The 57,127-nt window shown below is 40.6% G+C and overlaps 2 protein-coding genes and 1 non-coding gene across 3 annotated transcripts; all 3 read right to left on the minus strand.

Moving 5' to 3' along the window:
- Positions 1–1,346: 1,346 nt before the first annotated feature.
- Positions 1,347–27,795, minus strand: LOC103350538 (rho GTPase-activating protein 20). Its single transcript, XM_070047809.2, has 15 exons — positions 27,382–27,795; positions 26,213–26,254; positions 25,517–25,601; positions 21,316–21,393; positions 19,891–19,957; positions 17,302–17,484; positions 15,356–15,510; positions 13,696–13,854; positions 11,600–11,706; positions 10,296–10,491; positions 8,496–8,652; positions 7,169–7,303; positions 6,489–6,581; positions 5,780–5,866; positions 1,347–2,487 (listed from the first exon to the last, which is right to left on the minus strand). Exons 3-15 carry the CDS (start codon positions 25,568–25,570, stop codon positions 2,231–2,233), a joined length of 1,728 nt encoding a protein of 575 aa, XP_069903910.2. The 5' UTR covers positions 25,571–25,601; positions 26,213–26,254; positions 27,382–27,795; the 3' UTR covers positions 1,347–2,230.
- Positions 27,796–28,776: 981 nt separating this feature from the next.
- Positions 28,777–41,353, minus strand: LOC100344537 (uncharacterized). Its single transcript, XR_016235573.1, has 4 exons — positions 41,134–41,353; positions 37,879–37,968; positions 36,813–36,880; positions 28,777–28,917 (listed from the first exon to the last, which is right to left on the minus strand). It is a non-coding gene; the product is annotated as an uncharacterized LOC100344537 (transcript).
- An 8,953-nt stretch (positions 41,354–50,306) lies between these two features.
- On the minus strand, positions 50,307–51,416 carry LOC149128576 (olfactory receptor 4D5). Its single transcript, XM_089323493.1, has one exon. The coding sequence runs from the start codon at positions 51,414–51,416 to the stop codon at positions 50,307–50,309; it is 1,110 nt and encodes a 369-aa protein (XP_089179619.1).
- Between the last annotated feature and the right edge of the window lie 5,711 nt (positions 51,417–57,127).

Below are 57,127 nucleotides of genomic sequence, written 5' to 3' on the forward strand. Positions count from 1 at the left end.
TAATCATCACTACAGTGACATATTTTGTACATAGCTCTTAAAAAGCAGCAGGATGGATTGATTCATTTTTTTCTCTGCTCTTTTATTTTCTCTTATAGAAATATAGCAGGTACTTGTGATTTAGCCTCATCTTTTCAAAATGTATTTATTTTCCATAGAGATAACTAAATATTCAGAATTCTGAACTAACTTGGGTACTACACCTGAATTCAGAGTCATTTTCAAAGCAAGGCTTGTGTTGAAAGTTACTCTACTTTTAGTACCATGGATAGTGTGTCAAATTAGTTACTAACCAAGCATACCAGAGTTCATGAAACTGAAAGAAGGCAAAAATGGTGAAATTGTTCCTATACCACTTTTAAAGTGCAGACATAGGGGACAGGGGAAAAAAATCATCATTAAATAAATGGAGGTTTTGATGGCCCTTTTTTTTTTTTAGCCTTTGTTGATTCAGTGTAAAGCAAATTCTGTAACAGCTTTCAAAGCTTAATAGAATTTTTTTAAAAAGAGAGCTTGGTGATAATATGGTGTGAAAATCATCAAATCCAGAAGGTTTGTTTGGATCCTCATTCTGTGTTGGGAAGGGTAAGTTCTGACATGATTTTGGGAACAGCATTATAATAATATTAGTTCTATATGGATTGTTGAGAATAAACAGGACAGGGTCATCTGTGATGATCAAAAAAAAAAGCATATGAAGTCCACGGGGCTTTCAACAACCAATGAAGTAGTTGCCTTCAACATGTACTTTGTGATATTGGTTTCAGAATCTTAAATTTAGACCTATTATTGTTCTTAGGCAACCATAATGAGTGAATATAGGTGATGCTAAAACTTTTCCTACCATGAAGGTGGTTGCAACCACCAGAACAGACTGCCTCTTCCAATTCACCTGACGTCCCAAATTCAATTTCCTCTGCAGTGCTCTACATGATTTCCGATTGCCCTGTTTTCTAAACATGCCCGGTGTGCACAGACTTTTGTGCTCAATTATGAAAAGCATATCCTGTGTGTGAAATAAAGGGTATAAAATTATATGACATCCCATTTCCACAAACCCAGAACACATGTATGTCTCTGGTATGACAGGTACCAAAAATATGAAAAGTTACAGCTAGCTCTACAGAGAATGGAATGAAAATAACTATGAAGATTTCATTTTGGTGTCTCTGAATACATTTTGTATCCACCAGTCATTCTATGTTCAAACAACAAAACATGTTAATGCTTGATTTAACAGTGTTATCCTTTCCAGTGAATTTACACCTCTAAATCCAACTTTCCCAATGATTGTCCCCAAGGGTGGACATTTTATTTCTATATCCGTTTCCATGTTATACTCCCTTTAGAGTGACTATATACTCCATTTCTGCCTCTTAGAGTTGTCTTCTCCTTTAAAACCAAGCTGAAAACTGTTTTCTCTGAAACCTTCTGATTGCATTCCCTTTTACCAAGTTTATTTTTTCAATTTCCTACTGCCCTATTTACATGTCTAATGCAGAAGAACAGTAAGTTTCAGAGTCAGTTATTCTGCAGCATTTTCAATCAAGTATGCCATTTGTTTGCTCAGTGAGCTTGGTCACAATAAAGAACTTCATTAGGACTTTTATTCCTTTGGTGACATGGGGATGTCAACACAGATTTCTTCTACATACACTTATGGAAGGTGCAAAGTCTAGTGCAGCATCTGCCATGTAGCTGACATGATGAATTTCTTCACATCTAGCCTACAAATCCTTACATTAAGAGATGAGCTTGGCTGAACCCTCAATAAATGTACCACTCACAATGTAGTACCCCAATTTTTATAGGCCTCAACCTGTAGCTTCCAATTCACAAATTCCTTTAGAATGAAGGATTCACACATGCCAGGGGATGAATTTTTTATGTTGAAGCCCTGAAGAGACAAATGTAATACATGTGAGACATTTTGAGTGGTAAGATTAAATTGCCTGGAAGAGGAAATGACAGGAAACTTCTGATTAGCAGATAATTCCGGTTCTTAAGAATCCAAGGAGAATGTGAAGGGGAGGTGGACTCACAGAGACTCAAACACAGAGCCCATTTTAATTTTTCTGTGCAAGAGTATGGGGTCTTTTTGCCGAAACATAGACTTGCTTTTTTCACTCTGCAATACCTAAATGAGATTGTCTGCATTGCAGTAGCATGAACAAAGCTTATCAGCCAAATATGGTGGCTATCTCATGTTTTCTCCACTGGATGACAGATTTCAATGAGGAGACTTGACCCCTCCAAGTTCTCTCAACAAAGATGGGTTATTGAAAACCAAAATGAGACCTACCAAGAGAGGTCTGGGCAAGTTGTCATTCTTGCAAACATCTTGGATTAGAGACCCAAATAGCTGAGGTGGCTCAGGTGTGGGCAGGGTAGGTTCTTCAAGCGAGCTGTCCCTGCTTCCATAAGAGCCCCACTGATTCAGCCACTTTCTTAAAGAATGTTCACTTTGAGTACGTTCCTGGTGGGGATCTGAAGAAGAAGTGAGATGATTAGTTGCAGAGTTGAAGTCATAGATACTCATTTACAGCATTTCCAGGTTATGGCACATATGTTGAGTAATTAGAAAGGGAGAAATTGTATCCTTTGTTGTGTAGGAAGGTCTACATTCTGAAATTGGCTCCCAGAACCCATGTGCTCTCCTTCCCCATCTCCTAGAAACTGCTAAGGAAATCTAGAACAGTCTCATGTTCAACTTTTGTGGTGAGAATACTTGTTAGATGGTGCTAGCCACAGCTTGTTGCATTGTACCATGAGGTTTTTAATATATAAAGGTGCAAATTTCCTGATGCTAAGTTTATAGTAAATTCATGGGTAAGATCTCACCTGAAAAAGTAAAAGGCATTTGGTGTTCAAACCAATTGGACATTGATGATCATCTTATTGCATAGTAATTCTCCTCCAATTCATTTATCTTCCCTGGCATTTGGAATGCCTAGCAATTGCCAACTATCTCCCATCATAGGAATCCACCCTTCCGCACACAAGTGCCTGAGCCTACTCCTTAGTCATTCTCTGGCCCACTCATCTGTAGGGATGGCAACTTCAGGCAGCTTAATGGATAACCCACATTTGCAGTCGGTGTCCTTGGTTGTGTGCAATGATCCTCTATGCTCTTATGCTTTGTGACATCTGACCAAGTGAACCAAAATGATTTCTAACTTATCAGCAGTCCCTGCAAAATGAATGCTGATCCAGAGTCGCTTTTCAAAGAAAAGGTGATCAGTAACAAACAGCTGAGTTCAAAGGATTTATTGCTGTGTGAATGCCTTCTCAATAAGATATCTTAACATTTTCTCAAATAATCCCCTTACAGCAAACACTGTAAAATTCAACTGAGGAGCCAAGGTGTAGCCTGATAGATGGCTGTGTTCCATAATCAGACTTTAAAACACATCTACTGGCCACTTCAAGGGTATTGAGTGTATCACCTTTGCATACACATGAGGGCAACTCTCCTGGTGGTAAGAAAGATCAAGAGGGCTCCTGGTTCTGTTGCCTCTTCATGGTACTAGTCTGAATTATAGACTACTTAGCAGAAGTTTTGGTTCATATAAGCCCTGATCCAAATGATTTCAGTTCTCACTCATTTGACCCAAAGCAGCCTAGACATCATTTGACTCAATCCTAATACTACATCCAGTTTAGTAGTCTCTAGGAAAGATGCAAGCAAGAAAAATGTCAGATCTACCTAGAATTCATTTCTGTGCCATTTTCAAAGAAGAGAAAGAAGGAAGAAGAAAGTCAATGCATTATTAAATCCAAGGGCCTATTTCTGTATGTAGCATGTGCAAAGTTTTGTCCAAATTTTACATTAGTACATAGCTTGTCCAGTTTAATGCAACCTGATGTACCTACACTTAAGGACACACAATTGTCTCATGGTCAAACTTCAGGTTGATTGTAAGCCCATGGATAACCGAGATTCATACAAAAGAACTGTTCAGCTGAATCTTCACTAAAGCACTAACACGCATCATCAAGCAAATGAATGGTTATACAAGTGATGTGTGTTATGGAATCATTCTTATTGCATCCATAAGAAGCATATACATTATGGTAAACAACTAGGTATATGAATATTTCTAAATATGGTAGAAATGGAAGATGGAATATGTATTTTATCAAATATGTCTGAGGAAGTTCTAAATGTTTGTGGAAATGCAATTTAAACTTTATTTTTATTCAACCACTTTTAAATGCATGCATAGATGTCATATGAAGCACATTTCATTAACTTTGCACAATAATGTATTCATACCAACTTGTTACAACACGTCTCAATAGGATAGTTTCAGACACCTGCAAGGTTATGGCATCTTTATTCAGCAAATATTGATGTAATAACTAAGACAAGGTTTATATGGAAGCATGGGTTGAATGCTGGTGGACTCACTGATGCTTTATGAAAAAGTGATGAGGACAATGTCCTGAAAAAAATCAGCAGTTTGCAAATTTTAAGGAGTGACAATAGGATGTTAATGATGAAGCCTGCAACAGCATACCATCTACAAAAATTTGCACTTGCCCTGATGGAACAGAACTGACTAGTAGCAGCAGAGACTTTAGAAAACACCATTGACTTGGGGCCAGTGCTGTGGCATAGCAGGTAAAGTCGCCACCTGCAGTGTCAGCATCCCATATGGGTGCTGGTTCGAGTCCCAGCTGCTCCACTTCCAATCAGCTCTCTGCTAAGGCCTGGGAAAGCAGTGGAGGATGGCCCAAGTCCTTGGGCCCCTGCACCCACATGGGAGACCCAGAGGAAGCTCCTGGATCCTGGATCCTTGATCCTGGATCCTGGATGCTGGATCCTGGATCTTGGCTTTGGATTGGCACAGCTCTGGCCATTGCAGCCATTTGGGGAGTGAACCAGTGGATGGAAGACTTCTCTCTATCTGCCTCTTCTTCTCTCTGTGTAACTCTGACTTTCAAATAAATAAATCTTAAAAAAAAGAAAACACCATTGACTTCTCAGAAGGGCCTAGTTTCACAATTAATGCCTGAAAAGTGAGTGATGAACTAAAGATAAATGATCTAAAAACATAATCAAAAGTATCTTCTCTAGCCAGCACCATGGCTCAATAGGTTAATCCTCTGCCTGCGGCACCGGCACCCCAGGTTCTAGTCCCAGTCAGGGTGTCAGATTCTATCCCAGTTGCCCCTCTTCCAGTCCAGCTCTCTGCTGTGGCCCGGGAGTGCAGTGGAGGATGGCCCAAGTCCTTGGGCCCTGCATCCACATGGGAGACCAGGAGAAGCACCTGGCTCCTGGCTTTGGATCAGCGTGGTGCACTGGCCGCAGTGCACCAGCCACAGTGGCCATTGCAGGGTGAACCAATGGAGAAAGGAAGACCTTTCTCTTTGTCTCTCTCTCTGTCCACTATGCCTGTCCAAAAAAAAAAAAAGTGCCTTCTCTTAGTTGAAAGTACCTCATGGATATCATTTTACCAGAAATTTGGTTATTATTGGATGGAATGTGTGGCCTTAATTTAAACTCAGAGAAAGCCTGCAGACACTTTGAGAAAATAGTCCATAACACACTGTTAAAGGAAATGAAGCAAAAGCAAAATCCAAGGTAGTAATGGAGATTCAAATCTATGGAGATTAGAAAATAGAGGACAGAGAGCAAGGTGGGCCTTAACATTTTTGAGAAAGTAGTTATTGAGGTAATGTTAATGAAAGTATAGTGAAAACAAAAGAAGTAGTAATAGGATTCTTATCTTCATAACTCAGAAAATGAACAGCAGAGAGCTGGGTAGACTCGTACCAGGTGGGACCTTGTCAACTTCCCCAACTTGTGCCTCCTCATCAGTCTCTATGCTTGAGCAGGACTCCAGAGGTGTCTGCAATTCCTCTGTTAAAATAAAAAAAAAAAAACAGTTGTCTTAGTATGAATATGCTCAGATACCAGATTCAACTTCTGGTATTGGGACAAAAAATTATTAAATACATGCACTGCTTCCTCATGATAAGTATTTTCTTAAGTTTTTAAGCTTCATGAAAAAAGTTCATGAAAATATACATTATGAAAAAACTATGCATGGATTTAAAAATGATTTTGACCAAAATAAATATATAGATTCCATCTTTATATTTTATTTTTAACTTTAAGTACCACCTTTGAATGAAATATGTGAAGTCCCCTTGCATAAAGGAGAAGGCGAGATCAGATGGGATGAGCTGGCAACATCATAAATGCTCATCCAGTGTCCAGCTGAGAGTCAATCATTGAAAAACATGAAGCTACAAAGTTGTCTTAAATTACAATGTTTTGTGTCCAGTTCTGTACCAGGAAATTCAGTTCTTTCTGGACACAAGCTGTGAGAAGCAGTGAGAAAAATCTTGCAGATATTTTTGGAAAAGTTCTTAGTGTAATATTAAAGGAAGCAAGGAATAACAAGAGTCATGATAACAGTGCAAATTCTAATCATCAGTGATTTACAAAATAGAAGACAGAGAGCTGGATGGGTCCATACCAGTTATGGATCTGAGGTCTTCCTCTACGTGATCTGTGTAATCAGTATCTATGCTTGAAATGGGGGTAGGCACCAGAAGTGGTACCAGGTTATCTGTGGAAAAGAAACCAAAAGGTTATCTAAATTTTTGTTGTCTAAAAATTTGTATAAATATTCTCAGATTCTAGACTCATGTCAACTTCTGATATTGATAAGTTTTGAATCCATTTATCTATCCATCCATGAATGTTTTGAGGCTTCATGGGAAAATTAATTAAAATATATTTTATGAGAAAATGATGTATGGATTTAAAATTTTTGGCCAAATAAACTCCTGTTTTCAATTCTAATTTATATTTTTTATTTTTATCTCTGAGTACATTTCTGCAGGAAATGTCCTCTTAGATAAAAGAAAAGGAAAAAAAGATCCAATAGGGTGAGCTGGTAACTTGGAAATTGTTCATACAGTGTTCAGCTGAGAACCAATAATCAAAAACCATGAAACAAAAAGGTTGTCTTAGCTTAAGGTGCCTCATGTCCAATTTTTTATCATGAAGTTCAATTCTTTCTTTACAGAAATGGAAGATTTCATCCAAAGTAAGAAACATCTTGCAAAGTTTTTTTTTAAAGAAGTTATTAGTGTATTGTTAAGGGGAGTTCAGGAAAAATCAAAGTGGTTAAGTAATTACGGAGATTCTAACCTAGTAAAAATTCTGACATAAAGCTGGGTGGGCCCATATCAAAGGTGGGCTTAGAGTCACCCTTCAGCTCTTCACTTGTTTTAATCAGTGTCACATCCATGGGTTGGCAATCAAGAGATTGCACCTCCTTAGTATCTGTGGAAGGAAAAAACAAAGATTGCCTTGGTTATCAATATTCTCATATAATGGAGTCAGGTCAATTCATGATCAAATGAGCTTTCCAAAATATTTCCTCTAAGCAATAAGATGAATATGATAAAACCACTGATTGGAAAACATAGGAAGGGACTCATGATACATGCCCCCAAGTCCTACTAAACTCACCCTTATCAAATTGCTAGATGTCTCTTAGCTACATCTACCTAGGATTGAATGGTACAAATTTCTAGGCTCATGGGGATTTCTACTAGTCATATTTTGTGATGTTCTTTTTAAACTAATTTGTTTTGCATTCATCATCTTTAACCCTTAAAGCAATCATAAAATTCAGATATTCCTTCCATATTTTACTGGTATGAGCCTGAGTGACAGAATAACTGCCAAAGACAGGGCCACTACTCAATGATGGCACAGGGTTCTAGCTTCCAGAACAATTGGAAGACATCAGAGCAAGTGCTTTGCTCCTCAGTGATGCTGCTTCATTTCACACCCTTTCAAAGAGCACTGGAATCGTGGGATGCTTCAGGTACCCCAGAGTGTCAAAGGAGCCGATATAAAGCAGGCAATACTGTGAGCCTCTTCAATGAGTTTCAACCTGGACATATTAATGATATGTCTGAGAGTACTTCAAAAAGTTTATGGATGAAAGAATTTTAAAGTAGGACTTCATGTTGGTCAAAAATATTTTCACATGATGTCAAAAATATATATTATGAAAAATTATACATTGATTTGAATATGTTTTGTGCCATAAGCCTGACATTTTAATTCCATGTTTCCAAAGAATTTGTGAGGTACTCTCATATGAAAAGGCCCCATTTAAATTAGGTTAGAAAATGAATCCACACAATGGATCATAGCATGAGGTCTCTCAAGCAGTTATGATTTGAACAAGCAATTCTGTACATTAGGGACCTCTTCTCAACTTTTCTTTGGTCTCAAGACATTATGAAACTGCTCCTGAACTGTGGAAGCCTTGAAAAGGCAGGGGCAGTAGAGTCGTGGGCAGTACAACATTGTTCTTGGTACTGGCCCCTGAGCTCTAGAACTGACACTGCCTAAGCACCTTTCTCACACCTGGTGGCCTTGTTATCTGTTTCTCAGCAAAGCCAGTGACCCCAGATGGAGGATCTGCCATGTTCTCATGGAGATCCCAGAAAGCTCTCACCCACAATGTTGTCACTGTCCCCCGAGACATTATTGCAATTCACAGCATTGTCCCCAGTATTGTTGTAGAAAATCATGGGTCTCTTCCGCAAGACTGAATTGGTGGCATCTTTAAATATCTCAGGACAGTTCTGTATTAGAAAGTATGTCAGTGAAATCTGTGACACAAAAGGGTGAAAATAAGGTATTCTTTTTTAATTTTACATAGCCATAAATCATGTCATATGTGAATTTTAACATTATAAGAAACATGAAATTCAGAATTATGAGAAAACTTCAGAGTTAACATAGAATTATATAAACTAGTTTTCTCTCAGAAATAACCATTATACTCTCTAGAATATTGGGTAACTAGGGATTTGCTGAATTGCTAACATTTTCAAATCAATGGCTTCACCATAAAGATAATTTCAATGTCATCCATAAAGGAAGTTTGGCAGGTCATCAAAGAAGGAGGTACCTTTCTCTGAAGGGAGGAGAGAACTTCCACTTTGACCATGGCCTTGTCTAAATATGATCAGAGTTGGTGAACTCAAAAGGCTTCCATAGCCTTGGCAACTCATGACTAGAGCCTAGGGTGATTACTGATGCCATAAACAAGACTGTAAATTTGTTAAGTCAACAACAGAAGTCACTATGCACTTACTCCTCATGTAGGATCTCTGTCCTTAATGTGCTGTACATTGTGATTTAATGCTATAACTAGTACTCAAACAGTATTTTTCACTTGGTGTTTCTATGTGGGTGCAAACTGTTGAAATCTTTACTTCTTTACTTTATACTAAACTGATCTTCTGTATATAAAGAGAATAGAAAATGAATCTTGATGTGAATGGAAGGGGAGAGGGAGCAGGAAATGGGAGGGTTGTGGGTGGGAGGGAAGTTATGGAGGGGGGAAGCCATTGTAATCCATAAGCTGTACTTTGGAAATTTATATTCATTAAATAAAAGTTAAATAAAAAAGGACGTTAGGGGTGAAGATGTATGGTTGCATGGTAAAATCTCTAAAGTATTCAGTATACAAAGACTTGTGAAATACACTGGCCCAATGATATACCTTAAACTTGGGAGGCAGAAATTCTCAGTGAATCCTTTGACAAGAAAGGAGTCAGCTACAAACAGAACTTCTGCTTGACTAGGCTTCCTGTAGCCTTGCTCTGTCTCCCCTCAGCCTTACATTGAGAGGGAGCTCGGGGAGGAACTGTGTCTGCATTTGGAATGTTGTGGCTCTCTTAGGATGCTCTGCATCCAGTGCCAGCAGCAGAGAAGATATAGACAAGCATTTCTCTGAATGAGTCACAGCTGGCAGAGTAAGGTCAAGGTGTGTGGAGCTAAGTGTGCTCATTTTGTGCAAGCAAACAAGGCAGCGTCACTGACAGCCAGGAGAGATGGATGCTACCCCCACTGCCATTGCTCAGCTGAGAAAACCCTGGTGTAGAGACCTGGCTCAAATGTACACAACCTTCAACAATGAGAATTAGAATTGTTGCACCTTATTTGTCCAACAAACCCCAGGTTCCTTTCTATCATAGTGCATGAGTTCCTACTCTCTCCATGGGTAAGTCAAATCACTGTTCTGTCTCCTGAAAGGGAAAGGAGAAGTGACTCACTGCTACCTTTTTCCTACCTAACATGCCGCCCTCCTGTAGCTCCCAGGATAGGATAAATGAACTTAACACTCTGGAGCAGTATCACTAAAATGTTCATTTTAAAAAATGGTCTTTCAGAATTCATATCCTGAATTTCAGATTCCAAAGGGGACCCTGCTCCTCAAGGGCATAAAAATGAGACATCTAATTACCTTCTTCCTTAATTCATCTGCTACCTCTGAGCTTCTGGAAGTTGAATGCCATAGAGGAAGAATTCTTGGGGCAAGACACAATGATAAGTCTGAGGTAGTCATAATTTTGAATGTAGACTGTTGAACAATTTTGTTTAGGGACCCAAACAGGCACTTCAGGATAATCAAATTGGCTTTCGGCAGCTGGGCTAAGAGCCTAAACACAGAAAACGCAGTCATTTTCTTCAGCAACTTGCATATACAAAGAAAATAGGGCACTTTGAATGCCTTTTAACACAACACAATGAAAATACAGAAAATGAACCAACATGTCTAAAAATCACTGCCTGCAGTTTTGGTGAAACCATAGCAATGTGCTTTAACTGCAGCAAACTTTCTGAATACCTAAGTAAGCATAAGTAAATTTTAAAAAACAGTGTTGCATGCCATATGTGTGGCACTGAAAGTTTACTGTTGAAATTAAACAGCACACAAATTGAAAGCACTACCTTCTTTTTAAAGGTAGTAGTACAAGAATGCTGCCTCATGACAAGAGCCCAATGTTATAATTTAACAGACTCAGTCCAAGTTCAAACACATACAAAAATGTTGCATTGTACACCACATATAGACCTCTCAGCTAGCTCTTGGATTATATTTAGGTCAGACCACTGATAAATTGGTCTTATCTCTTGGACCAATGGTATTCCTCCCATATCAATGTCACAAATTCAGAATGTGTACAATGGTGAAGGACTCCATATCAATAACATTAGGAGAGAATTAAGAACTAAGTGACAGAGGCAAAGCCTATATCTTTTTTGATTCTGGCTTTCATTGTGTGACCAGTGAGACCCTTTCACATTGTTCCTTTGTTTAGTGGATAGAGCTCTTAAGCAGATCTAGTATTTTTCTGCATGCTGTGTAGGCTGTGGTTGTGAAGCAGAGTTAAAGTACAGTAATTAATGGCCAGCGCCGTGGCTCACTAGGCTAATCCTCTGCCTTGTGGCACTGGCACACTGGGTTCTAGTCCCAGTCAGGGCACCGGATTCTGTCCCAGTTGCCCCTCTTCCAGGCCAGCTCTATGCTGTGGCCCGGGAGTGCAGTGGAGGATGGCCCAAGTCCTTGGGTCCTGCACCCCATGGGAGACCAGGATAAGTACCTGGCTCCTGCCTTCGGATCAGCGCGGTGCACCAGCCGTGGCGGCCATTGGAGGGTGAACCAACGGCAAAGGAAGACCTTTCTCTCTGTTTCTCTCTCTCACTGTCCACTCTGCCTGTCAAAAAATAAAATAAAATAAAGTACAGTAATTATTGTATCAACACCTCTGAATCGCAGGTACTTTATTCTCGTCCTCTTTCTCAAATACATCAAGCCACTGGTCATACAGCTTGGCTGAAAATATAGTTCCTGGCAGGCTTCGAAGAAAATCCTTATAGAGTTTAAAAGATAAGTCATGTTAATTTGATGCCAAATATATGAGGTTAATTACAAAGAAAAATATTTAATTGAAATATTCAGTTTAATCCCAACTCTCTTCTTAGACATCCAAACTATGACCTCCAATTCTCTGAAGGGCTCATGTGGAAATGGGTGCTTAACTTTCTTCTGACTAAAGCTAGAAGCAAAAAAGAAGCAGCTAGGAAGTTCTGGGAGTGAAGAAAAAGTCTCCTCTTCCTGTGTGAATCATCTTGTTTGTATATTCTAGCAAACTCATTCAAACCTACAGAGTCTGGTTCTGCATCACCCTCAACCCTATCACTTCCCCAAAAGTATAGAAAAATACCTGTTTTACTTGTTTATATCAGACCCAGTGCTTTTAAACCTTAACAACAAAGGTTCTTAATCAAATGAACTAAATATAAATACATGCACTCATTTACAATGTTAAGTGAGGATTTGAGCTTCTGATGGCAGTTATCTGTTGTTCTTGCGGACAAAACTCCCTAACAGCCTCACTCTAGATTTCTTTCACACCTTAACATTTAGTGTTCTCAACATGAAAACAGAGGATTGTGGAATATGCATTTCCAAATTCCCAATAGGTAGGTTGACTTCAGAATGAATCCTTATGTTGGAACATATATGCCCTCTATACAAGGGAATCATACAACTTAATCAAAGCACCAGTCTAGGGCTTAGAGTATTTGGGCTAGATGCATGCAAAGGAAATCTTCTTAACTGATGCGTCAGAATATTGGTCACATCATGTGGCTGATGAACAAGTCTTACCACTGTAAAGTCAGTCCTTCTCCTAAATTTCATGAAACAGTCACATTTTTTGGACAACAGTGAGGGCAGGCTGTCATTGCCTTGCCAGCTTTCCTTCAACTGGTCTCACTAGAAGCCTCAAAACTCTCAATAGCAATGAATATAGAAGATGCATTCCAACAACTACTGCAATTGTAATCCAGGAACAGTTCAGTAGCTCTAATTGACAGCTCAATTCAATTTGGTCCTGATCAAATATTTGTGTCTAGTCTGGACCACCTCTCCAGGTATTTCCCATGGTATTTCCCAAGGATCAGATTTTAAAGCCTTCAGTGGGGTTTCTCTACGTCTTGCTGGAAAGTGACATGAATCTCATGTATGTTCCCTAGTATATGTTGCTATGATCTGAGTATAGTATTTGTCACCTATAAGTCATCAGTGGCCTATTGCTATTTCTCATATGGCCAAACATGGAGGATAAAGAAAGACCAAATGTGATACAGATTCTCATAGGTTTTGAAGGCCCATTTGTAGATATTATCATGTTAACATATTTTTCCATAACTCTTAACAAAATTCAAGTATGTGGAAGGGTATGTGGTTGTTATTATTTTCCCTTTTGCAAGTATTCCTAGATATTTAGAAATTTTTGCATCTTTTGAAACCTACTTATATTTTACATTGATTATATTTTAAGAATTCTAATCCAATTTTGACTGCTGCATCAACTTTTAAATTCAGATTTCTGAGATGTGCCTGATGTTATAGGTGGATTACTGTTCAAATACAACTGTGACTATTGGGCTAAGCCCAATCCAAAAAACAAAGTATACCAAAGGTGATCAAAGTGAAGTCAAGTACAATGGCAGAGTCCTTTGTCCACCACATTCTTTTAAAAAGGCATAAAAGACAGGGGAAATGACTGAAGATTTTCTTTGCATCTATGTGCATTTGTTGATTCATTGTATGGCAAATATTTGCTGACCATCAAAAACTTCTAAGAATGGAGTGTTCAGAGGTCAGTTTGAAGAAAAAGGAAAATTTATCTGACATCCAATGTTTACACAATGAAGGGAGTAGTTGCCTGCTACGATTTCCTGTCTCTTGAGTATTCCATCTATTAAATCTATTAACCTTGGAGTAGTCGTGATGAATGAAACCATCCACATACCTCCATGTTTTGCATACATGATGCTAGAACTCTCCCTACCTGTAATACAGTGGCTGCCACAAGAGGAGATTCATTGCTCCAGTCAACTGTACCTCCGGAACTTATTTTTTGCTTCAGGGCTGTGTAAGATGCTATGCTTCCTGGTTTCCTGAATATTCCCTCTGCCTGTGATCCTTTGTCAATAAAGTAAAGTAAATCCTATGGCAAATAAAAAGGAGAACAAGAGGTAGGGCATTCCAGATCCAGAAGCCTTGAACAAAGGCTTATTTCCATTTATTTTCACAATACTGTTGTATTAATACAAAGATAAGAGATTCAATGTAGTTCACAGATACAATTCTAAGAATATAATGATGCTTCCCTCTCTGCCCTTCCTCTATATCCACTCACGCTCTCTCCCCACCTTTCACCCCTACTTTATTTTCTTTTTTTCTTTCCAATTTAGACAAAAACAGCAAGAGTGTGTGAGGGGACACTGAGAGAGCTGAAAGGAATGAAGGAAATTGTTTTGGGATCTCTGAATATATTTTTAACACTTCCATCTGAAGAATTTCAACATGCTTTTATCATATTTTCTTTTTCAGTGCACTGAACTTTTAAATCAAACTTCTCTGATTCAAGCTTCTAATGAACCACTCTTTATTAATTATTAATTTACTATGCTTTTCTCAGTACTTCCTTGATCTTGCCCACATAGGGAAACTTAGCTGTCACACTTATTTATCATTGGTTTACTATGCTTCAGTGACTGTGACCCATTCCTACTTCCTGTAGTCCCTTGTACTCATTTAAATCCAGGCTAAAAATCCATCTCTTCCCTGAATCTATCTCGGACTGCATTCTCTACTCACCAGATTTTCATTTCCTATTTCTCCACCTTCATGCCCATGGGAGAAGGTAAAGGATTTTCAGGGTCAGGTATTCTAGGAATGTTTAATCTACTAGCCCACTCATTTTCACTCTAACTTTGGGCATTGAACACAACCTTAACTAATACTTTCTTTTTATCCGCTGTTGATGTCTGGATGATGATCCTAGCAACTCCTTAAACTTGTTGCAAATTCTACAAGGTCTGGACAATATTTAACATGAAACTAACTTGATAAACTCCTTCCCACCTAGCATAACACTCCCTACATCTAGTAGAGTACATGGGAGTACTGGACAATCAACAAATAGGGTGATTATGAAGTATATTAATTGGAAATAAAATGGGCCACATTCTCACATGATAGAAGCATGAATATATGCCAAAGGATGTATGGAAGCATTTGAGCTACAAATAGCATACCTGTGAGATATGCTGAGTTGCAAGATTGAGTCATTTGAATGAGGAGGAAGCAATGAAAGGACACTGAAAACTCATGCAGAGTTCAAGGAAGAGGTTAAAGGAGAATCTGAGGGTGAGGTGGACACAGTGGTTCAGTCACACATAGCCCTTTGTGGTTTTTCTGATCAGTTCTATGTGGATCTTAGCTGAAATCAGTGGAACCAATAAGAATATCATTTTTTTGCTTTTGTGCCTGACTGTGAAATCTAAATCTGATTTTTCTTCCTTGAAGCAATACTAATAAAGCATTTCAGCCAAAGGAAGGGGCTGACACAAGATTTCCTCATCTGGAAACCGAATAACAGGAGGACACCTAACTCTCAACATTGCTGTCCTTGGAGGGTTGTAGAAAATTGAAGCGAGACCTACCAAAAGTGGGCTAGTCAGTTTTTTCTTCCTAGACAGCACCAAGAGGGAGGCTGCATGGAACTGGACTGACAAAGGAGCTGCTGAAGAGTCCCCCTTGGTCAGATCACGCCACTTTTTGCTCTTGTTCGGCCTGAACAGTCGGGTCATATGCCTACCTGGAGAGGAAAGGAGGTTATTAGAGTAGATGAGTGAACTAGATTCTAGTTTCCACCTTTCTATTTGACAGATATTTTCAGCCATAGTTAGAGAAAAGAGAGAAGTTGTGTTATTTATTGTGTAGAAACTCCTACATTCTGAAATCGGCCAATCGCATTCATGTGGTATTGATGAATTCTTCTTTCCCATTTCCTGTAAACTTGTAGATAGGAAGCAGATATTTAGCCTAGTGGTTAAATACCCGAGTCCCATAGTTTGATTTCCAACTCTTCCTCTTGATTCCAGATCTTTCCGAATGCAGACTCTGGGAAGGAGGCAGCACTGAGGACTCAAGAAATTGGGTTCCTCTCAAGGGAGATCTGATTAAATTTACAGATCCCAGTGTTGGCCCTGACCCAGCCATGACCCTTTCTGGCCATTTGGGGAGTGAATTGAAGGATATGAAATTTCTATCTCACTGTGATATTCTCTCTCTCTCGCTCACTCTCTTTCTCTCTTCCCCTTTAAAATCAACTGCCAATGAAATACAGAGGTTTGAAGAGACTCAGGTTCAGTAGAAGATGGTCCAAGTCTTTGGGCCCCTGTGCCACGTGGGAGACCTGGAAGAAGCTCATGTCTCCTGGCTTCAGATCAGCACAGCTCTGGCTGTTGTGGCCATCTAGGGAGTGAACCAGTGGATGGAAGACTCCTCTCCCTCTCTCTCTCTCTCTCTGCCTTTTCTCTCTGTGTATAAGTCTGACTTTCAAATAAATAAATAAATCTTAAAAAAAAAAAAAAGAAAATCAGTTACTGCCACCATATTTCTCATTTTCCTAACAAGTTTCTTAGCAGAGATACATCTATAAAAAGAACACTGGAATGATAGCAGGAAAATGGAAAGCAGGAAGCTCAGAAACCCCTAACCACAAAGATTCAGTCCGGGTCTAATCTAGATCTGTGTCTGAAGCAGATGTGTAAAGTCAGCTTGCTGTGGGCTCATTCAGAGTCCATTCAAGGGGCCACCATTGAAACATAACTGGTTAAGCTGCTGCCTGAGATACTGCATCCCATATGGCCACTGGTTCAAGTCCTGGCTGCTTGACTTCCCTTCTAGTGCCCTGCTAATGCACCAGGGAAAGCAGCAGAATATGGTCCAGATCCTTGGGCCCCTACACCCATGTGGGGGACACAGGTGAAGAAGCTCCTCGCTTCTGACTTTGGCCTGGCCGAGCCCTGGCTGTTGGAGCCATTTGGGGAGTGAATCATGGGATGGAAGATCTCTTTCTCTCTCTCTCTCTAATCCTGCTTTTCCAAATAAATAAAATAAATATTTAAAAAAGATTCAGTTCAGGCTACAACCCCTCAGCCACTTCTGCCCAAGGCAGAACAGATCCCAGTTCAACTGCACAAATCTTTGCTCTCCTAGAGATCTTCCACTTTGTGTCTAAGTCATGCAGTAAATTGATCACCTGCTGCTCTCAGCTGAGATTCAGAGATAAGCCCAGGGATGGGAAAGTCATGACTTCTCAGAAGCTGCACTGTAATGTGACATAGGTGGGTATGGGCACAACTATGTACAGAAAATACCCAGGGCATCCAGAGAAGACTAAAGACCTAACACAGAGAAATGAAGACAAACTTCTAGACCAGAGTTTGGTCTTTGAATGGATTCTGTAAGCCTGAATTTGCATGGGCATAGGGTTTCTGTTTCTACTGCTCCCCTTCCCCCATGGAGAGGAGCTTTGGGTCATGAATTTCTTACCAGGGATGTGACCTGAAAGAAGGAAGTTGCTGAAAAAGAAAGGACTCACCACTCTTGCACTGGCCTGTGGCCTGGCACCTGGGTTTCAGAATGAAATAGCCGCATACATGTGAGCACAACTCTTCTAAGGTAGATTCGTGGAGGCTGGGAAGAACGACAGCATTCTCAGATGCAGGTGACGGGTGCTCAGCTCGAAGGTAGGTTGTTTGAATTGTGTATATATTTTCGTGTCCTATGCAGAGAAAAATTTCAATATAGATCAGGCTGATGGGGATGATCAAACATGCCTTGTCATCAGCATGGGTACCACACTAGGGCCTGCTGAAGTTCTCCTGGGCCTTTGGGAAAGAAGAGGGCTGTCTTGTGAGTGAGTATCATGCAAACTCTCTGAAGAGACACCATGTAAAGCAGGTGTCCCAGCAAGGAACTTTTCAAAAGTAAAGAGAACAAAAGTGGAAACCTGTTGCCTAGTTTGGAATGCATACATCCCTCTCTGCATTCCATGTTGGTGACATCTGCTGTTTCCATCAGAAAATATATAAGGCCTCCTGATTTTCTGCCTTGACACCGACTAGATTTTTATGTCTCCTGCAAGTTACTTGACCCCACTATGATTACCTTCATCATTTTCAATCCTTAACCTCCCTTGTCACATAAACATCTAAGTGCAAATGCATGACGAAACATCAGTGGTTAACATTCTGTGAATTATTAGACCATACATGTCATGAGTTGCTGTGATCAATAATCTCACTTCTGTGCTGGCAATCAAGAGAGACTTCATTTCATGTTGTCAGCTCTATAGTCAGGACTGCTCAAGAGCAGTGGAACCATGGTTTGCTGTGACCATTCCCTCTCAGGGGCCCTCCCAGCTAACTAGCCAAGGGAAGGCAACAGGGTGTTGGAAACCTAGAGGCATTGTGCAAAGTGCTGTTTCCAGAGTGCAAACCCAGTCATTTATTTTACTCTTACATCCTTGAAATTGCTGGTGACCCAAGAAATTCTCAGAGATCCTATAATAGAGGGTCGATATTTATCACAAAAGTGAAGATGCCTGTGGTGATTCCTGTGTCCCGCATTGAACTGCCTGGGTCTGATCCCTGTCCATAGTTCTTAATTTCAGCCTTCTGCTAATGCAGACCTTGGGAGGCAGACATGATGGCTTGAAAAGCTGGATTCCTGCCACTCATATGGGAGAACTGGATTGAGTTTCTGGTTCCTGGCTTCTGGCTCCTGCCTCAGGAGCCATTTAGCACTTACTCAGTCTCTCCTGACTCTCTCTCTCTGCTTCTCAGAAAATAAATTTTAAAAATTTAAATATCCTGTACCTTAAGATGTATATTTTGATATTTTATTAATTTACTATAAAGGCAGAGTTAGAGAGGGGAGGTGGAGAGAGAGATCTTCCATCTGCTGGTTCATTCCCCAAATGGCTGCAATGGCCGGGGCTGGGCTAGGTTGAAGTCAAGAGCCAACAGCTTCATCTGGGTCTCCCATGTGGGTGAAGAGGCCCAAGTCTTGGGCCATCCTCTGCTTCTTTCCTAGGTCCACTTGTGGGGAGCCAGATGAAAAGTGGTACAATCAGGACACGAATCAGCCCCATATGCGATGCCAGCATTGCAGACAGTGGCTTAACCTTCTACACCACAGTGCCGGACCCAAGATGGGTTTTTTTTTTTTTTTACAAAGAATAAATGTTCTCTTTTTTCCATTTACAATCTATCACTGAATTTTACTTTTTAATTTATTTTTTTTTTCATTTTCATCAGGCAAGATAGTGAACAAGAATTATAGTAACTTCTGTCTTACAGGAAAAGAAACTTCCATGACTTTAGCACAATAAAACCAAAATGTCAGGATGCACAGGAGTTAATCAACACTTGAGTGTTGAGAGCCTGTTAAAGTACACATTCAGGATGGCAGCCAAGGGGCCACCATGAATGATAAGCTCTTAAAATCTTCAGAGCCAGTAGTGAAGTATGAACCTGTTCTATGCCTACGTGTAGAACATGTGTTATGTAAATTAAAAGCCTTTTGTTAAAATATATTGCCAGTTTTTACCATTTTTACATTATTTTATTGCCAAATAACTTTTGCAAAGATGTCAACGTTCAGTGAAAACACAAAAAAATAAACAAACGTGCATTGTGCAGGTGGAAGTTTCCTCAGATGCACTCAGCGATTCCTGTATTCTGAGACTGCAGTATATCTTTCCAAAAAAGAAATTTCATATTTAAATTTTACAGATTACGTGAAGACATCCTAAGTTACACATGAAAGTGCTTCCAAGATTGTTGAACTGTAAGCAGGTAAGAGGAAATGCTGTGTGATCTTCCTAGGAATCATCTTCAACATTTTACTGCAAGGTCTGTGACAAACATTCTCCCTCCTCTCCTTCTAACCACTCTGTTTCTATTAAGGACATGAACAAGTTTGCTCATCCTTGAATTGTTTGTTCTGTAGCTAAATTGCTCCAAAACTATCTTAGGAGAGGTATAATCCTTTTATCAATGACCTCTAGATCAAATGCTACAAAACTCAACCTTACAGGCCTTTCTATCAGAAATGTGATTATTTTGATTTTCTTATTACACTGATACACATTCTGGGCATAGATTTGGCATTAAACAAATCTTACCAATAAGAGGCTGTGGAACCTCTTCATTTGCAGAGTTGACCAAGAGTTGGTAGTCTTTTTCAGAGCCCTTGGAGAAAAAAGAATGAAGCATCACAACAAATCATCAGTACATACCTTCAGGACTTATTTCCTTAGTGTTTCCACATTTCCAAACAAGAAAAGGACCGGACCAGTGTAAATGCTATTCCATCCAATGGGGTGACCACAGTTTTTGAGTTAGCAAGACTGGTTTGTTTAAGTACCTCCTGTCCCTCTTAGAACCTCCAGGAATCTACCCCACATTTTTGCTGTATCGCTGTTGATAAGCCATGTATCTGTGGACCACAGTGTAGTTGGCTGGGTGCTTTCTGTGTGCTCCATGGAATGAGAAATCACATTTATGCCTTTTCAAAAGGAAAGTCTGATCCTGAGAATTCTGCCTTCTGCTATCCAGTTTCCTTAGAGAATGTTGCGTTTACCCTCACATGTCCTTGTCCACACAACCCTTTTGCCTATGGAGTCACACACCTGCCATGACTATGCTTAAACCAAATAACACTTGGAGGATATCATAAGATACCTTGAAAGAGCAGAATGTCAGCCCACTGGCTTCCATTCAGACAAGCCTCATTCTGGAGACAAAAGGGACAAGGACTCTAATCTGAGGAATAGGCCAGCTCCAGGAAACAATCCCCCTAGCAGCTCTGGAAATGCTAGTTGAAACCAACACACCTACACTGTGTATCTCTTAAATAACTTTCGTGTCTTCCAAAGGAGACTGAAGCAAAAACATGATTCAGATGGAGTTAGTGTGGAATGCTAGTATGATTGCTCTTGATTCCTGATGAGAACACAAGACCTTGACATTACAGAGTATCCCAGAGAAGAAGGCTATCTCACACATGCATGCACACACACACACACACATACACACACAGACGCAGCATAATATTCTCAAAACTGTTCTGCCAATAGGAAGTGAGACCTCAGAAAAGTCATTTCTTTTAAGGTAGGAGTTAAAAAGCTTCTGTTGAAATACCTTGACTTGGACATAGACAAACTCTTTGTCAAAATGGAATGATTTCTTGTCTGATGATACCAGTCACTTCAACAAAGGAAAACACTGCATACTAAAGAAAATGAACTATGTTTTTTAAATCAATGTCCTGTGACCCACCCCCCTAACAACTGACTCTGTTCCAAGACTGGATTGCATTCCTGGCTCCAGGCTTCAGCTCCAGAACACCCCAGTGCATAGTGTGCATTCAGGCACTAAACCAATGAGTTGGACCTCTCTATACAAGCTTCTTTCTCTCTGTTTTTCTCTATATACATCTCTGCCATTGTATTTCTGTCTGTCTGTCTCTCTCTGTACATGTCTTTTTGAAAATATATCAGTCACAAAAAATCAAGGTTGCTATTTAAAAGTGGCTGTTAGTTACTTACAGTTAATCCTAGTACTGGCAGTGATAGGTTGATGACATCATTCGCTGTGTCTAAATTGGTTACTGTCACAATTATAGACTGTAAAAGGAAAAGGAGAAAAACATTGCTGAAATGGAAGAATTTTGGAGCACATGACAAAATTATTATCAATTGTTACCCATAAGTTAAACACAAAGTTTGTTTTTAAAGTTCACAAAGTGTAAAGTAGAGCACTAGTCCTTAGTTAGAACTTATTTTCATTCCTTTATATAACAGGAAGCCAATAGAAAAAATTTCAGTAAAGCATATAATTCTTTTTAAATAAAGAAGCTATGACACTCAAAATAAAACAGCTTAGGTGAGGTAAACAAATGCTGCAAATGCTGAGAGGGCATTTATTTTAGTACCATAACTTCTCACACATTCATTTCTAGTCCCTTAAGAACTGGCTATCACAGCCACTCTTGTTTGACCAACCAGAATGGAAGGAGCACTTTATCTGAGTTAATCACCAAACTTACGGAGACAATAAATCCAGGGCTTACAACTGAATGTTTTAGAAATTGAAGTTCCATTCCCAGCTCTGCCAGTCAAGAAGGGATCTAAAACAGCTCTCTATTGCCCTCACATTCACAGATTCCTCTATGGAAACCGGAGATGATTTACAGAAAAATCACATGAATAGTGTTTGTGAAATCAAATCTAGAGTTCACTAGATACTATACAAGACATTGTTTTTAAATAAGATAATATAGAAGCAAGAGCATGTATCATGGATTTAGTTGGAGAAATCAGACAAATCCATAATGAGGTCTGGGTCCTCTAATAAGCAATGCTTAAAGGGAACAAATAAATAGCAAAATTGGACTCCCACAGGCCTTAAGTATATTAAAACAAACTGGGTAGAAATATATTTCCAATTTATTTCTTTCCTTTGAATTCTTTTTTATAGGAAGATTGTCTTTATTATGTTTCATCCCCTGATGTTCTCTTAATAAAAGGGCATTTGTTAAGGAAATCAGAAAAAAGTATGATTGTAATTTACTAAACAATTTCATTCATTGGATACCATGCTCCTAATTTTTCTTGTTCTTTTTCTTCAATTAGATTTTTTATTTATAAATATAAATTTCCAAAGTACAGTTTATTGATTACAATGGCTTCCTCCCCCATAATTTCCCTCCCATTCGCACCCCTCCCATCTCCTGCTCCCTCTCCCATTCCATTCACATCAAGATTCATTTTCAATTATCTTTATATACAGAAGATCAATTTAGTATATATTAAGTAAAGATTTCATCAGTTTGCACCCACACAGAAACACAAAGTGTAAAATATTGTTTCAGTACTAGTTATAGCATTACTTCACATTGGAAAACACATTAAGGACAGATCCCACATGAGAAGTAAGTACACAGTGACTCCTATTGTTGACTTAACAATTTGACACTCTTGTTTATGGCATCAGTAATCTCCCTAGGCTCTAGTCATGAGTTGCCAAGGCAATGGAAGCCTTTTGAGTTCGCCAACTTCGATCTTATTCAGACAGGGTCATAGTCAAAGTAGAAGTTCTCTCCTCCCTTCAGAGAAAGGTACCTCCTTCTTTGATGGCCCCGTTCTTTCCACTGGGATCTGACTCACAGAGATCTTTCATTTAGGTCTTTTTTTCCAGAGTGTCTTGGCTTTCCATGCCTAAAATCACTTTTCTATACTAGCCTTATTTCCTCCTAAAATATTTTGTGTGATCTAAACTTACTATAAAGAACAAAGAAATGAGATATCTGGGATATCTAGTGCACAACAGTTCATAAATCAAATTTTACTCAATTGAAGCTATTCTTCCCAACAGCATGGGAAAATGAGGTAGAAACATGCTGATCTCCTAAAAGTGTGATCCCTCCAAGTCAATTCAGTCCTGATATTTTATAGAAAGGAACACCTTTCCAAAATCCACTCTATGTGGAACAACAGCTCAATGCAATACTTGACCCTGGAGTTCACCCTATCAGGAAATGGAGCATTATAGGAGTCAACTGATAAAATGGGAGCATGAATGGTAGATTACAATATTATATCAGTGTTCAGTTTACAGGTGGAGACTGTATAACCACTGTACTGCCTGGAAATACACAGGCATTCAGTACTGAAGGGCTTTAGTGAATGTAACTGGCCTTTGGAAATAGATATTCACATGCAAATGCCTAGATAAACCAGAAAAAATAAATAGTAATGCAAGTGGGGCAAAATGGTACCAAAAAGGAACCTTGGGATAAAAAACATTTGATATAGTTAGCACTCTTTTGTACATTTCTGTATGTTGACAAGTCTCCAAAATAAACAAAAGTATTTTAAAATAAAGTAGATATCATTAAAAAATGAAAATAAGAAGCAACAAAGGGACAAATACCATATGTTCTCCCTGATCGGTGACAACTGACTGAACACCAAAAAGGAAACCTGTTGAAGTGAAATGGACACTATGGGAAACGGTGACTTGATCAGCATAGCCCTGACTGTTAATGAACAACTTAATACATTATCCCTCTTAGTAGTTTTTTTGTCTGTTCTACTTAATATGACTGGTTTAATTCTGTAATTAATACACAGTTATTCTTAAGTGTTGAAAATTAACTGAAATGTGATCCCTGTTAAACATAAGAGTGGGAATAAGAGAGGGAAGAGATGTATAATTTGGGACATGCTCAAGCTGACTTGCCCCAAATGGTAGAGTTAGAAACATACCAGGGGATTCCAATTCAATCCCATCAAGGTGGCATGTACTAATGCCATCTCACTATTCCAAGTGATCAATTTCAGTTCACAATTGATCATAATGATAGGACTAAGAGTCAAAGGGAGCACATAAGCAAGTCTAGTACCTGCTAACACTAACCGATAGAATAAATAAAGGGGAGAGTGATCCAACATGGGAAGTGAGATACTCAGCAGACTCATAGAATGGCAGATGTCCTAAATAGCACTCTGGCCTCAGAATCAGCCCTAAAGGCATTCGGATCTGGCTGAAAAGCCCATGAGAGTATTTCAGGCATGGAAAGCCAAGACACTCTGGCAAAAGATCTCTGTGAGTGAGATCCCAGTGGAAAGAACAGGTCATCAAAGAAGGAGGTACCTTTCTCTGAAGGGAGGAGAGAACCTCCACTTTGACTATGACCTTGTCTAAACAAGATAAGAGTCAGAGAACTCAGAGGGCTTCCATAGCCTTGGAAACTCATGACTGGAGCATAGGGAGATTACTGATGCCATAGACAGGAGTGTCAATTGGTAAAGTCAACAACAGGAGTCACTGTGCACTTACTCCTCATGTAGGATCTCTGTCCTTAATGTGCCGTGCATTGAGATTTAATGCTATAATGAGTACTCAAACAATATATTTCACTTTGTGTTTCTATGGGGGTGCAAACTGTTGAAATCTTTACTTAATGCATACTAAACTGATCTTCTGTAAAAAAAAAAAAAAAGAAATTATCAATTCCCAACTTGACTCTCACTGGGATTAAACATGACAATAGGTCTGATCTGATTTCATCATCATTTTAAAAAAAATCATCTATTATTTTTCATTTTATGTTTCTGTGTGGGAGCAAACTGTTGAAATCCTTACTTAATGTATACTAAGCTGATCTTCTGTATATTAAGATAATCGAAAATGAATCTTGATGTGAATGGAAGGGGAGAGGGAGTGGGAAAGGGGAGGGTTGTGGGTGGGAGGGACGGTATGGGGGGGAAGCCATTGTAATCCATAAGTCGTACTTTGGAAATTTATATTCATTAAATAAAAGTTAAAAAAAAAAGAAAGAAATGTTTTAATTCCAAAAGAAATACCACCTTGTGGAAAATACTTTAATAAAGCAAAACACTACAGTTTATGTACATTTAACAGGTATTATTTCTGAGCATGCCCATTCAGATACTACTGGTTATTATTGCTTCATATTACCAGTAAATTACTTTTTATGTATACAAAGACATAGAACTATATGTGAAAATATATTTTCCCATATGGTCCTTTCCAAATGCTCGCTCACTTGCTCTCTCTCCCTCCTCTCTCTCCCCCTTCCATTGCTAATCACCTCCACACACACACACACATACACACACACGCACAACTTCTTTGTCTCTCACAATCCCTGCCTCTATTCCTGTCTACCTCCCTTTTACTCTAAGTAGGAACTTGAAGCTTCAATTGAATAAACACACTTACAGAAGTACTTCTGTTCATAGCCTCAATGTTGATTTCAGTAAGGATGCTATGCATGTAGTTCTCTTCTTTGGCTAAATTTATTTGCCTAATAAAATTCAGTAATAACCAAAAATAGATGAATTAGCTATCGGCACATTTCAGATCAATCCATATTGCAAAAATTTCTGTATATTTGATGTTTTATACATATACATATATATATTACAGTATAATTCAGCAAGATCAAAGTATGGATAGGAACTATAAACAAAAATAATTCTGGAAAATAAGACATGGTCCAGAGACTCACAGGTGGCACTGTGATCCACTACTCAAAGTACTCCTGCCTGGATTGAAGGCCCTGTAACCTTCTAGGGTTGAAGAGTAGGAGGGGGCAATTACTTTGAGCCTCACTCAGTAGAGTAAGCTGCACTCACAGGAATGTAATACATAATGAGAATAACGTTAGCTCCAAGCCACAGGCTGGCAAAAAGGAAAAGATGAGAGGGGCATTTAACTTCCTCAACAATAAAGCATGCATGTAAATGAGGGAATATTATTGAAAGCATATGCAGAAGTCCAAATCAGAAATTATTTGAGGACAGTTTAACAAAGTATCTATTTTTAATAGTGAAATAATTTGGGGCCATGGCTTGCAGAAATTTACACACTTCTATCACAAACTAAAGATTCAAAGCATGTATTCTGGCCAAATACCTTTCAAGTAATGAATACCATTTTTCTTTTATCGCTGAAGATCTGCAATTAGACAAATGGGAAAAATTAGATGTCACAAAACATAGATTCTACCATGCTGGGACGGTCATTGCAGATTACCATCCAGAAGGCAGTGGCGGCTGGTGGGAATGCAGGTGTAGGTAGTTCTCTCATACTCAGGTTCTCGATGAACTCTGCTCTTGTACAGCAACGTCACAAGGATGGAAACAGGTTTCACAGTGAAAGACACTGATTTGGAATTTAAGCATTAAATTTAAATTTAAACAGTAGACTATGGGATGCAAGCTCTGTGACCATGGGAAAGTATGTGAACTGTTGTAAGCCTCAGTCTCCACAACTGAAAAAGTGGTTAATTAAACCTCAGAGAGTTCTTGAATCTCACTTGCTCTCTCCTATTTCTTTATCCTCCACCATCTCCTTCTTATTGATCCTTTATCTCTAAATAATAACTTTCTTCAAACTGAAGTTTTGGTGGAACTGAATCCCCTTTGTGAACCTAAATGGCCATAAGAACACAAAATAGCCCTACTCTGTGTAAACAACTACTTTTTAGCTATTAACTTCACAGATGCCCACTATAAAGGGTCAAACACTAATAATTTTTCTGAGTTGAATGCCATACACTTGTTGTGCTAAAGTTTAGTATGTGCAAAGGAACTGGTGAGCAACTATCAATGACGAATATATGAGAAGTCTATAAATTCATCTGAAACTCTACTGGGGAAGATAATACCTGCATCTTGAGGGGAGTGATGTCGGACAGTGGATTGTATTTCAAGCCTCACTCCCTCCAATTTTCTTTCTAAACACCAAACACCTACTCCCCAAGTAGCTCCCAGAGCCCCTTTGAAAAGTCATTGCTGGAAAAAAAAATGAAGTTACTACACTAATTCCCACTATTTGACTATCCTTTCAGTGGTATTTGCATACAAAAACCTCTTGGGAGAAAGCACAATGCAGCCAAGTGCTATGACTAGAGGTCAAAATGTGAAGCAGTGCCATATTACATGAGCAGATTAAGATGCTTTTCTTTTCAAAAAGAAGTTTGGACAAAAATTTAATGACTTTTTTCTATCTATCCTGGACAAGAGGTGGTCAACTGTGTCCTTCCATGTCCAAGTAAAACAAGATAGAGTTGTGGTACTTACGGGAAAGTGGCCACAAAATTCAACAGTGGCCATCCCAGACGGAACGATCTCTCGACTAAACAGGGTTTGCCTTTTCTCTGTGTATCACGTCCACATTCAGCTATCCATAGGTGGTTCACTGGTATTCTGTAGTTTATGTTGAGAGACTTCTCATAGCTAGGAAAGATAATCAAGCAAAGTCTCTGTTAGTTGGCTACTTGACAAAATTCTCAACAGCTGAGCTCCTGAGGAAACCCAGGTTCTCCCTGTTTCAGGACAACCACCTCTCCTTCACATCTGTTTCCCTCAGTGCAGAGCACAGAGAGGCCTTCACCAAGAGTGTCCTCAGAAAAGGCTGGCCCAGGAAGACCTGAACACACAGAACTGCAGGTAGCCAATAGCTACCAATGGACTGCTCTTTCTCTGAATGCTGACTATGGGGCATGGAGCACACTCTGTATATTAAAGATACTACTTTTTGAGAGAGTCACTCTTATTATCTACATATCATGTACTTCAAAAAGTACTTCAGAGGCCAAAGATTGAAAATGGCCTTTGTGAAGAAACAATTAAATCCTCTTCATTATTGCATACAAACTAAAATTCACTTACCGTACAAAGTGCATACATGTCACTTGATCAAGTACTTGCTGAACTTGGTTACTAGATCACCCTAAAATGTCAGCAAGTTTCCCCAGAACCTGAAGGTGGGCTGAAGTCTAAGGGAACCTAAGTCACCCAGTTTCTCTCTCGGGATAAGAGGAACAATGCTGCACTGATTCGGGGTGACTGATTTGACCAAATTAATTGAATCAAGGCATAACACAATGTTCCATTGTGAGAGTGAGGTGTTACAAAGAAGAAATAAGTTTGTTCACATAATGGGGTTATTTCTTTACAAAGTATATTATTGCTTAACAAAGAAGCTTGTCATACTGATAGTGACTGTGAATGTACCCAACCATTTACGATGGTAATGGCTTCAATCAATTTGCTAAAATATGTGATACGATCTTAGGTAAGGTGGCAGCATTCAGCACTCAAAAGCACCCTATCAAACAACCTATGCTTTCTCTGTCTCAAAGGTCTGAGGTATATAAGCCAAATTCAAATACCTTTGACTGCTTATCCTTTCTGATATCCACAATAGATGTACAAAGTAAATAAAATTGTCTTTTAAAAACTGCCCTATTCTTGATTGTATTTTCTACAGTGTCATAACACAAATCAGGACCTGCATGTTATTTGTTGATTAAATGAAGAATCAAAATATTTGCAAAAGCAAAAGTAAAATCACTCTATTTGCTTATAGTAAGAGTTCATGAAAACACAATTTATTAGTGGTAATATATTTTATGAAAATCAGGACAGCATATATTATATACATACCTTGAGTTAGATATTAGTAAAACCAAATGATACAAAATTGCCAAATGCTTCTTTTTCTTCAATCCAGCTCTTAAGGTCACAGGGCCATGGATCAGGATTTCATGGTCAACACCTTCCAGCAATGTGATCTTTTCAATTCGGTTGTCAACCGCAGGGAGCAAGCTGTCCCTTAGGTACACCAAACACCCAGAACAGACAGTCATGATCAAATATATGACAGTTTATGCCAAATTTTAGTGGTTGCCCTGTGATAAAAATTATAGACTCAAGTCCCCAAACAGCTCTACAGCTACAAGCCAAGTGAGGTTGTAGTTTTCAAAGCTATCAAAGAGAAGAGGACACTTCAGGAGCTGGATGGAAACCACAATCAAGGGCAGTGCCCAAGGGCAGGCCCTTAGAGGTGGGGGAAACAAGGCAGCAGCAGCTCAGATCAGAGGCCATGGGGAAGGGGGAAGAAGGGCCCTAGGCTGAGAGTGTAACAAAAAGGGAGCAACCCACCACATCTAATGCTGGGCAGACACTTTCTGAGGACTGACCACTGGATGTAGTAACATGGAGGTCATGGGTAACCCTGAACAAATGAGTTTGGAGAATTGAAAGGAGGAGGGTTGTTTGGAGGCCTGTGCTAGGCAGGGTGGCCACCCTAAAGATGCACCTACTCTGACCCCTATAACCAATGAATGCACCACTTGGCAAAAGAGGCTGTGCAGATGTAAGAATGTGAACAATATTATAGGGAGATTAACCTTGTGAGCTGAAACTACTCACGGGAGCCCCGAAATTGAAGAAATGTCACATGGATTGAGTCAGGGAGATGCACAAAAGGTGGAACCAAAGAGAGCTGAAGGGTAAGAGAGAGGCTGAGTGAATCACACGGGTAGGAGCCACATGTGAACGTGAGACAGAACACAGCCAGCTCCCAAGAGCCAACATCAACCATGAGCTGACAACCAGTGGGGAAAGGGAAACCTCAGTACTGCATCCTCAAGGAACAGAATTCAGCCAAAGATCTGATGAGCTCAGAAGCAGATGCTGGCCCAAAGTCGCCAGGAAGAAGGGCAGCCTGCCACCACCATGACCAGGCCTAACAAACCCTAATCAGAGGACCCAGAGAAGACCAAATAATCCTCTGACCTACAGGCTTGGAACAAGACATCCCTGTGCAATCTTAAGTCACTAAGTCTCTGATAATAGTTGTAGCTGCACTTAGGAAAAAAAAAAGGATTTTGTTCTGTGGGACTGTGCTTTGCTGTAATAAGCACAAAACTATCTGAATGTAGACTTGAAGTCAGCAGGAAATGGAAACTAGAAAAAGTTTGAGGAAGCTGTGAAAAAAGATCTTGAAGACTCCTTGAGAAGAACCATGGACATTCAGGATTCTGCCACTGAAGGCTCAGAAGGTACTGAGAGACATTAACAAAATTAAAGTACCAATGTCTCTACCTAGCCAAGTATCACTGGAGCACATACAATAAGAAAATGTGTGATGTGGAAAAACAATATCAGTTTATAGTGTTACATTGAAAGATAAAAGTAAAATATCAAAAGCAAAATTCTGTAAAGTTCTCCATAATCATTTGCTGCTGTTTCATTCTGATTGACAGCAACAGGTATGTCCATTGACAAAAGTTCCTGTCACATTTTTACTGGAAAATAAAATATTTTCTTAATGTTTTAAAGCAATTTATCTCTTTATATATATATATATATATATATATATCCATTCAGTTACCTAATAAACACTTATTCTACCTCAGTCACTATCTACATGCTGTAAGGGCCACTTAGATATGAGTTTTTACTTACCAAGAGCTTAAAAAGGAGAAAACACTTTTTTTAAACCTATTTAATTTACCCACCATAGGTAAAACAAATGACATGAAGATTTGGGAAAAAGTAATTATAACTGACTTTCATGTTAACATGAAAATTTGTATAATGATGGGTCTATTAAACTGAATCCCATCTTACATAAATCAATATTCACATTTGGAGGAGAAAGTGCTAAATAATACCAAATGATAATAGAAACATCCAAAAGTTTCTGAACACCAGAGCATGCTTAGATATCAGTTGAAAGAAAGCAAAGGAAAGAAAGAAAGAAGGAAAGAAAGAAAGAAAGAAAGAAAGAAAGAAAGAAAGAAAGAAAGAAAGAAAGAAAGAAAGAAAGAAGAGGAGAGGGAGGGAGGGAGGGAGGGAGGGAGGGAGAGAGGAAGAGAGGGAGGGAGGGAGAAAGGGAGGAGGAGGAAGGGAAGGGAAGGAAAGGAGGGAGGGAGGGGGAGGAAGAGAGGGAGGGAGAAAGGAAATCAGAGTGAAAGAAAGAAAACTAGAGTGAAAACAAATGAAGTTCTTTCATAAATAAGGCAGCCCTTTCAGAGACCTACAGAAAATTATTTCCCATGGAGCCAAGGTCTCCCCTAAGCATACAAATCTGCTCTCTTGAGCTCAAGGGCAGTAATCTAAGAAGCATGATCAGCTTTTCATTAAATCAGTGCTAAGGCTATAAGTTCCTGTTTCAGGCACCAGCAGAGAACAGTTCCTGGGACCCCCAGTCTGTCAGGATGATCAGCAACAGTAAAAGGAGGGCCTACCTGGCGCAGTGAACTTTTGAATGACGTCCGAAATGTTTTAAACGCTTTTTGGTTGATGAAAACATCTTTTTTTTTTCTTCAATTTTAAGCACTAGAATGCAGTCCTGTCTGCAGCAATCGCTAAAACACTGTGGGCTAATCCACAAAGACCAGATTCTGCAGTAGTCAGGACAGCCCACCATTATGATGTCACCACTCTGAGGCTCATGTCCTAACCAGGATTCTCACAGGCTGACATACTGGTTTCCTTGATTTTGGCCCCATGTTTCGATTCTTCAATTGTTGATTCACACAGAGTTGTAACAAATAACACAGAGATACCAGCAAACTTTCATTCAGTTCTCCCAAAAAATACAGTACAATTGAATATTACTATAAAATTATATAATATTGTATATAGTAACATTATATACAATACTAAAATAAGTTTTTCTTTATTTATTTATATACTTGAAAAGCAGAGGGACAGCCAGCGAGAGATTTTTTATCCTCTGGTTCACTCCACACCTAAGGCTGTGTCAGGAGCTCTATCCTGGTCCCCAACATGAATAGTCATGGTCCAAGTACTCTGACCATAATTTTCTGTCTTTTCAGGTGCATTAATAGAAAACTGAATCAGAATGAGAGCAGCAGGGACCCCAGCTCACACTCTGATATGTGTTGGCATCACAAACAGCAACTTAATCCCTGTGCCACAATGCCAGCCCCAAAGTAGGTATTTTTATTATTTTTGTCTTGATTTGTTTGTTTCTTTAGAAGCATCTAAGGCTGGGCAATGTGTAAAAATATGACATTTATTTATCTTAAAGTTGAGAGGCTGAAAGGCCAAGATCAGATGTCCCACTGATTTTGCCACCTTTCCTGGCTGGTATCTCCTTGCTGTTTCTTTACAAGGCAGGGAGAAAGAGGTGAGATTCAACATGGGAATTTGGAGACACACAATTCACACCACATCAGTCTTACTTCAGTTATTGCATTGAACACTGATGCTTCTACACTAAATGCCAAATAGCATATCAAGGTGATGCTATGCCAGTAATACCAGTATTTAACCACATCACATCACAACACAAAGCTATTTTCTTCTTTCTATTTTTTCCTTAAAACTTTAAGTGAGTGTTGAAATGGCAATATAGAAAAGAAGACTTTGTAGAGATGATCACAGGAGATTTGGGGTCAAACTACGTGGTTTTGAATCTGCTTTCATTATTTACTACCTATGGGACACTGAGCAAAGCAGTTATCTGTTAATGTCTCAGTGCCTGTATTTGCAGACATGATGGGCAGAGCTCCTCAGAGGGTGTCAGGACAATTACATGAGGTCATACTACAGAGAACTGAGGATTGTACCTAACACAGTAATCCTGTAAACATCAGGTATGCTTCCTGGAGGCAGAAAGCCTTCCCCTTGCAAACTAGCAAATGGTATCGTGGGTGTGCTTCCATGTCCAGAGAAGGGAGAAGGAACAGGTGGTAAAATCAAATACATGGAACAATGACAAGGTGCCAAGCTCCTGGCCAGGTGGCCTACGGACACGACCTCACTTCTTCCACTTCACATTGTGAGCTAAGAATCTTTATTTCCATTCCACAGATGTAGAGACTGATGCTTAGTGGAGTTAAATAACTGAGAGCCACATATTCAACCTTTTGTAGTCAGGATTGTTGGATTCCTGAGTTACACAGTGTTTCCACAATCAAGCAATGCTTTCCCCTGTGGAGGAGGGAAAAACACTCCTCTATGTGACATCACATCCTGTCCAGGGAGGTTGCAGACTCAGGTACCTGGCATGTATCTGAGGCTTCATCACTCTCTGTATCTAGAGAGGGTGCTCATTCAAACTCACTCACTCTCTTCTCTTTCATGGCTGGTTCTGAACATTTTAACCTCTGTGGGCAGCTTGTTGCCAACTCTCAGACAGCAAGTTGGCATCAGCTGTCAGAGCTGGCAGGAGACATCTGTTAATTTAAGCATTTAGACCCACCTTCATGACAATGGCCAGGCTGTCCACGGTGGCCAGTTTTAACAGCCCTTTCTTGGGGTGGCAGTGGGGTCCAATATGTTAAGCCCCTGCATGCAACCTCATCATCCCATTTGGGAGTGCCAGTTTCACTTCTAGTTGCTCTTCCTCCAATCCAGCTCCCTACTGATGTGTCTGGGAAAGCAACAAAGGTGGTGCAAGTACTTGGGCCCCTGCCACCCACATGGGTGACATGGTTGGAGTTCCTGACTCCTGGCTTCAGCCTGGCCCAGTTTCAGTCACTGCATCCACCGGGCAGTGAACCAGCAGAAGGAAGAGTTCTCTCTCCTTCCATCTCTCCCCCTTCCTGTCTGTCACTCTACCTGTGAAGCAAACAACAATAAAAACACTTTCCACTCTGTGCTCAACCTGATCTTCATCCTGAGTCACTGCTACTGTGAGTTTTCCCTTCTCAATCTGCTGCTCTGATGCTGTCATATTTGCTCCACCACGTGATGCATCCCCACATCCTGACAGAAAGCACTTGTCTCTGTGCCCTTTTCTGCCCTCTGTGGAACGTAACTGGAAGTCATACTGAGCCTTTCGGGAACCCAGCTGAGGACAAAGACTGCATTCAGTGATATGAGTGGAACCCTGAGTACCATATAAGAATGTGCCATAACACTAAGAAATAAATAAAATTTTGAGACAATATTTGAAAAATTTAAAACAACTGTAAGATATGGGACGTACAAAATATCTATGTTGGAGATGGTGTTGTGGTGCAGTGAGCTAAGCTGCCATCTGCAACACCATCATCCAATATGAGAGCCAGTTTGAGCCCCAGCTGCTCTGCTTCCAATCCACCTCCCTGCTAATGCACCTGGGAAAGCAGCAGGTGATGGCCCAAGTCCTTGGGTTCTTGCATCCATGTGGGAGACTCATAAGGAGTTCCAAGCTCCTGGCTTCAGCCTGGCCAAGCCCCAGGTGTTGCAGCCATTTGAGGAATGAAGTAAGGATTCTCTCTCTTTATCTCTCTCTCTCTCCTCCCCTTTTCTTTTTCTCTCTCCCCCACTCTGAGTGTGTATGTGTGTGTGTGTGTTTGTAAATCTGCCTTTCAAATAAATACATAAATCTTTTTTAAAAAATCTAAATGCACCTTAAATAGGTACATAGGCACTATCATCTTTTCATTAAAGGGAGAGTTCTTACACCACAGAAGAAAACTGTAGTACTAATATTACAAACTCTTTGCCATGATTCATAGAGATGAAGGGAAAAAAAAAAAACTCAGCTTCAAAACAGGATAACACAAGAGGCAAAGGGAGAAAGTTCAAGGAAAACAGATGTAACAGTTAACTCCTGAAGAAAATAGATACCTAAAAGAAAAGAAAAATTGATATTTAAAAAAAGTTAACACTTCCAGAATCAAGAAGGGAAAGAGTGACTAAGAATTAAGAACAATCAGAAACATTTAATGTTTTATGTTTATGATCCTAGATAGTAAACACACTATTAGCCAAATGAGTAATTTCTTGAGGGTTTGAAGTCTAAGCTTAAGGAATCCCATGATCTAACACTTGACAAATGTATTTCAGTTTTTAATGTCCTAAGATTACATGTTTTCCCTCAACAGGTAAACCCATTCTAAGTGGTCCATGAGTATAGGGCAATTTAATAATTGGAATAATGTAAATGCTATTTCAGTTTGCCCAGCCAGCATACAAATAAAACATGAAAGACAACAACAACTCTGATTGAGAGTAAAAGCAATAGAAGTATGTATCTAAAAATAATATAACATAAATGTTAAAGCAGTAGAGAGATATGACAGGTAATGTCACACAAATGTGTTTACTAAAACAGACAACAAAATATACAATTTCAACATATTCTTTAAAATTGAAAAGATAACCACCAGAAGACCCAAACAGTATGACTTGGAAGTCATAGGTATAGATAGACATGGAAATGGTGGAAATGTGGCCAAACTATCTCTTCTTTCAGTAGATTCCTTCTGCTACAGTTTTCTGAATTTGTTTCCCAAAGTCTTGTGCTAGAAACTCAACCCCCAGTGCAGCAGTGTTGGGAAGTATTTTCATCATGAAGCTTCTGCCTCATGAATGGATTAAAGTCCTTTACTCAGGAGTGGGTTCAGTATCCAAGGAACTGGTATGAAAGGAAAGTGAGTTAGGAGGGCCAGTACTGTGGCACAGTGCTTCACCTACTACTTGTGATGCTGACATTCCATATTTGGAGTGGTGGTTTGAGTTGCAGCTGCTCCACTTCCACTCCAACTCCCTGCTAATGCACCTGAGAAGTCATCAGATCATGGCCAAAGTACTTGGTCTCCTGCCAACCACATGGAGAATCAGAATGCTGTTCTTGGCTCCAGGATTTGGTGTGGCCCATACCTTGCTGTTGTGGCCATTTTGGCAGTGAACCAGGAGATGAAAGATATTTCTCTGTCCATCTGCCTTTAAAATAAATTAATAAATCTTTTTTAAAGAGTGGAGCAGGCCTGTCTTGCTGTCTCTCACATGTTCCTTTATGCTCTTTTGCCCTTCCATTAGTTGTCATGTTATGACACAGCAAGAAGGCCTTCATCAGATGTGGTCTCTTAATCTTGGACTTCCCAGTCCCCAGAACCATGAGCCAAATCAATTTCCAGTGTTTATAAATTACACAGTGTGTAGTGGTCTGTGCGGATCACAAAACTCACTAAGGCACTAACTGCATTGAAAGCCAAGAAGTGGGAGTATTAGCATATGATTTAAAAAAATACAATAACCACCAACATAACAGAAGAGGCTTTAAAATAGGGAGCTAGATTAGAAGTGGGGAAGTGTGGGAAAAAAGCCAGGTGGAGGATTTACTTTTTGTTGTTTGATGTTTTGTATGTGTCTGTATATTCACTTTATCCTATAAAAGTTAAAATGAGAACAAAAAAATGTAAAGCTTGCTGCACCTGCTGCTCTTAGCTCTACCCTCACTCCCACCCCTTCCCCAATGGCAGCCATTCTTCCTACATTCATGATCAGATTCTAAGAAGAAGTAAAAGAGAATAATAAAGAACAATCATGCTCATGTGTGGGCTATCTGGGGTCTTTCTACCTGGTTCTCAAGATCTCTCTTTTTAATGGACCAACCTTTTGAACTAACTTTTGACTAATCCATGGCATCTAGAATCTCATTAATGTTTTACAGAGCAATGGAATTATTCTCTTATTTCTTGACAAGAGTTAACATCAATTCATTGATCATTCCTGTGTCCTTATAGTTTTTTTTTTAATTATTGATTAGCATCAACTACTTGCCAGTTGAGATCTATTTGATCTCTCTAGGCAAGAATGACAAGTCTGTGGCAGAGTGATGAAATTACTAGAACCAAATAAATAGAAAATCATCTATTAAGTTACAGTGCTGAGGGAGAAGGATAGCAGTCAGTATTCTATTCCTTCTGTTTTCAGAGAGAAGAGTGAATTTCACTTCACTCCTGAAGAGAACATACCTGAGAAACTTCAGAAGTTTTCTCTAGACGTACCCCAACTTGCACTGAGGTGCTGAAAGCAATCGACACTAGACATGAGGACATGAAAACACAAGAAAGAATAATGTCTCCAGTGCTCACTGACAAAACAGTGACGTACATGACGAGTTTCCCAGAAGCAACAACAATGCCACCAGAAACAACACACACACGGAAACTCACACACATGGATTTGTGGGGGCACAATTGCTAACAGGTCATTTGGGTTCAGGAAATAGAGACTCACCAGCTGTGCACTCCATTTTTCTTTTTTTAATGTATATAAATGGAACAGATTTCATGCATTTCTTATACAGTTTTAAGAACATAATAATACTTCTCACTCTCCCTCCCTTGCTCTCTCCCACCTTCCTCCTTGCTTCCTTATGGCTGTGTACTCTTGCACTGGTCTTCCATGCAGCTGGGACCCAAATGTTCTCTGATCTTTGCCAGCTATAATACAGGAATCTGTAAGTTGTATACTATTCCCTTTGGTTGACAAGAGTCATTTCCATGATTCTATTTGTGACAACTTTTGCAGCAGAACTGTAGTTTCCTTTCTGACTACTAATCTCTTGGAGGGCTGAACAAAAGTAGGAATTTGAATTGATTTAATTTCAAATGAACCACAGAAGCCATGTCCATCCCTGTGAAAGACAACCCAGGATACAGAGGCAGTTATAAGGATTCAGGTATCCAAGAAAGACTCTGCCTGAGATTGAGCTGCTCCTATGAAATGGGAACAAAGGAATTGGAAATTTTACATCTGTTGGTTTTTCATGTGTGAAGGAAAAAGTGGAACATTTTTATGTTATCTATCCAGTCTTTGCAATTGCTTCAGGGAGTCTGGTGAGATATTTTAGACAACATAACTGGCCATGATTACCGATAAGTACTAGAATAGGGAATGGATTCTCAGTTTAGAATGCTCATCAGCAGTTTAAGAGGGACTTAACAGCAGAAAGATGCAGGGCTTAGACATAGAGAAGGCAACAGTCCTAGGAGCATGCAGACTTCCCACAGGGATGAACAGCCCACCCTGGCTCACCTCTGATTACTTGTGCAGTCCTGTGGGTGGTGGCATTTCTTCTCAATCCTCCTCCACGATTTTTCTATATCAGCTTATCACCATCGAATCCTGATGTATTAAGATATTCATGGTGTACTTTTGAAATCTTTTGCTTACAGCAATGTGCCAAAATACTTTAGGTATACATATTTCTGAATACAGATAGACACCTATCTGTTTATCTAAGTATCTATGATTAGAAAAAATGTCTTAAACTGCCTATCTGGAGGCTACCTCAAATCCCCTTAAACAAGGACAATGGAACACGCACTGTTCCCTGCTGAGAGAAGAACAAACAGGCAAATGCAGGGAGGGAAACTTAATGCTCCACTATTCTAGTTTGTATTCCAATCCTGATATCAGAAAATGGTACTGCAGCCTTCTTTCTCTCACTCTATCTCAAGCAGCAAAGGAATCTTTCCAAAACAGCATGTGGCCCAAGTCTCCCACTTCCCCATCAACCCAACCTGTATTCACTCCAAAGCTCACTGAACAGGTGTGAGCACCTCACTGGTGCCTGGCACAGGAGATGATCCAAACCCATGAAGCTCCCTTTCCAGATCTGGAAGCACTATACTCACAGCCTGTTGTACAGAGCTATGCTGGCTATTAGTCGTTGCAAATACACAATCCAAAAGCTGTTTTGTAGAAATATTGTGGCCACCAGAATCAACACATCTTCAAAACAAATAATTTCTATACTTGGAAAGTGAGTCTGCCCTTTCTGAAAGTAAATTCACACCCACGACCCAAGGCATCCACTATTATATATATTATAATATATATAATATATATATTATATGTCCATGTCTAGACAGTTTTCAAAGATGTTCAAGATATTTCCTTTGCATCAAAATGAAGTAGATGTGGTCCATTTTATATTTAGAGGCCTTTTGGTGCACAGATAAGATTCCAAGACCATAAAGATTTTGTGGGAAGTTGTTTGGCTCAGGATGCCAGTACCCCACTTGGGATTCCTGGGGTTTGAGACCCAGCTCCTTTCTTGATTCCAGCCTACTGCTAATGTGCACCATGGGAGGCAGATGATGGTTCAAATACTTGGGTTTCTGCCATCCATGTGGGATACCTACACTGAGTTCCTAGCTCCTGGCTTCAGCTTAACCCAGCCCTGGCTGCTAAAGACATTTGGGGAATAAATCAATAAATGAGAGATCATGTTACCCATTTGTCCCTGTCTTCCTGTCTCTCTACCTTTCTAACTGATAAAATAAAATTCTCTTAAATTTTAAAAATGTTGGTCTGCTCTAAGTCTGACTGTGAAAATTTGCCAGGACCAGTGCTATGGCATAGTAGGCTAAGCCTCCACTTGCTGTACCAGTATCCCATATGGGTGCCAGTCATATCCTGGCTGTCCCTCTTCTGATCCAGCTCTCCGCTTATGGCCTTGGAAAATGGCCCAACTGCTTGGGCCCCTGCAACCGCAGGGGGGACCCCTAAGAAGCTCCCAGCTCCTGGCTTCAGATCAGCCCAGCTCCAGCCATTGAGGCCATTTGGGGAGTGAACCAATGGGTGGAAGAGCTTTCTCTTTGTCTCTCCCTCTGTCTATATCTCTACCTCTCAAATAAATAAATGAAAACTCTTTTAAAAAAAGAAAACCTGTTTGCCTAGAAAATGATGCAAATAAACATAGTTGAAGTAGACTCTACAAATAAATAATTATATTGCATTTCTCTCTTATAAAACTATATCAGATGATAGCAGAGAACAATAGGGAATGAGTTAACACAAAACAACTAAAGTTATTAGAGTGTCAGCTCTGACTTTTTTCTGCCAACCCATTTTTAAATGGTCTGGTTGCTGGGCTACAAGCTTTTTGCCAGACTAGAACAGAATTGTAACTCTAATAGATGAAGTAGCCAAACTGAATACTGTTGGCTTTCAAAGACATAACCCATTTAGAATGGAAAGATCTCTAAAGATCTGATTTTAGAAAATATAAATAACATTTGAAATAGAGGGGACAGCTTTTATTCTATATTTATTACAACATAAATTTTGATTATAGTCACTGAGCACAATGACTTGAAATATATTTCATATATTAATAAGCTTGAACAATACATTATTATTTGCAAGTTAAGCCAAAAGGAAATTCCTCCAATTCTCTCTGTAATGGAAGCTGGGGGGAGTCATGGATGGGCTTCCTTGACTGAAGACAGAAGCAACAGTCCATCTCAACTTTAAACAACAGTACAACTGATATGCCCATGAAGCCCACAATTCAACTTCTCACAACAGCATGAAATTCAGTGAAATAATTCACATCAAAGATGTAATAAACTGGGCTGGCACCACGGCTCAACAGGCTAATCCTCCGCCTGTGGTGCTGGCACACCGGGTTCTAGTCCTGGTCAGGGCGCCGGATTCTGTCCCAGTTGCTCCTCTTCCAGGCCAGCTCTCTGCTGTGGCCAGGGAGTGCAGTGGAGGATGGCCCAAGTCCTTGGGCCCTGCACCCCATGGGAGACCAGAAGCACCTGGTTCCTGCCTTTGGATCAGTGCAGTGCACTGGCCGCAGTGCGCTGGCCATGGCAGCCATTGGAGGGTGAACCAACGGCAAAGGAAGACCTTTCTCTCTCCCTCTCACTGTCCACTCTGCCTATCAAAAAAAAAAAAAATGTAGTAAACCAAAGATGCTAAGTGATTTTAATCTGATGCATTAATATGTTTGAACCCAGAAATCCCCATGTGAACTTCCAACCATAAAAGCTGAATATTACAATGTAGTCCATAAGCTGTACTTTGGAAATCTATATTCATTAAATAAAAGTTAAAAAAAAAGAAATTAAAAAAAAAAAGCTGAATATTAGTCTTGCAGGCTGAAGACATTCAGCTCAATTTGAACATTACAGCATTAGTGACATCTGGTGGAAAATGTCGGAGTTACAATGGAACATTAGCTAGCTAGTCTGATCTTCCATGTACAGTAATTTTAAGAAAAATTTACTATTAACACAAAAAAAGTATCAGAAAACTATCAAAAAAACTGACACATTATGAATGCCAATGAGGTTTTAACATATAGTTTAAAATACATAGCAGGGGACTGGCATTGAGGTGCAGCAGGTTAAGCTGCCACTTGTGGCCCCAGCCAAGAAATGCAGAGGAATGCAAATATATGCATACATTGTACCCCTTCCTGTATCACATACACAAGCACACATCTGCATGATTACATACATACATACATATACATACATATATATATATACATACATATATAACAAAAGGACCACTTTTCCAAAGCTTCTAAAAACCACGATTCAGGGCCAGCACTGCAGTGCAGCAGGTTTTAAGATGCAGTCTGCAGTACTGGCATCCTGGATGGGTGCCAATTTGAGTCCCTGCTGCTCCACTTCTGGTCCAACTCCCTGCTAATGTGCCTAGGGAAGCAGCGAAGAATGGCCCAAATGCTTGGGCCCATGCAGGCATGGGTGACACCTGGAAGAAGATCCTGGCTCCTGACTTAAGCCCAGCCCAACCCTGGCCATCGTAATCATTTGGGGAGTGAACCAGAGAATAAAAGGTCTCTCTCTCTCTCTCTCTCTCTCTCTCTCTCTCTCTCTCTCTCCTTTCTTCTGAGCAGTTTTTGCTTATTGTTTTCCTATTATGAGATTCCATTTCTTTTACTTGTATTACTGAATAAGTTCATTTTGTCACTTTAAGAAGGTACAAAAATGGTACATGGTTATTTTGGTAATGGTATTATGGTAACAATATGTGGTTATTTTAAACTGCTCACCAAAATTTTAGTATTGTATCTTACATAGAAATAATCCACAAATTAATCTAATTTAGTGTTATTCTGGGGTTCTAAAGTCAAATAACACTATATAAGTATGTTTAAGCAGACATACTGAAGAATTCAGCTAGAAAATTGCAGGCCCAAACCTCCTTCCCCAAAGCTGAAACCCTGTGGGGTGGGGGTTGTATAGTTTAGGTTCCTTATCTTTACAGCTACACCTGTGTGAGGATAAGGGGCCAAAGCTGTGTAACCCTTGCAGGAGATGTCCTTTGAACTCCCCACATGTGCTTTGAGTTTCCCTGGTGAGATTGCTAATGAGCTTCCTTTGGTGTGAGATGATTTGCTAATGAGCTTCCCTTGGTGTGAGAGGTGTGAGATGATTTGCTAAATGGTACCATAATGTGTGGAATGTCTCTGAAAACCTATAAAAACCCTGACCCTTGACTTCTCAGGGCTGCTCTGTTCCTGCGTGTTCAGAGGGCTTCAGCATGCTGGTCTGAATAAACCCCTTGCTGACTGCATGAGAGGGTCTCTTGGAGTCGTTCCTGGGGTGGTGGACGTTTCTCGACCCTAACATTTGGAGGTCTCACTGAGACCTGGTCTGCTGCCTGTGGACGCCTCCAACGGATATCTCTTGGGGTAAGTAAAGGCACCTATTCTTGTTATTCTATGTTGTGTTGTTATTCCGGTAGTCTGTGAACACTCTAGGTCTGTTCAAGTTTTCTGGTTTTCTGGTTATTGCGCTGGTGTAGTAGCTGTCAGGGCAGGCGCGTGAGCCCTTCCTGACTGTGGCCGGCAGACGTGCCCGGGGGCCACAGGCTATGGCCCTGGGGGACACCCCAGGAGGAAAAAGGAAGGCTGGGGACACCCAGGGGCTTCCGTTGGGTAGATGTTAAGTCTGCATCTGTATTGCCAGCGCAGTCGGTACGGCCGGTGTGGCCTGCGTATTATTTTAGGGTTTTTACAGACACTCTAATTGGTCGTTGTGTATTGATTTCCGTCATTGTCTCCCTGTTCATGTACCTTGTGTTATCTGAAACCATGGGTCAGACTGTGTCTACTCTGTAGGGGACGAGGCTCCCCACATCTGTAGGAACGAAGTGGGTCGCTCCCGCAGTGCGGCGCAGTGTGGCGCAGTGCGGCATGAGGCCAACGGTCCACTTTTGTCTTTTTTGTCCAGTGTCCTTTTTTGTGAGTCTCTTTGGTGTTTGTTTTTGGCTGTTTGTATTTACCTTTCTGAAACTCGTACAATGGGACGGACTTAGACAACTCTTAGAAAAGGAGACTAACCACCCTTTGTTCTGCAGATTGGCCTACTTTGAAGTAGGGTGGGCGCCTGAGGGCACCCTTGACATCCTGGTCTGGCAAGATCTGGTAGAAACTCCCTTTCCTGGTTAAAGCCTTTTTACTCCCTCAGGAACAGCCTTCGAAGGAGATTTTAGCCGTCCAGGACTGTCCTGGCACTATTCTATTTTACAGGGTGACTCTGAAGATTTTTTTCCCTCCTCCTTACCAGCCGCCCGGCCCTGGCTGTGGGGCCGGCAGTGGGGGCACAGGAGAGGGTACAAGAAGCAGCTTCCCAGGGGCCAGCAGATCCCTCCACTTTCCCTTCACTGGCAGCAGGGAAACCCCTGCTGTGCCGTTAGCAAGTGCTGGGAACCCCCTGTGTGTTCAAACAAAGCTGGCCCTTTGAGCCTCAACCTGCAGGACTCAGCTGGGGCCCAGGAATGGCTGGTGGAGGATGGGAAGGCGCGCCTCCTGACTCATTTCTCAGGATCCTAACTCCCCGAGCCATACCTGTTTCCCCCAGACTGACTCCCCATGGCCAACCAAATGGGGCAAGTAGACAGATCTTCTGGACTTCAGGACCCGGTAAGTCACCCTGGGGCGCTCTGTACTCAGGCCCGCCTTTGTGTGGAAGGGCGAGGCTTCTGTTGCCCCTCTGCCAGGTACCTGTCTGGTGTCTGTAATGGAAGAGAGTATGTATGTGGTGTAAATGTGTTTGTGTCTCCAAGGCCCTGCAGCTACGGAGTCTGAATGGGCCCTAACCTGCAGCTCTGTGTTCACCAGGCGGGCGAAGCGATCTCAGTCCGCATCAGTGCCTGTTTCAGAGGTTTTTATCATTTGTTTTGTGCAACCAAGGGGGACATTTTAGACTTTTAACTCTGTTTTGTGGTATGTTAACTCCACCCCTTTGCTAGGAGTGGAGGGGTGAAAGGTCAGCTGCCTGTCGGCATGGGGTAGTAATAACTTAAAATTCTTCTAAATCAAGTTAATCTCTGAGCTTTTCACCCAGGACACCCCAGCCCCCTGGTCCACATTCACTCTTGGGACCCGTCTTGCAGCTGCAGGAACAAGTCTGTTTCAGAGGCAGTACCAGGTATCTGACTGTTGACTGGGTGCAATCTGGGAGCCGGCAACAGGTGCTGTTATTCACTGCTGGGATGGATGGTGGCTTCTTCCCAACAGACACCTTTTGTCCCAGATTACCTGGCCTACTCCCTGCTTCATCAGCTTCATGGAAACACATGGGGAAAACAGCTTAGAAGCTCTGGTCAACTGGTATTACATGACTGCTCCCCATGCTTGACAGAGATGTAACTCGGAAATGTAAACTTGTGCCTGCAGCAATGCCAAACAGGGGCCCTCACAGCCACCAGGAATATGAAGAACAGGACAAAGCCTGTTTGGAGGCCTAGAGAGCCTCTGCTGGGTAGTAACTTAGCAAAGTCTAAGGACACCTGTTACTGTTTGCAGGACTCAGGCTGGGTGGAGTCCTTCCACACCAGAACAGAAAGCCAGAAAAGGCACCAGGGTTTTGCTGATTAAGATTTCACCCAGGTATGGGGTGCCTACCATTACTGGGAGATTGAGGCTGAAATTTGATGTGTTGCCTTGTTTAAAAATGTTGTCTTAATTTGGAGATTCTTAACAGGTTATTCCAAAATGTAAATCAAGAAAATTTGCAGATAAAAAAAAATCACAAGTGTAAATATGTGCTTAAGAAAGGTTAAAAAGAAAAGTGTGTTTTCAAAAAACATGGTTTGTAAAAATGACCAAATCCTGATGGCTAGTTTACTCTAGACCAAAATGGAAATGATGAAATGCTTTAAGTTACAGAAGGTGTGAGGAAGCCACAGAATGTTAACCAGATATATTGGATTTTGAGCCTTCTTGGCATCCTTCAGTCATTCAAAAAAATTAATTTCAAACATTTAAACTTTGACAATTTACAAATTGGCCCTTGGAAATTGTCGAACATGTTTCTCATCTTGTAGAGACACGAACTAATCAGGCTATTTGGATTATATCAGAATTACTGTCAAAATATAAAGTGGTGAAAAGTTAGTCTAATCATCTTGTGTTACAAGACACGATGGTTATCTTAATGAGAAAGCCCCAGAGGCCTAAAAGAGTTAAATACTTTGTAGAATCCTACAAGTGCTTTCAAAAATATTATAAAGTAAGCAAGTGCCTCTTGGTTAATAAGTTTATAATTTTATATGTGGCAACTTAATCTTGTCATCTACAGTTTTATATCAGATTGGCTGCTCATAAAACTAAAGCATTGTTCTGTGTTTAGCTATCCTCCTATAGGTTCTGATGGAATTTTTCCAGCCACATGTATTGTATTCAGTGCTTTGGGATGATTGTAACCAAATGAAGCCAATAACATATTAAAGGTACCAACTGTGAGAAAGTATGGTTAGCTGAGGTTAAATTTGCTGGTTAAACAAGCTACATGTAAGATATTTAAGATGTTTCCAAATATATGTATTAATATTTATGAAAGGCATTGGACCTTCTGGTAAATGTTTTCTTAGGTTGTTATCTAATGGTTAAAACTGATTTCTAAGCTTTCATGTGCTATTGCTATTGTCAGTAAGCGATCTGGGACTGGCTTCCCCATTTCCCTAGATGGCTAGCATTTTCCTGTAATGGCATAGCCAAAATAAGAACTTAAATTATAATTTCTTAGCTAGATTTACTTCACCATCAGCGAGGTAAACAGTAAACAGGAAAGACCTCCCTTTCAAAAGTTTTCCTCATGGGCATTGTCTGCCTCAATATAAACTACAGAACATGCCTGTGACTACAGACTTCACTGAAGATTAGAGATGGGACTTGAGCACCCCCTTGACTTGCATCCTCTGGTCTGCTTTAACAAAAACCAGGAGGAAAAGAAAGCTAGGCATCAGAAGCAGTGGGTGGCAGACCTATTAATGGCTGCTCTGTACAGTGATCTGCCCTCAAGGAGACCCAACAGGCCAGTCCACTGCAGTGGCTTTCAACGTGGCAAGCCTGGGCTTCAACAGAAGTCAGCTTGTGAAGAGCCCTGGCAGCTCTTCCAAGAGTTGGATCACTGGAAATGGACCTGCCCTGGAGTCGAAGGACACCCAGGTCAGAGCCACAGATCTTACTGGCTCTAAGCTGAAAAGCCCTTCACTCAGCCCAGCTTCCAAAGTGACCACTGCAGCTGAGGGGACAGCCAAGTAGGGTCAGCAACACTGCAGGCAGAGATGTAAATATCCTGTTAAAGATGCTACCTGCCTTTACCTGGCCAGCTCTCCTCCCAGGCCAGCTAGGTAATGGAAGTCAACAGGGTGCCCTCCCCAAGGAGGTTCTCTCCTCCCTTAGGATGTACCCTATGTAAAGAGATAGGTCTGGGCCTCTTAACTTACAAGGCTTTAAAGCCCACCTGATTATTAAGCCCCTTCTGTAAGTTTCTATTTGGCTTAGACAGCATCTTTCTGTCCTTTGTTATAGACCCTGACTAGAAGACCAAGGGTCAGCACTGTACAGTTGATGGTCCTGCCATCTCAATACTAGCCCCTAGATGAGCAGGCCATTAGAGTGGGTGGAAGGGGACCATGATTGGTCCCCATAGTTACCAGTAGAAAGAGGGAATGAAGAATTCAGGTAGAAAATTGCAGGCCCAAACCTCCTTCCCCAAAGCTGAAACCCTGTGGGGTGGGGGTTGTATAGTTTAGGTTCCTTATCTTTACAGCTACACCTGTGTGAGGATAAGGGGCCAAAGCTGTGTAACCCTTGCAGGAGATGTCCTTTGAACTCCCCACATGTGCTTTGAGTTTCCCGTGGTGAGATTTGCTAATGAGCTTCCCTCGGTGTGAGATGATTTGCTAAATGGTACCATAATGTGTGGAATGTCTCTGAAAACCCTATAAAAACCCTGACCCTTGACTTCTCGGGGCTGCTCTGTTCCTGCGTGTTCAGAGAGCTCCAGCATGCTGGTCTGAATAAACCCCTTGCTGACTGCATGAGAGTGTCTCTTGGAGTCGTTCCTGGGGTGGTGGATGTTTCTTGACCCTAACAATACCTCTGAACATAGTCACTAACATTAAAAAGTTTTTCAAAACTATATTTCAAATTAGCTTAACACAATTTTATATTGATAATCTTGAAATATTCTCATGTAATAGCCTACTTGATCAGACTGGTATGAAATCTAAACAATTCATACTACCTGGGCGCTTCATGAGAAACCTAAATCTTATTTTTAAATTGTGTGTTTGTATTGAACTCCATCACAATACCTGGGGAAATCCTTGTAAGATTTCTTAAACTGGGGGCCGGCACTGTGGTGTAGCAAGTAAAGCTACTCGTATCCCATATGGGCACTGGTTAGAGTCCCAGATGCTCCACTTCCAATCCAGCTTTCTGCTATGGCCTGGGAAAGCAGTAGAAGATGGCCCAAGTCCTTGGGCCCCTGCACCTGTGTAGGAAGACCTGGAGGAAGCCCCTGGCTCCTGGCTCCTGGCTCCGGATTGGCACAGCTCCAGCCATCACAGCAAATTGGAGTGAACCAGCAGATGGAAGGCTTCTCTCTCTGCCTCTCCTTCTCTATGTAACTCTTTCAAATAAATCATTAAAGAGGTCTTAAACCAAGATTATGCAAAAAAATAGATTTATTGGAAAATTCATCTTAATTAAGGGGATATTTTCACAGAAATGTGTGAGGAACAATTACATTTTTAACAAGCTAACACACTTAAAATATTAGAAGTCAAATCTTTCAATTGTGGGAATTCCTGGATTGTTATATTTATGTAGTCATTTCTAATTCTCTATAAACTACCCAGTTGGTCTCCATTTAAATATTCAATATTAATTTGTAAGTTAATGTATCACTCCCACAGAGGTAAAAACACAGCACATAATGAGTGATAAATTTTGTAATTACAGGTATGCATGTATCTCTTTGTCTGCTTAGCTTATAAATATCCAAGAAAGGCACATTAAAATTCCTCTCAATGATTGAGATTGGATTAGGTATTCTTGTTTCTGTACCCCACAGTTATGTTTTTGGTTTCTACATGTTTAATACTGTATGTATCTATATACATAAATGCATATATGTATAGTATCAGATTTTTTATTAGAGGTTTATTTGAAAAGTAGAGTTAGAGTAAGAGAGGGATAGACACAAAGAGAGGTCTTCCATCTGCTGGTTCACTCCCCAGATGGCCACAATGGCTGGAGCTGGGACAATTGGAAGCCAGGAGCCAGGAGCTTCTTCCAGGTCTCCTACATGGGTGCAGGGGCCCAAGTACTTGGGCAGTTTTCTTATGTTTCCTAGCTGCATTAGCAGGGAGCTGGATTGGAAGTGGAGCAGCCAAGACTCAAACCAGTGTGCATATAGGATGGCTTTACCCACTATGCCACAACACCAACTCTAATATTATATATTAAACTTCATATTTTTTAGTTCACACAGTTATATTGTTTTACGAGTTCAACCACAGTCACACACAAATATAGTATCATTAGATATTAAACTTTATTGATTCACATAAGCTATGTTTTTGATGTATAAAACAAAACATACCGCTCTGTTGGCATTCCATATAGGAGGGCTGCTTCATCTCTGATGTGCCTGGGAATGCAGCAGAGAATGGCCCAAGTACCTGAGTCCCTGCCACCCACGAGGAGACACAAATAGAGTTCCCAGCTCCTAACCTCAGCCTAGCCCAGCCCTGGCAGTTGCAGCCTTCAAAGCAGTCAACTGTCTCTGAACAGAATAAAAGCTGAATTTAAAAGTTTCTGGGGGCCGGTGTCATGGCTCACTAGGTTAATCCTCTGCCTGCGGTGCCAGCATCCCATATGGGCACCAGGTTCTAGTCCTGGCTGCTCCTCTTCCAGTTCATCTCTCTGCTGTGGCCTGGAAGGGCAGTGGAGGATAGCCCAAGTGCTTGGGCACCTGTGCCCACATGGGAGACCAGGAAGAGGCACCTGGCTCCTGGCTTTGGATTGGCATAGCTCCAGCCGTAACAGCCATTTGGGGGGTGAACCAAAGAGAAAGAGACCTTTCTGTCTCTCTCTCTCACTGTCTATTAATTTTTTTTTACAGATAAAGTTTCTAAGCAAATATGTAGTTTAAAAAACAAATTCCCACATACAAATCTTCCAAGCATCCGTTCCCTCAAGAACACTCCCCCTGGTCTCTCTATCCCACCTTTCCTAATTCCTCATTCTTTGTGTTTTCAGTTCTCCATGAATCTTCTACTCCATCCCTCTTACTCCAATAAGCAGACTTCCTGACTCAGCATTCGGTCTGGCCCAACTGAACATGCCAACCCTATCCATAACGTCACTCTAAACTGACATAAACTCACAGACACGTTAAACCCTAGAAGCAAGAGCAAGTTTTTATATCATCTGTAACTTGACTTCCAAACTTGTATACACCTGGGTTGCATTAGTAGGTAATTTAATGTATGAAACTTACAAATGACTCAAATGAGGATACATGCCTTATAAAAATGATACAATTAAATAGTAAATATAAAATCATTGGTACAATGCCTGGAACATAGTAAACTCTTACCAAATGCTACTTATATAATCATGGCAATGAAGGTGGTGCTGACACTAATGATAGCAACAGTGGTAATCATTAAGAAACTGACAGAAATAAGTTATTAGCACAACGTAATTTTGTTTTTCTTCACTGACAAACATTCAATCAGCATTCTACACTTATTTTAACATTTGGATCCCTCCTCTTTCTGGGAAATTTAAAAAATGTGTTGAACTCTTCAAATGTATTTTGTGTCCAAGAAGTGATATCAGAAAAGAAACCCTGGGCCGGCGCCGCGGCTCACTAGGCTAATCCTCCGCCTAGCGGCGCCGGCACACCGGGTTCTAGTCCCGGTAGGGGCGCCGGATTCTGTCCCGGTTGCCCCTCTTCCAGGCCAGCTCTCTGCTGTGGCCAGGGAGTGCAGTGGAGGATGGCCCAAGTGCTTGGGCCCTGCACCCATGGGAGACCAGGAAAAGCACCTGGCTCCTGGCTCCTGCCATCGGATCAGCGCGGTGCGCCGGCCGCGGCGGCCATTGGAGGGTGAACCAACGGCAAAAGGAAGACCTTTCTCTCTGTCTCTCTCACTGTCCACTCTGCCTGTCAAAAAATAAAAAAAAATAAAATAAAAAATAAAAAGAAAAGAAACCCTAAGTTTACCACCTTTATGCATTCTGCAGTTGGAACTTTCTCAGCTTGGCCAACAGAATACTCACCTGGGAAGGTGCTCTGTGAGCCAAACACTACTTTTATACAGCATTCAAAACTTTTTCTCCAGCAGGCACTTGGGAGCAGTTCTGGACACTCGTCCCACATTCCAGCTTGGGGTCAATGCTCTAGGGGACCGAGAAAGTCCTTCTGCCTCCTCCACAGCTTCTTCATGGCCATGATCACTTCCTTGTTTCTCAGGGTGTAGATGGCAGGATTCAGCATGGGGGTAACCATTGTATACAGCACAGAGACTGCTTTGTCCATGGAGAATGTCCGAAAAGGCCTTGCATAGATGTATATGCAGGGCACAAAGATTAAGGTGACCACGGCAATGTGAGAGGCGCAGGTTGACAGCGCCTTGCTACGATCCTCCCGTGAGTGGCTTCGGAGCATGACCAGCAGTGCTGTGTAGGATCCCAGCAACACCAGGAAACACATCAAGGTCACCAAGCCATTGTTAGACACCATTAGAAGCTCTAAGATGAAAGTATCCGTGCAGGCCAATTTGATCAACTGAGGAACATCACAATAAAAGTTGTCCAGCTTGTCAGGCCCACAGAATGGCAGCTGGATAGTCAATACAACCTGTACAATGGAGTGGATGAAGCCTCCCACCCAGGAGGCTGCCATGAGGAGCCCACAGACTGTCTGATTCATAATGAATGTGTAGCGCAGTGGTTGGGAAATGGCAACATAGCGGTCATATGCCATGACGGTCAGCAGGAAGATCTTGATACCGCCAATGAAGTGGAAGAAAAAGAGCTGAGTCAGGCAGGCATCAAAGGAAATGCTGGGGCTGCCCGAGAGCAAGTCAACCAGCATCCTGGGCACCATGGTGGAAGAGTAGCAAAAGTCCAGGAAAGAAAGATTACCTAAGAGAAAATACATGGTTGTGTGCAGACGTGGGTCAGAGGTCACGATGGCCACAATAAGAAGATTTCCAGTTACAGTCACAAGATATACAGCACAAAAGACAATGAAGAAGAAGCACCGCAGCTCCCATACCTGAGAGAGCCCCAGGAGGACAAATGCTGTGACCTGCGAATGATTTGCTGGATTCACCTGCTGGCTGTGACCAGTGAAATGCATCTGGTAAGGAAAAAACACACATTCATCAGAGGATCTGCAAAGTGCCCTGACACAATCTCCCCCATTCTCCACTACTTCAGTTACCACAAGCAGGGGGTTATAAGCGGTTCTACAGGACACCAAGCAGCTGAACATCATATGTTGATGTAATGAAACTCAAGGGCATAAAGCTCAGGACTGTGCTGGTGCTATTTTTGATTTTTGAAAATAAACAGTGATCAACCCTCAAAAACTGAGAAGTAAGGTATAAAGGAAAAATCTCTAGACTGAAAAGGAACATGAATTCCATCACTAACTAGTTGTATCATTGTTAAGAACCCTCTGAAGTTCTCTATGCCTCACTTCTCTCATCTATGATAGATTAACCAAAATACCCTCAGAGCCGTCTTCTTTTATTTTTTTAACTTTTATTTAATGAATATAAATTTCCAAAGTATGGCTTATGGATTACAATGGGCTCAGAGTCTTCTATAGTTTAATGTCTTATAGTATATGTGGCCTTGATTTAGAAAACCTGATGGATCTCCACATGCCAGGCATGCAGAGAGATCCCCTGACATAGTTCTCATTTATATCCCCAAATAAAAAACATCTGAAAGATACCCATAATATCCATGGATAAATACCATGGCCTTCTGAGAGAGCTCTACCTAGGATGTATATTATCAGTCCTAGAAGGATGCTTCTCAGCCTTTTGGCTAAGCTCAAGTGAAGGAAGTTGATATTATGGGAAAGAGAGAAAAATAGAAAACATGGTTTACCCTTTTCAAGGATATTAAAAAATAACTCTTTCCACTAAATTAAATAAGAAAACATGAAAGAAAAAGCTTCCTGTCTTGTGGCTCTGGGAAACTCAAAGAAACCAGTCTGTGGAGAAATAGAGGGAAGGGTAACTACAATACTTACCCACCTCTGAAGAGTTTGAGTATCTTTGTTAGTTTCAGGAACAATACCCACACTACCTGCTCAGTCAGGTGAAGAACAACAAAGGAGACTATAAAGATCAATTGAAATTTAAAAACTCATCATCTAAATGCAGAATAACCTCAACATTTCAAAATACTGAAAAGGTTTTCAAAATTCATTTCAGTATTTTATAAAGATGTTAGGAAATCTGACAAAATGAACTCTGGAACAAATCCCTTCACATTCCTTAATAGAAATGTTAACTATCACTTGAATTTAATTTTAAATAGATGTTTTAATAATATGTTCCTTTCTTGTCTCTATTCACTCATTAAGCATTTGCTAACTCTCCCTTACTGGGCACTATGTTCACCACCAAGGATTTAAAGAGAACAAGAGCATAAATGACTTAGGGCAACTCCAGGTGTGTAACACTCTGCAGAGGGCCTTCCCCTCCGGACTTCCTGCCCATGTCTTTAGTTTCATCATTCTGCACAGCACAAAGCTTCTCTCACACAAACCATGTGATCTGGAAGACACCAAACAATTCAAAGTTCTCAAAACCTGTCAAGCTGTGGGGTGAGGGGTGGGGATGGGCGGAGTGGGGTTATGCAGCATTGTGGGGAAGTGAGTCAAGCCAAGGCCTGAGATGCCAACAACCCATATGGATGCAGGTTCTTTTGTTTTTGTTTTTATTGTTTTTTGTTTCTTTTTTTTTAAGATTTATTTCATTTATTTGAAAGTTAGAGTTACAGAGAGGGGTAGAGACAGAGAGTCTTACATCTGTTAGTTCACTCCTCAGATGGCCACAATGGCCATAGCTGCACCAATCCAAAGCCAGGAGCCAGGAGCTTCTTCCAGGTCTTTCACATGGGTGCAGAGGCCCAAGGATTTGCCCCATCCTCCACTGCCTTCCCAGGCCATAACAGAGAGCTGGATCAGAAGAGGAGCAGCCAGGACCAGAACCAGCACCCATATGGGATACCTGCACCCCAGGCCAGGGCTTTAACCCACTGTGCCACAGCGCCAGCCCCAGGTGAAGGTTCTTATCACAGTTGCTCCACTTCTGACCCAGCTCCCAGTAATGAGCCTGGGAAAGCAGCGGAAGATGGTCCAAGTCCTTGGGCACCTGCACCCACATGGGAGACCTGGAAGAAACTTCTGGCTCCTGACTTTGGATCAGCACAGCTCCAGCCATTTTTGCCAATTGGGGAGTGAACCAGCAGATGGAAGACCTCTCTCTTTCTGCCTCTCCTCTCTCTGTATAACTCTAATTTTCAAATAATAAAATCTTAAAAAGAAAAAAAGAATGCCAGTCAAATTCTACTTGCTCCTCTTCCAATTAAGCTTTTCGCTAATGTGTCTGGGAAGGCAGCAGATGATGACCCAACTACTTGGGTCCCTGTCACCCATATAGGAGACATGGATGGAGTTTCAGGAACCTGGCTTCAGCCTGGCCCAGACCCGGCCTTTGCAACCATTTAGGTAGTGAACCAATGGTTCATATTTCTCTCTCTCTCTCCCTTTCCTTCTCTCTCTCTCTCTCTTCCTCTCAATAAATATTTTTTTAAAAAAGGAAAAGTCACATTTAAACTTAAAATATATTTAGAAAATACAGTTGAGCATTCTATGTATCAAACTTTACAGACATTAGGCAAATTAGTAAGAATAAAATTATAATCATAATTTCATGTATTTGAAGATAAAAAGAAGGAAAATAGATAAATTAGAATCCAACAAAAGACACTACGAAGGCACTGGCACTGTGGCACAATGGGTTAAGCCACCATCTGCCATGCTGGCATCCCATATGAGGCCTTGATGTTCTACGTCCAATCCTGCTCCTTGCTAACGTGCCTGTGAAAGCAGCAGAAGACTGTCCAAGTGTCTGGGCCCCTACACCCAAGTTGGAGACCCAGATGCAGCTCCTGACTTCTGACTTCAGCCTGGTCCAGTTATTGCAGCCATTTGGGGAGTGAACCAGTAGATGGAAAATCACTCTCTTTCTCTCTGTCTCTCTCTCTCTCTGAAAATCTGCCTTTTAAATACATAAAAGAATCTCTTTTTTTAAAGGTATTATGAGGGTACTATGCAGCAGCAGGTTAAAGCCTTGGCCTGAAGCACCAGCGATCCCATATGGGCATCAGTTCGAGTCCAGATGCTCCTCTTCCTATCCAGCTCTCGGCTATGGCCTGAGAAAGTAGCAGAAGATGGCCCAAGTCCTTAGGCCCCTGCACCCACATGGGAGACCTGGAGGAAGCTTCTGCCTCCTGGCTTCATATCAGCGCAGCTCTGGCCATTGTTGCCAACTGGGGAGTGAACCAGCAGATGGAAGACCTCTCTCTGTGTCTCTACCTCTCGCTGTAACTCTTTCAAATAAATAAATCTTTTTTAAAAAAAGGCACTATGAAGGAAAAATATAGAGTCAAGAATAGCCTACCTCTCTCCCATCTCCCACAATCCCAAAATAAAAAATGGACATAAGAAAAAACTCATTCTTTGCCTAAATTAACAACCTATATACAAATATATGGCAAACTTAAGCAAGATAGAAAAAGAAATGCAAATACAGAGGCACAGCACTGGGAGCTATCAAAAGAACAAATCACAAGAATTTTTTTTTAAATTGTGTGAAATACATATAAATAAATTTTAAGATCTAGTTACATGGATGTTTTAGGAAAATATAAAGAAGCCAACTAATGTTTTGAATGTGGAAAACATAACAGTGCAAATAATAACAATATAAATTCAAGAGTTTGTAAAAGAGTGCCCCTTAAACAGTAAAATACTCGATGGGGATAATACACTAATCCATCAAGATACACTTGAATCTTGAACTGCTATATTACCAGAACCTAACAGATATCTAGCACACAATATTTCAGTAACTCAATATTTACTTATAGGAAGAATAAAATACACTAACCACTAATTAGCAGAGATAATGATTGCAGCTATGGGGCAGGCATTTGGCCTACAATTAGGATACCCACATCCCACACTGGAGTGCCTAGTTCCAATCCCTGGCTCCAGGCCTTGACTCCAGCTTCCTGCTAATGCAGACCTGAGAGATGGCTAGGATGGCTCAATTAGTCACCTATGCAGGAGCGTGGATTGAATTCCTTGATCCCAACTTCTGTTCAGCCTAGTGCTACCCATTGTGCCTATTTGGGGAGTGAACCAACCCATGAGGACTCTCTGTTACGTGTGTGTGTCTGTGTGTGTGTGTGGTGGGGGGTGTATGGGTGTGTGTGTGTGTGTGTGTGTGTCCTTGTACCTCTCTCTTCACTCCCCCTCCTTGCCTCTTAAATACATGCTTTTGTAAAAATGTGGTGACCACCCCTATTCTTTTCAATAAGGCTAATATATTTTTACCACTACAATGAGACAAACACATACCCAATTAGAAGAAAAATATTAATTAATCTCAACACGAATATAGGTGTGAAGTTCTGAATAAAATACCAGAATATAGGTGTGAACTTCTGAACAGAATCCCAGAAAGTCAGAATCTGGAACTCAATGCAGGTCTCCCATGTGGATGTCAGGGACTCAGGTACTTAAGCCATCACTGCTGCTCACCAAGATGTACACCGGCTGGAAGCTTTACTAGAAGTGGAGCTGGGACTCAAATCCAAGTCCTCTGACATGGGATGTGGGCCTTCCCTGTGTTACCTTAAACACTGCACAGACACCAGCCCATTCTGCATTTCTGAAATTGAACTCCTTGTCTATCTTCCCACATCCTCCTGCTGCAAAACCTTGGTAATGACTATTCTTCCTGATTCTGTGACTATGACATGTTTGGATTTCACATACAAGGAAAATCTTGCAGTATTTGTCTTTCTGCATCTGGATTATTTTACTTAGCAGAATGCCCTCTAGATTCCTCTATGTTGTTGCAATTGGCAGAATTTCTTTTTGTTTCAAGGCTGAAAATATGGTTATGTTGTGTATGTGAGAGAGAGTGAGCATGCACACATATGGGACAAGTTGTTTTTTAATGTATTTATCCATTGACATTTAGGTTGCCTCCACATATTGGCTGTTGTGAATGATGTTAATAGAAACATGAAAAAAAATGTCTTTTTTGAGAAGATAAGATTAACAAACCATTAGCTGAACTAAGAGAAAAGAAAGAAGACTTACATAAATAAAATCAGAAGTGAAAGATAAAATTTTACATTGAATTCTCCAGGAGTATTAAGAATCATGAGACAATTATAAGCTATTATATGGTGACAAACATGATAATCTGAAAAAAATAATAAATTCCTAGAAATGTGCAACCTAACAAAACTGGATCAAGAAAGATAAGGCTTGAACAGACCAGTAACAATAGAAGGATGAACCAGTAATCAAAAACCTCACAACAAAGAACATTTCAGGACCAGATGGCGTCTCTGTTGAATTCTACCAAACATTCCAGGAAGAATTCTTAAACTGTTCAAAACAATAGGAGAGGGAACACTTCTAAACTCATTTTGTGGGGCCAACATTACCCTGATACCAGAACCAAACAATGAAACTGCAGGAAAAGAAAATTACAAGCCAATATCCCTGATTAAAACTGATGCAAAAATTCTCAAAAAAATATTAGCAAGCAAAGTTCAATTGCACATTGAAAGGACCACACACTATGACCAAGTAGGGTTTATCCCTGTGGTGCAAGGAGAGTCAACATACACAAATCAAAGTGCTACAACTCATCCTTAACAAAATGGAAGAGAAAAAACATGAACCTCTCAATAGATGCAGAAAAAAAGCTTTAGCAATGTTCAACTCAATAAAAATAAATTTATAATTCAACACAATGTTAGCCAAAAATGCTAGTAGTAATTTTTTAAGAAGTCGGATAGGTCATTCATAAGATCATCAAAAAAGGAACATGCTAAAAGTGGGAAATATTTTTAAAAATCTTTCATTACCAGATATTTAGA

Source organism: Oryctolagus cuniculus, chromosome 1 (genome assembly GCF_051225735.1).
Source record: "Oryctolagus cuniculus isolate XC-2025 breed Fujian yellow rabbit chromosome 1, ASM5122573v1, whole genome shotgun sequence".
NCBI classification, from domain to species: domain Eukaryota; kingdom Metazoa; phylum Chordata; class Mammalia; order Lagomorpha; family Leporidae; genus Oryctolagus; species Oryctolagus cuniculus.

Bases quoted from the DNA above. Each gene is read 5' to 3' on its own strand.
- LOC149128576 (XM_089323493.1), bottom strand. From the start codon at position 51,416: ATGATGTTCAGCTGCTTGGTGTCCTGTAGAACCGCTTATAACCCCCTG.
- LOC103350538 (XM_070047809.2), bottom strand. From the start codon at position 25,570: ATGCATAGCATCCTTACTGAAATCAACATTGAGGCTATGAACAGAAGT. The intron at 19,958-21,315 runs GTAAGTAACTAA...TTTTTCTCCAAG, and splicing joins TGCCAGTACTAGGATTAACT to GGCTCTGAAAAAGACTACCA. The intron at 11,707-13,695 runs GTAGGGAGAGTT...AAACTCTATAAG, and splicing joins TGGCAGCCACTGTATTACAG to GATTTTCTTCGAAGCCTGCC.